Raw genomic sequence first — 57019 nt, 5'->3', positions numbered from 1 at the left:
CATGAGTCACGCTCGTCCTCCTGTGTGTGTTTGTGTGTGTGTGCGCGCGAGACACTTTTAAATTAAAGCGAGTTTTATTTAAGTTTTATTTCTATGTGAAAACTTATCTTAATAATCGAACTTAAACGAAATAATAACGAACTTAATAATATTTAACTAACTAAAAAACATAAACATATATATTATTGTATAAACTAAATATCTATAGAATAACTTGTTACAATATGATCTCCATCTCGTGACCTAAATATGATATTTGATGGCTGTGTGTGCGCGCGCGCGCGTCTCCTTCATTTACATAAAGGACAGATGATAAAGAGACATTTTACTCTGCTGCAGATTAAACGGTGAACACACACACACACACACACACACACACACTGTTACAGCTGATATTAATATTACATTTACATTATATATTTATATATAATTATATATACGGGAAATATAAGGCAAAAACAAACATATATATATATATATAATTATGTTTTAATCTTTTATTTATATATATATATATATATATATATATATATATATATATATATATATATATATATATATATAAATATATATATATATATATATACATAACACTTGTGTGTAACGTTTCCAGAAAATGACAACATTTTTTAAATTGATCGACGTCACAATCAGCTGTGTGTGTGTGTGTGTGTGTCTGTGTGTGTCGCGTCTCCTGTCGCCGGATCAAACGTGTGAATCCGGTTTGAAGCCGTTGTGATGGAAATGTTTCCCCCGCTGGTGAAGAACAGACCGCGGGCGGAGGAGCCGCTTTGTCCTGGGCTTTGTTTCAGGGCGGAGACGACGAGAGAAAACAAGAGTTTACAAGAGTTTACGAGGGTTTACAAGACTCTTGTCACTTTGAAGTGTGAAGGAGTGTGACACACACACACACACACACACACACACACACACACACACACACACACACACACACACACACACACACACACACACACACACACACACACACACACACACACCTCTCCTGCTGCCACATGAACTCAATATATATGGCCATGTAATATAATATAAAACAGTATTGTATAATATAATATTAAATAATATAATATGATCGAAAATAAAATAAAATAAAATAATATAATATAATGTAATCGAAAATAGTATACAATTATATAAAAAAATATATAAAATAGTATAATATAATCTAAAAAAATATATATATATATATAATATAAAATTAAATTAAATAAATAATAAGGTTATATAATAATAATAAATAAAAAATAATCGAATATTATCTAAATTAATCTAATATAATGTAATATAAAATAATCTAATATCATCTTATAAATAAAAAAATAAAATAATATGATACAAAATAGTATTATATAATATAATATAAATAAAATTATATAATATAAAATATTATTATATAATATAAAATATATATAATATGATATAAATTAAAATATTATAATATAATATAACATATTATAATTATATTATATATATGTATTATAATCATTTGATTGATTTGATAATATCATATCAAATAATATAATCTAAAATAAAATCATATAAAATAATCTAATATACTATTTTATAAAAATATTAAATGAAATAAATTAGTATAATATAATCTAAAATAAAATAATAAAATATAATATATTATTATTATATAATATATATTATATATATGTATTATAAAAAAATTACTGATTTGATAATATAATATATTACAAACAAAGTCAAACTTTCTCTTTCCAGTAAAAAACAAAATAAAACAACAAAATAAAAGCCTCAGCTTCTGTTTGTTTGACTGTCAAAATAAAACATTCCAAAAGCTCTGGAATAACGCGGACGCTGAGCGTCACCATGGCGTCCATCAGGGTTGGATTAGCTCACCCTCATCATCATCATCATCATCATCATCATCATCATCGGCGTGTTGTTATCCGACGTGCGGAGAATCAAACTGTTGGTTTTCCACTTTCTGACAAACGGAGCGGAAACACACACACACACACACACACACACACACACACACACACACACACACACACACACACACACACACACACACACACACACACACACACACACACACACACACACACACACACACACACACACACACACAGATGTTCAACTGAAACTAAAATGTTTGAGTTCTGATTTTCCCCCTGTGAACAGTGTGTGTTTGAATAGAGAGACAACACTTGTTTAACCTGTGTGTGTGTGTGTTTAAAGTTAATATTGAATCAGAGCGTGTTAATGAGCTGACAGCCTTTTAATTAGCTTTAGCGCGGACCATCTGTGAGTGTTTCCACTCACTCATTCACTCATTTTAAAATACACAAATATATAAATAAATAAAGGTATTTCTTCTTCTACTACTTTATTCTGGCAGTCAAAACTCGGGAGTTTTCCAGTGCAACGTTATGCCGAGAAATCTGATCTAGATCCGACGTCAAAAATTTCTCTTTCTGAAAATGTCCTCACTTTCTGAAATTGTCCTCTCTTTTTGAAAACGTCCTAAGTACAGATCTCTGTGCAACAGAATCTAACGTCTACTGTTGACTCAATTGTCAACAGTGAGCCACAAAAGCTAACGTTAGCCAAGTCCGATAAACATCAACAAACAAACAAACAAACAAACAAACTGTCCTCCTGACATCACTGTCCAAACTGTAGCTATGGGACGTCTTCAGGCGTCGTCGTGCACACAACCCGAACTAAACCTGGTCCGGTCTGGTTCTGTCAAGTCTCAAAGAACTCGTCGCTAACCCTGTGGTTCAGTATTTTTTTTAGCTCCAGGTCATGTGACTTAGAACATTTAACTGCCTAAACGTCTTTGTTTTTTCATCGCTAACGTCTCTAACGTCGCTAACGTTTTCATACGTTTGTCTTTCACAGATGGAAAAACTCGCACCAAAGACAAGTACAGGGTGGTTTACACCGACCACCAGCGTCTGGAGCTGGAGAAAGAGTTCCACTACAGCAAGTACATCACCATCAGGAGAAAGGCAGAGCTAGCGTTAGCGCTCAGCCTGTCCGAGAGACAGGTACATTTTGGATTTGGATTTTTGAAAATGTCCTCGATTTTTGAAAATTGTCCTCGTTTTGAAAAATGTCCTTGATTTTTTGAAAAAATCCTCACTTTTTAAAAATGTCCTCACCTTTTGAAAATGTCCTTGATTTTTTGAAAATGTCCTCCATTTTTTAAAATGTCCTCCATTTTTGAAAATGTCCTTGCTTTTTGAAATTGTTCACGATTTGTGAAAATGTCCTAGATTTTTGAAATTGTCCTCACCTTTTGAAATCGTCCTCACTTTTTGAAAATGTCCTCACTTTTTGAAAAATGTCCTCGCTTTTTGAAAAATGTCCTCGCTTTTTGAAATTGTCCTCGATTTGTGAAAATGTCCTAGATTTTTGAAAATCGTCCTCACTTTTTGAAAAACGTCCTTTTGAAATTGTCTTCACTTTTCGAAAATGTTCTCACTTTTTGAAAAATGTCCTATTTTGAAAATGTCCTCAATTTTTGAAAAATATCCTCACTTCTTTAAATTGTCCTCACTTTTTGAATAATGTCCTCACTTTTTGAAAATGTTCTCTATTTTTTAAAATGTCCTCACTTTTTATAATTGTCCTCGATTTGTGAAAATAGTCCTAGACTTTTGAAAATCGTCCTCACTTTTTGAAAATCGTCCTCACTTTTTGAAATTGTCTTCACTTTTCGAAAATGTTCCCTATTTTTTTAAAATGTCCTCGATTTGTGAAAATAGTTCTAGACTTTTTAAAAATGTCCTCACTTTTTAAAAAATGTCCTCACCACGAGTCCAGGATGTGGCCATGTTTTAAAGTTTTTCTCCTCCCCCTCCCTTTGCTCCTCCTCTTGCTCCTTCTCTTGCTCCTCCCCCTCCTCTTGCTCCTTCTCTTGCTCCCCTCCTCAGGTGAAGATTTGGTTCCAGAATCGTCGAGCAAAGGAGCGAAAGATCAACAAGAAGAAGCTCCAGCAGCCCGCCTCCTCCACGACCACGATAACCCCTCCCACGGGGACCAATGGCAGCGGAGGAGGAGGAGGAGGAGGCGGTCTCCATAGAAACGGCAGCAGCAGCGTCACCATGGTGACGAGCAGCAGCGGCAGTAACGGCCTGGTGTCCCCGTCGTCTCTGCCTCTGAACATCAAAGAGGAGTACTGAGGACGAGGGACGTCCATGTTTTTGTTGGACGTCGACGTCGGAAAAAAAAAAAAGAAAAAAGGGTTGAGAGGTTGAAAACCTTGCGGCTCTGGCGGCGTCCACCATCAGGACACTTTTCGTGAAAAGTGAAAGACGCTAACCTGCCGCGAGCGGACGAGTCGTCTTCGCTCCCAGCGCTTCTCGTTTTATTCAAACTCACTGAACTTTATTTTGAAAAACGTTCCCGCCAAAATGAAGGACGAGGCGCGAGGAAAACGTTTCCATGTGATGGAGAAAATGTTTGTTTCAGAGATTTGAGCTTTTTTAAAAAGTGTATGATTCTGCTTCGGCCACTAGAGGGCGATGACTGAATGACAACCACAGGGGGCACTCTAACTTTAAGACCCCTGCTAGTACGTCGTGGTGAGGACAAGGCGACCTCTGAACACAAGTGGAATGCACTATTCGTTCAGTTTTCCTCGCTGAAATGCATGCTGGGAGTCGCAGTTACGCGATCACGTGAATTCCCTGTAAATACTGAAGAATGCAGCACGTGAGCGGCATCCTCAGATTATAATCTTCTGATGCAGCCGCCAAAGAAGTTTATGTTAATGCTATGACGATGGTTTAGATTTTGACACAAAATGGCGGCGACATCAGCAGAAAAAAAAAAAACAGTTCTGGCTCGGCTCATGTGACGTCATCAGACTGCCGGCCTCTGATTGGTCAGGGGGCGTGGTCAAGAGAATCCCTGAAAACATTCAGTGTTAATCTCAATCTGAAATCTCAATCTTTAACATTTCCCAGATTCAATTCAGAATCCTCAAATTTCCGAAGTCTGATTTCCTGAGTTCTAACATTCAAAATTGGAATTTTGGGATGAAAGTCAGAATTCTGAAATTCCAAACCAGGCTTTTGAGAGTTTAAGTGAAATTTCTGAGAATTTAAGTGATAATTCTGAGTTTAAGTCAGAATTCTGAGATTTTAAGTGAGAATTCTGAGTTTAAGTCTGAATTCTGAGAGTTTAAGTGAGAATTCTGAGATTTTAAGTGAGAATTCTGAAAGTTGAAGTCCAAATTCTGAGAGTTTAAGTCAGAATTCTGAAAGTTTAAGTGCGATTTCTGAGAGTATAAATCCGAATTCTGAGATTTTAAGTGTGATTTCTTAGAGTTTAAGTGAGAATTCTGAGAGTTTAAATCTGAATTCTGAGTTTAAGTCAGAATTCTGAAAGTTTAAGTCCTAATTCTGAGAGTTTAAGTCAGAATTCTGAGAGTTTAAGTCAGAATTCTGAAAGTTTAAGTGCGATTTCTGAGTTTAAGTCCGAATTCTGAGATTTTAAGGGTGATTTCTTAGAGTTTCAGTGAGAATTCTGAGAGTTTATGTCTGAATTCTGAGAGTTTAAGGGCCAATTCCAATTCCTATCTTAACCCTCAAGCTCAACCCTTAATCTTAACTAACCCTCAAAACCAAGTGTTGAGGGTTATTTTGTCACTTAGAAATGGGACACCCCTTAAATGCAGATACGTCTTCAGACTGTAGGGGGCAGAATAACGCGAAAGCTGCGTCCAGTCTGTCAACTCCAAAAAAGAAGAAGAAGAAGAACACATTTACGTCAGGATTATTTATTTATTATTTTATTTCAGTCAAGTTATTAGGTTGTCAGTTAGTTATAAAATGATACTCATACAAATACCACAACCACGGACATATTCAGCTGACAGTTACCACACACCACGGCTTATTGAAAGGGTTAACAGCTATTGACAAAAGATCGTAAAATAACAATAAATGTTACACAACAATGACGTCAGTAATCCATAATATGGACCTAAACTAAGATAATACAATGGTTTTCATAATTTTTATATCTCTATTAACAAATAAAATACTTCATTTGTATCGCACTAGCTTCGCTGCTTTCGACGCCATCTTTCTTATGTGAAAACACGCAATGCATTCTGGGTAGCCCTTGCTCCCAAGGGTGGTCTGGGAAAATCTCAATATTGAGGGCGATACAGCCCTTAAACTTGGCCTCAACTTAATTTTTCTGAGAATCGGGACAGCACTTGGACTAGAGGGAGCGCATTTTTGAGACTGAGGGTTAAGCAAGGAATTGGAATTCACCCTTCATCAGAATTCTGAAAGTTTAAGTCCAAATTCTGAGAGTTTAAGTGAGAGTTCTGAGTTTAAGTCAGAATTCCGTCCCTAATCCAAAACATTGACTGAACTCCAAACCATTTCCAGGAAGTTGTTGACCTGTGGTACGAGCTGAGCTGAGCCGAGTCAGACCTGTAGAACTGTACAAGTGTAGAAGCGTGAGTTTGTCGCAAATTCAAACTTCCGACAAATCTTAAAATCCCTGTAAATGTGTGTGATCTTTATCAGGTTTATATTTTCCAAATGTAATTTGTATTAAAAGCTGAAGATTTTATCGCTAAACACGAGGAGTTTCACGTTTTTCATTTCCCCCAAAACAACAAAGGTCATTATAATAATTAAGGTCATTATAATAAAAGTTCATAGACGATCTGTTTGTATCAGCTTCTCTGAGAGTGTTGTGAAGTAACAAACATTTGTTTCAGTTTTTCAAACACACACACACACACACACACACACACACACACACACACACACAGTTGAGGTGTGGTGTCCAAAGGGCGAAGAAGACGAACGCTGGACAAACAGAGCAGGATCCTGCTATCTGTGTGTGTGTGTGTGTGTGTGTGTGTGTGTGTGTGTGTGTGTGTGTGTGTGTGTGTGTGAACCTTTGTCCCTCATTTTCTTTTTGTCGTATCTTAAAAACACTGATAGAGCCTCTATCAGCAGGTGTTTAAATGCGCTAACCCGTGTGTTTGGGTTAGTGTTTATTACCCACAATGCCCTGCGTCGTAGTCTGCTTTGGTTCCTGCATTTGGTTCATTTAAAGAAATAAGGTTTTTCTTTGATGCATCGGAAGTTCAGGGTTAAGCCCAATTTATACTCCTGCGTAAAGTGCTCTGCGTCGACGTAGAGCCTGTCGAAGAGCCTCTGCGTCGTCTCCGACTGCACGAAATATTTTTTAAGTGTCCGTCACTCAGGTTAGACTCAGGTTAGACCAAGTCTAGACTCGGGTTAGAGTCACGTTAGACCAAGTCTAAAGTCAGGTTAGACTCAGGTTAGACCAAGTCTAGACTCGGGTTAGAGTCACGTTAGACCAAGTCTAAAGTCAGGTTAGACTCAGGTTAGACCAAGTCTAGACTCGGGTTAGAGTCACGTTAGACCAAGTCTAAAGTCAGGTTAGACCAAGTCTGAAGTCAAGTTAGACTGAGGTTAGACCAAGTCTAAAGTAAAGTAAGACTCAGGTTAGACCAAGTCCAAAGTCAGGTTAGACTCAGGTTAGACCAAGTCTAGAGTCAGGTTAGACTCAGGTTAGACCAAGTCTAAAGCCAAGTTAGACTGAGGTTAGACCAAGTCTAAAGTAAAGTAAGACTCAGGTTAGACCAAGTCCAGAGTCAGGTTAGACTGAGGTTAGACCAAGTCTAAAGCCAAGTTAAACTGAGGTTAGACCAAGTCTAGAGTCAGGTTAGCCCAAGTCAGGTTAAACTCAGGTAAGACCAAGTCAAGAATCAGGTTAAACACAGGTTATAGCAAGTCTAGACTCAGGTTAGGCTCAGGGAAACTCAGGTTAGACTGATTAGTCTTGGAATAGTCCCAGTTTATGGCGGTTCAGACTGTATTTAGATTAGACTCAAACACAGATTAGGCTCAGGAAAACAGGTAAGTTTTAGATTAAGTTGAGTTACATGTTGGACAGTCAATTTAAACTCAGTGGAATAGTCCCAGTTTATGGCAGTTTAGACTCAGATTAGTCTTAGATTTAAAGTTAATTATTCAGATTAGACTGAATAATTCACTAGATTATTATTCAGACTAGATTTGTGTAAAACTCAGGTTAAACTCAGATTAAGGTTCAGCTGCAGTAAATTAAACTAGATTAGAGTCAGGTTAAACTCAGAGTCAGGTTAAACTCAGATTAAAGTTCGACTGCAGTAAATTAAACTAGTTTAGAGTCAGGTTAAACTCAGATTAAAGTTCGACTGCAGTAAATTAAACTAGTTTAGAGTCAGGTTAAACTCAGATTAAGGTTCGACTGCAGTAAATTAAACTAGTTTAGAGCCAGGTTAAACTCAGATTAAGGTTTGACTGCAGTAAGTTAAACTAGTTTAGAGCCAGGTTAAACTCAGATTAAGGTTAGACTGCATTAAATTAAACGAGGTTAGAGTCAGGTTACACTCAGATTAAGGTTAGACTGCAGTAAATTAAACTAGGTTAGAGTCAGGTTAAACTCAGATTAAGGTTAGACTGTAGTAAATTAAACTAGGTTAGAGTCAGGTTAAACTCAGATTAAGGTCATGTGTGTTTGAAGATGTTAAATCATGTCTGGAAATGAGATTATCCAGATTATCTTCTCCTCGTCCTCAGTTGAGTTGACAAAAGCTCGTCCACATCGTCCTCTGTAGCAACGGTCGTCCCCAGGTTTTTAAAACAATTTCTTTGGACAAACAGAGGACGACGAGCGCAGCGCTGACTCCGCCCCCTCATAAATCTTTATGGCGGTAAAAAAAGGCTTCACCACAGAGACGCAGATATGTTTGCTGAGGAGGCGTGATTAGCTCTGAGAGCAGTTTGGACGTGTGGAGACACAGACATGAGACTTTGAGAAGAAGTACACGATGTGTATAAATACGTAAATGTATATTTACAACAGGAAACTGAAGTTTATCTCCCACACCAAAGTCCATAGAGAAAACCAGTGATTTTAACATCACAGAGACACAGGAGTTCACAGGAGTCGTTGATCCACTGCTGCCTCCATCACTAACTTACAATGACTGATTTTGCATAATTCGGCTTTTAAAAATCTTCTTTTTCATTGACTTCAGTGACACAAAGTGACCACACGAGGCAGCAGTAGACCAGCAGCTCCTGTGTCCCTGTGAGAAAAAAAATCACTGGTTTCCTCTATGGGCTTTGGTGTGGGAGAGTGAACAAAGCATGGATGAGTCTCAGGCCTTAAACAGTTTCACTTTTCCTCATCAGACGATTGTGAAACATTGCATTTTTATGACCTTGACACGTCGGCTGTTATCGCGCCAAGGTCCCATGATCGCACGGCGAAAAACATCCGAGCGTCACCTGCTCGTCAATAAAACTCCACTTATAAAAAAATAAAATATAAAAGAGAAAAGCTGAGCGACTCTAACCCTTGAACAGCTGAGCGACGGTCGTGCTTACGCGAAGAACACAAACGACGGCGTCCGTGTTTCTGACCTCGTTCACAGGAACGAGGATGAGCGAGGGGTCAAAGGTCACCGCGCCGTTTGGTTTCTTCCTGGCACAGAGAGCGGGAACATGATCACTGAGCAATAACTGCTGTTATCAGAGCTGACGGATTATCAATATCACCTATTGGTTCAGTATCAGCTCGACCTTTGAGGACACACACACACACACACACACACACACACACACACACACACACACACACACACACACACACAACACACACACACACACGAACTCTAAAGTGCAGGTAAAAGCAGGTCAGGTGATCAAATGAAATCAGCTCAGCTTTATATATACACACATATATGTATGTATGTATATGTATATGTATATGTATATGTAAATGTATATGTATGTATATGTATATGTATATGTATATTTATATTTATATTTATATTTATACATATAAACGTATATGTATTCTATAGCTTCAATATGTTTGGAAGTTGATCGGGGCTCCTTATCCACCATTGGGACCAGAGCCGGCCCTGGGCATAGGCAGTACAGGCAAATGGGGCGCCATATATACTACTTTTTATTTTATTTTTTACCAGTGTCATTACTACTATTATTTCGTACTATTAAATAAGCCCACAGCAACATAAAGTCATAGCAAAGACTATTAAATAATGCAGAAGCCTTTCTCTGGGTGCCTGGTTCGTTGCTCTGTACCTGCCCTCTGTGAGGGGGGTCAAGAGGTCAAGAGGTCAGCTGCCTGAATCTGACCTGACCGTGACTCTGAGACGAAGAAAAAGATTAATGACAGTGTATTGGAATTATGTCCAAAAGACTGAAGCCTTTCGGTGCCCAAGGAAGGAAAAGAAGGAAAGAAGATGAAGAAAAACGTGAAAAAGATAGAGGTAAAGTAATGTCAATGTGATGAAGTGCATGAAATTAATAGTTTAATGCATCGTAGTTACCGTTGTTGGAGCAGAGTGTTAGCTCGACGTGTGTTAATGTTTCTGCACCTTAAATTCATCAGGGACGTTTGGAAACGTAACGTTAGGTCTGTTCAGGTGTTGTTTTACAGGTGTCTTTCCTGCGTGTATGTCAGTTAAAATGCTTTTAGTTTATGTCACAGTTAATTTCACTTTACTTGTTTTTGCACTCTGGTTAGACTGATTTGCATTGCAATGACAATAAAGTTGAATGAATCTCATCACATTTTCATTATTAGTCTATATTAGTCTCATGTATTGCACACCAAGCATCTGTTTATTTTATTAAAACGTAACATGCAGTCGTCACATATTCTTTTCAAATATTTCAGTACGACCCCCAGTGACACAGTATCAGCGCAGACTGCACTGGTTTCATTATTTATTATTTTGTGCAACACCATATTTATATTGTATTTTTAATTCATTTTATGTCACTTGTTTTCGTGTGCAGTGTTCGGCTTAATACGTTTGCCTTATTTATTTTGTATTTTTAATTTTATCACTCGTTTCTTTCTTTAGTTTTTATTTGGGGTGATATTTTTTACTCAAATAAATAAAATCTTGAATACACACATGCAGTTTCTGTGTGATTGTATGAAAGTTGATTGTGAAATTGACTGCTGCGATGCAAGGGGGCACCAGCTAAATTCTTGCCTAGGGCACCAGATTACTCAGGGCCGGCACTGATAGGGACTATCCTGCGTTGCAACCTTACATCAATTTTTCTTTTTCGTCCACGTCCAGGTAGATTTGCTACAGTGCCATGGGTTTTAAACTTCTTGATTATGTTACGCACTGTGGACAAAAGAACACCAAGATCTCTTGAGATGGTCTTGTAACCGTGAGATTGTTGATATTTCTCCACAATTCTGGTTCTCAAGTCCTCACACAGCTCTCTTCTCCTCTTTTTGTTCTCCATGTTCAGTGTGGCACACACAATGCAAAGAGTGAGTCAACGTCTCTCCTTTTATCTGGTTTCAGGTGTGATTTTTATATTGCCCACACCTGTTACTCGCCACAGGTGAGTTTAAATGAGCATCACATGCTTGAAACAAAGTTTTTACCCACAATTTTGAAAAGGTGCCAACAATTCTGTCCAGACCATTTTTGAAGTTTTGTGTGAAATTATGTGAAATTTAATAATTCTTTCTCTGCTTTTTTGTGTTGTTTCAATATACACAAAGCAAATAAACATGTGTATAACAAAACATGTGTAATTGCAATAATTTTCTGGGACAAATGCTTAATTTTCTGGAAGAAAATCAGGGGTGCTAACACTTTCAGCCATGACTGTAGGTATATATATATATATTTTTACATTTATATATGTATATATATATATAAATATATATGTATATATATATATATATATAAATATATAGGTATATATATTTATACATATATATATTTTTATATATACCTATATATAAACATATAGGTATATATATTTATATTTATACATATAAAATCTATAAAAATCTATACATATATTTATATATGTAAATATAAATGTATATAAATGTATATAAATATATATACATATATACATACATATACATATATGTATGTATATTTCTATATACATAAATATATACATATATATTTATACATGTAGATATTATACATATATAACACAAATATATATATATTTATATATAAATATATATGTATACATACATATATAAATATGTATATATATATCTTTATACATATATTAAGATGTATAAATATATATATATATACATATATAACATAAATATGCAATATTGTCTAAATTAAACGGACGCGTACATTTGATATATTTGATATATATTTTATTGATGGATTTATTATACTGTAGATTTGAAATCACACAGATTAATCTGGCTGTTTTCATCGGATTATAGATTAGACAGAAACGCAGGAACAAATAAACGTCTGTGACGTGGAGAAAAAAACAAACCAAAACAGGAGAAGGCAGTAAAATAATAAATAACAGGGAATTTATTCTGAAGTGGGTTAATGTTGATAAGACTGTGTGTGTGTGTGTGTGTGTGTGTGTGTGTGTGTGTGTGTGTGTGTGTGTGTGTGTGTGTGTGTGTGTGTGTGTGTGTGTGTGTGTGTGTGTGTGTGTGTGAGATTAAACACAGATTAAATGTTATATTTGGTTTGTTTCATATTGATATTTTTGTTTCATTCTATTTATTCTGTATTTTTAGGATTATTAGGATTATTATTAGGATAATAATGATTATTATTGATTAAATCCACACAAATATAATTCATGGCCACTTGTATTTGATGTATTTGATATTTATTAATTAATAATATATACACATATATTTGTATAAATCCAGTGTGTATGACACTGTGTGTGTGTGTTTTCGGGGGAATACCAGTAGTCGTCAGATTATCTGCTGTGTGTGTTTTTACGGCGCACTAACGTCTTTACTGCTGCTGCTGTTGATCCACAGCTGATCCAGGGTCGTATTAGAGCGCTGAGCATATTGTAAATGACGCTTTATGGTAAAACGCCTCATAAACGTTTACGAGGTCACGCTCTGTGTTTACTCTCATTATTATTATTATTATGACCACTGTTGTTATTATGGTCTGTGAGGACCGAGGCCACGCGGTCAACAACGCTGCAGACGTGTCACTGTCGGCCATTTCAGGACAGTCTACCCCCCGGACAAAATGGCTGCCGCTGTTGCGCCGCGTGTTTGTGTGTGTGTGTGTGTGTGGAGGTATTAGTAATGTTAAACTAAATGTGTAAACACACACATTATACTCATTCTTCTTCTTTATGGCGTGTTTTCAGGTTCAGATTAGGGTTAGGATTAGGCCAGGAGTAAATTATGGTGAAGGTTAGAGTCTCCAGGAAGTGAATCTGAGTGTGTGTGTGTGTGTGTGCGTGCGTGTGCGTGTGTGTAATTAACCTTCGTCCCGGTGATAGCGTGCGATGTTTCGACACGAAGCTGCAGAACCTTGATGCTTCTCCAAGTTCATGTTCTTCTTCTTCTTCTTGTTTCTGTTGTCGAATCACAAACACACACAAATTATTTTAATTTTTTTTATAAAACAACATAAAAACCACTCACTCTCCCACACCAAACCCCATAGAGAAAACCAGTGATTTTAGCTCACAGGGACACAGGAGCTGCTGGTCTACTGCTGCCTCGTGTGGTCACTTTGTGTCACTGATGTAAACCTGAACGAAGACCTTTTAAAGCCGAATTCACCAAAATATGACGTTTGAGCTTAGTGATGGAGGCAGCAGTGGATCAACAACTCCTGTGAACTCCTGTGTGCTGTGATGTTAAAATCACTGGTTTTCTCTATGGGCTTTGGTGTGGGAGAGTGAGTGGTTTACAAACTTCAGTTTACACAAGGAAAAGTCCGTCTCACAGTGAAGATAAAGACGTGAACGTGTTCTTAAAGACGTCGTTGACTTAATCTGATGTAGGTTTTATGTGATGAGTCTTTCTTTTAGGGCAGCAGGGGGCGCTCACAGCGCAGTCAGCGCTGACAGTACACTTCAAAACACAACCACGTCTCTTTAATGTGGTCAGAACCATGTCAGAGAAATGAACACACACACACACACACACACACACACACACACACACACACACACACACACACACACACACACACACACACACACACACACACACACACACACACACACACACACACACACATCAAAGCAGCTCCTCCCTGCTGTGTCAGTCAATGAGGCTCCACAGGTTTGTAACTCTGTGTGTGTGTGTGTGTGTGTGTGTGTGTGTGTGTGTGTGTGTGTGTGTGTGTGTGTGTGTGTCACTGTTTGCCTTTGTCATAATCTCATAATTCGACCTCTCACACACGAACACCGCTGACACTTTAACGACATCATTAACCCGAGTCTTACTTCACTCCGCGTTAAACCGCAGAAAGGTTAAAGGTCGCGACCCGGAGTCGCCCGAATGTTGCTAACACCTCTGGTTAAAGATGCTAATGCCCCTGAAGACAGTGTGTGTCTCTCTGTGTCTGTGTGAGTCTATGTGTGTGTGTGTGTGGGGGGGGGGGGGGTCTTCCTGCTTCCCGCCATTGTCTACCCAGACTGCACCTGTGAAACTCATGGCGTGATTTTTCACACTGGGACGTTTTTAAGTGAAGAAGAGTCACGTCACCATGGTAACAGACACACACATACACATACACATACACACACATTACACGGCGCTTCCTGTTCAGCTGGCGAAACGGCTGCTTAACTCAAAATGGCCGACTTCCTGTTGGGTCAAGGTCACTATCGTAGACGTGTTCAGGGTCGGGAGTTTCGCTCCGTTCAGTCAACGTACGGCGAAGTTACGCGGCACTTCCTATTTTAACGGCGAATTCTGGTGTTTTGCCGTGGCCACGCCCTTTTGAATCTGCGAGATATTTTGATAACTTTTCATCTTTGATGTGTCTCGTACAAATTGGCAAAAAAAATGTTCACGTCAGTACGATAAACGTGATCATACGAGTTTGTTCATTTACAAAACGTACGATTCACCAAGATGGACGCCAATTTAAAAAATGGCTGACTTCCTGTTGGGTCAATGTTGCGTTCGTAGACGTGTTCAGGGTCGGTCTCTTGTGTCACGAATTAAGTTCCGCACCGATCGGTCAGCGTACAACGAAGTTACGTGGAAACTTCGTGTTTTAATGGCCAATTCCAAATTCCAATGTCTTGCTGCGGCCACGCCCTTTTGAATCTGCGAGACCTACTGGTAACTTTTCATCTTTGATGTGTCTCGTACAAATTGGCACATTTTTTTTAAATGTCAGTACGATAAATAGGTTCAGACGAGTTTATTCATTTACAAAACATGTGATTCGCCAAAATGGACGCCAAATTAAGAATGGCCGACCTCCTGTTGTGTTCCTCAACGTGTTCAGGGTCGGTCTCTTGTGTCACGTATGAAGTTTCACGCCAATTGGTCAACGTATGGCCACGTTACATGGCACTTCCTGTTTGATGACGATTAAGTTAGTTCATTCACGTAACGTGCGATTCAACAAAGATGAACGCCAAATTCAAAATGGCTGCCAAGTTTGGCGCCATGCTTCCGACGTCATGCTACTTTTTCGTTCGTCTCGGGCTATGACGCGTTTGCACCAAATTTCTGGAAATTTGTCGGAACTTAGTTTTGGGAATAGGAACAAATTAGTAAGTTTGTGCGTAGCTTAGCCACTTAGACTAATTTAAAGAACTGAGATATACAAATATATATACATATATATATATGTATATATATGTAATATAGTGTGATGATGCTCCAGCTTCACAGACTGTTCGTCCGAGTGCGTAAATGCTTGTAAAACATGGCTAGCGTCGGCTGTGCTGATAACCGATCTTCTCAGAAGTCGTAAACGTACGAACGTTATCTTCACGTCGCAGATGAATCGGCTTCTAAAAACATCAAGAGACTTAAAGACGATGAAAGAGTCGGCTGATAAAAGTGTTGACTCACACACGCACACATGCACACAAGCTAGTTAGCATGAGTTAGCATAAATAGCAAGTGTGTCATGTGACACAGAGGAGAGGGGAGCACTAATGCTTTTTTCTTCTGAGTACAATTTACTCAGAAGAAGACAGAGATGACTGTGGCATGGGCTAACACGCTAACATGCTAACAGCTGCTGCATTCACATCCTGTCCCACCGTCAACTATAAAAGACACACACACACACACACACACACACACACACACACACACACACACACACACACACACACACACACACACACACACACACACACACACACACACACACACACCATAAAACCATGAGAACCATGACACCTCTGTGTGTGTGTGTGTGTGATTTACAGCCTCCTCTCCTCAGACTCAACAGGAAACAAAGTTACAAATCTGATGAAACCTGTTTGTCCTGCAGCGCCCTCTGCAGGTCTCTGTTGTTACTGCATGTTTCTGTCATGTGTTGTTTAAAATGTGTCCTAAAATATAAATTCAACTGTTACTACAAATAATACAGGTATACTGTGAGCAGCAGTGGTAGAAGTAATAAGTATACTGTATAATCTAATAATACCACGTGAAAAAATACTTATTTGGATTAGGGCCACATGTGACTTTCTTTTCTTAGACAGATTCTAAGAAAAAACCTGAGGAAAATGACAGAATTCTGAGATTAAAGTCAGATTCTGGGATTAGAAACGTCAGAATTGTGAAAATAAAGTCAGATTCCGGGATTAAAAACGTCAGAATTGTGAAATTAAAGTCAGATTCCGGGATTAAAAATGTCAGAATAGTGAAATTTAAATCAGATTATGTGATAAAAATGTAAAAATTCTGAGATTAAAGTCATATTCTGGGATAAAAACGTCAGAATTTTGATATTAAAGACAGATTATGTGATATAAAGATCAGAATTCAGAGATTAAGGTAATATTCCATGGCTAAAATCGTCAGAATTCTGAGATTTAAGTCAGATTCCGGGATAAAAACATCAGAATTGGGAGATTAAAGTCAGATTCCGGGATTAAAAATGTCAGAATAGTGAAATTTAAATCAGATTATGTGATAAAAATGTAAAAATTCTGAGATTAAAGTCATATTCTGGGATAAAAACGTCAGAATTTTGATATTAAAGACAGATTATGTGATATAAAGATCAGAATTCAGAGATTAAGGTAATATTCCATGGCTAAAATCGTCAGAATTCTGAGATTTAAGTCAGATTCCGGGATAAAAACATCAGAATTGGGAGATTAAAGTCATATTCCGGGATAAAAACATCAGAATTCTGAGATTAAAAACAGTTTATGGGATAAAAACGTCAGATTTTTTAAATTTAAGTCAGATTCCGGGATAAAAAATTCAGAATTATGAGATTAAAGTCAGAATTTAATTTTACATGTGGCCCTTATCCTCTTCTTTATGTCACTTATTTCAAATTTCACAAGACAAACAAAGATTGCAGACCATTCATGCAACAAGCCTCTGGCGCCCTCTGCTGGTCATGGTGGCAAGTGCAAGCGGAAACGAGGACAAACAGACTCGGTTATAATCGTGTTGGTGGTTGTAGTTCTGTCTCCGAGCAGCAGGTGTCGCTGTCGGCTAATGTGTGTGTGAGACCGGGAGCGGAAGCGGAAGCAGCGAGAGAAGAAGGCGCGCGCAGTGGGCGGTGCTTCGGGGAAAACCAAAATGTCTGCTCCGAAAACGATCCCGAAAGACGCCCAGGTAACGATCTTTTCTCCCGCGGTTAAGGTCCGCTTCTCTCGCGTTCACGCCGAGAGTGAACGTACATTATCCGGTTTATTCGGATCAAACGCAGTTTGCGCCGCTGACGGAGACAGAAGCTCACGTTTATGAACGCCAACAGCGGCAGCTAGCCTAGCAGCTAACGTTAGCACCGAAGCTCACGCACACAACAACAACAACAACACACAGCAGCAGCAGCCCGTCCATGCTAGCTGGCTAGTTAGCATTGATGGACATGAACATAGAAGTGACACAAATGAACTTACGCGGAGCTCTGTACATGCTAATGAGAGCACGTCACGTGATCTGACGTCAGCACCGGCGGTGGTCACAGGTGAAACAATCAAGTCAACTCTGTTGCACGTGACGTACGCTGCACTGCTGTCACGTGATTGGCTAACGAAGACTTTAACAACGTAAATTACGTCAGTTTACGAACTTTATCTCACTGTTAAGACAGACTTGTTACCTCCCACACCAAAGCCCATAGAGAAAACCAGTTATTTTAACATCACAGCTCACAGGCGTTCACAGGAGTTGTTGATCCACTGCTGCCTCCATCACTAACTTAAAACGTCTTATTTTTGTGACCACACGAGGCAGCACTAGACCAGCAGCTCCTGTGTCCCTGTGAGCTAAAATCACCTTTTTTTTCCTATGGGGTTTGGTGTACGAGAGTGAGTGGTTTACAAACTTGTAATGAATGAATCAACGGTGATTTTCCTTGACTCACAACACCGTGACCGATGTCCCCTGTCCCTGCAGGTGATGATCCAGATCCTGAAGGACATGGGAATCACAGAGTACGAACCGAGAGTCATCAACCAGATGCTGGAGTTCACGTACAGTGAGTCGCCGTTACCGCCGCCGTCGCCACAGCGAGACGTCTGAAGTTCTCCAGCCTGAAAACGTCTGTCGTCTGTTTTGTCCGCAGGATACGTGACGACGATCATCGACGACGCCAAGATCTACTCCACGCATGCCAAGAAGTCCAGCGTGGACGCCGACGACATCAAGCTGGCGATCCAGTGCCGCATGGACCAGTCGTTCACGTCGCCGCCGCCGCGAGACGTAAGTGCCCCACCTGACACGTCTTTCAAACCGCCATCCTTTATCTTCTTCTTCGTATATTTGTTTACGGTCGTGTGCGTGTGTGTTCAGTTCTTGTTGGAGGTCGCCCGGCAGAAGAACCAGAGTCCGCTGCCGCTCATCAAACCCTACACCGGACCACGTCTTCCTCCAGACCGATACTGTCTGACGGCACCAAACTACAGACTCAAGACTGTGCAGAAGAAGGTGAGAGGTCGACCTCGGCGCGTCGGAGAGCGCTAACGCTAACAATTCGATCAGAAGAGAGAGAGTGTGTGTAACGTGCCTCTGTTTCCTCTAGGTGGGGTCGTCCGCCAGCAGGATATCTGTGCCTCGTCTCAGCGCCGTCTCCAGCAGACCGACCACGCCCACGCTCGGTGAGTCTCTGTGTGTGTGTGTGTGTGGTGGCGCCCTCTGCAGGCTGCTGTTTGTCTTGACCGCTCTCGTCTCCACAGGAACGCCGTCGGTTCAGTCGGTCGCCGCTAAAATCGGAGCGCCGGTGTCGCTGACGGGTCAGAGGTTCACCGTACAGATCCCGCCCCCTTCTCAGACGACCGCCGCCAAAACAAGTAAGGACCGCCCCCTCGTCTCCGCCGCTAATACACGAACGACACTTCACCTGTTTTTTTTTTTTGTTTTTTTTTTACGCCCAACAGCGACGTCGTCCACGCCAGCCTCCAACGTCCTCATCAACCAATCGCTGATCGGCTCCAAAAACATCCTCATCACCACCAACATGGTGTCACAGAACAGCGGCGAGTCGCTGAAGAGGAAACACGAAGACGAGGACGACTATGACGCTTTATGACAGAGATAACCATGCTTTTTTAAAAAAAATGAAAATAATGGGAGGAAGAGACTGAAACCTGTTCACGTGTGATTTACAACAATAAAAACAAAACTGTTTAAATTAAAAATGAGCTGCTTCTTATTTTAAAGAAAAGTTCCACTCTAAACATCAGAAAAATCTCTTTAATTTAAATATTTAAATATAAAACACACATAATGTGACCTGGAGTCCACTTCATACATTAAAGTCACAATACGTAACATGAACTTCTTTATACATTCAGTTTTGACACTAATGCTAATGCTAGCTTCATAAAGATGACCAACATTGGCTTTATTCATGTGTGGCTTAAAGTGACTAAAGAGCAAATGCTAATGTTAGCTTTGTAGCGATTACCCAGAGTGATGACACAGCTGCTCATGCCAATGTTAGCTTTGTAATAATAACCCACTGACAAAACGACTGCTAATGCTAATGTTAGCTTTGAAAAATTACCTGGTAGCGAAACCACAGTTAATGCTGGCTTTGTTGCAATTACCCAGAGTGACTACACAGCTGCTAATACAAATGTTAGCTTTGTAATCATTACCCAGTTACAAAACAGCTGCTTATGCTAATTGTTAGCTTTGAAAAATGGCCCACTAACAAAACAGCAGCTAATGCTAGCTTTGTAGCAATTATCCAGTGTGACTGAACATCTGCTAATGCTAATGTTAGCTTTGTAATAATTAGCCAGTGACAAAACATCTTCTAATGCTAATGTTAGCTTTGAAAAATTACCCCGTAGAAAACAGCAGCTAATGCCAGCTTTGTAGCAATTACCCAGTGTGACTGAACATATGCTACTGTTAATGTTATCTTTGTTATGATTAGCCAGTTACAAAACGGCTGCTAATACTAATGTTAGCTTTGAAAAATTACCCAGTAACAAAACAGCAGCGAATGCTAGCTTTGTAGCAATTACCCAGTGGACTGAACATTTGCTAATGCTAATGTTAACGTTGTAAAGACTACCCACAGTGACGAAACTGCTGCTAATGCTAACGTTAGCTGTTTGGTGAACAAAAATCCGACTTGAGCTGAAGCAACTGAAGCGTTAACATTGCAAAGTCTGAGTGGATTCAGAAACGGCGTTTGCGAACAAATGCGGCGACAACAGTGTGCGTTAGTTCATTTTAACCTTTAATAATAAAAAGAAAACTAAAATAAAAATCTCAAAATAAAAATACATGGCAAAAACAATAGACTCTTAAATGATTATGAGAATAATCATAATGTTGCAAATGATACAGTAGATAATAATAATAATAATAATAATTATAATAATAGTCACCATAATAATAATAATAATCAGAAGCGTAATAATAATAATAATAATAATCGTAACTCTTATCTTTTTGAAAATCGCCTTCTGTTTTATAGACATTATGGTTTAGCATCGCACAGGCCGGGGGCGTGGCCGGGGGGCGTGGCACTTGTCAAAAATATTTTCACACTTAGCAAAGTTAACCCCACATATGCACGACAACGTAAGGACAGAATCACAGCTCGTACGATTCACAGCACTGCGTCGTTTAAAAGTCAACAAAGAAACAAAGGAAACCAACGTCAAATCAAAAACATGCTCCGTGTCCTTTCTTCTTTTTCTTCTGTTTCGCAGCGTCAGGCGGGAGGAGGGCGGGCGTTTGGCAGTTTGTACATCGCAAAAAAAAGAAGTCGTCGGTTCGAAGACGAGATCCCGCCGCGAGAACTCGTCAAAAGACTCGATGGAGAATTTACGGGGAAAAAAAGAGCGTAAGAGAGCGTGAAAAAAACAACGGGACGGACTTTAAAAAATAAATAATTAAAATCCCTACGTACGCAAGAACAACGTTAAAAAAAAACGTGTGCAGTTCAGTGGGTTTGAAAGATGAAAGTGCTGCCGTGTCCGTGAAATGACGATGACGACGCGGCCCTGAACGCGAATCACGGCCGCCGCCGATAACGAAAAAAAAAAACACATAAGCGCGATAATTACGTCAGTACGGCAGAGGACGAGGGTCAAATGAAAACCCGACAATTCTGAGATTAAAGTCAGAATTCAATTATCGACTTTTCCCTCAGAATTCGTACGTTGTTTATTTTTAAAACTCATATTTGGCCCTAATCCTCTTCCGTACGATGTTTACGAAACCCGAACTCTTCTGGTCGTTCACGTCACGTCTGAGAAAAAATTTAGAAAGGGAAAAACTGAGAAAAATTTGGTTCATTCATTTATTTTTTGGGATTTTTTTCTTTCATGGCACAGGTTTTTAAATATGTATTTTTTTTTTACGTTAAAACTACATTTTGTCACATGACATTTTAAAGGGAAAGATGATTCGTTTCTGTTTTTACGAGAATCAAATGTGCAAATCTTAATCCACAATCCGTTAAATTGTTGAAACGTACGAGAAATTTGTTATTATTCGGAACACAAAAAAAACTGTTTGAACAAAAACGCAGCTTTAATTTGAATTTGTCCGACTTTTACGCATCATTGATGATGTCATCAAGCGGCGACGGTTTCATTTAATTGGCAACAGTGAGACGTTAAAGGCACAAAGCAGTTAAGAGTCATTCGAGAATAAAATAATAATAATAATGTATTTAAACAGAGATTACGATAATAAACCAGATTAAAAGTCACAGTATTTCCCTTTAAAAAAAACGGTGACGATTTATTTATTTTAAATCGAGCTACAGTCTGACAAATTCAAACGTCTGCAGCTCAGCCCGATCGTCTTGTTCTTTCTTAACGTGAAAGAAATCAAACCCCTCAACAAACTGATGATTTTTTTTTTTTAAACTGTAACATACACTTGCGATATTTCACTAAAGCGGTAAATCTGCTCTTCGCGTAAATTGTCGTTACAATTTTAAGTTGTTTTTTTTCGTGGAACAAAAAAACCTCAAACCGTGGACAATAAACAAAGATGGAGAACAACTCATATCCAGGTCGCCCCCAATTAGCCGGTCACGGTCAAAGTCGTAAATTCTGCCCCCTGGTGGCCGACGACAGTAAGACGAATAAGCCCCGCCCCAAAAAACAGTTTGGTTTAATAATTTATTGATACAAAAACAGGTTGAGACGTCGTGACTGGCAGCTGGTACCGACTCCTGATTGGTCGGGAGTCGTGGGGGCGCGTTCCATTTGGTTGGAACTGGGGAATTTCCGGCGAGCTAACGCGACCAATCTTAACATCGGATTCCAAGATGGCAGCCATCGTACAAACACCGCAAATTTAGTTTTTTGACATGTTTTTGTTTCACGGTAAATCAGTCATACGCATCGGGTTTTTTTTTTGTTCGGAAGTTTGTGTGCGCCTGAGATACATTTGCGTTTCCGACGTAAATGGAACGCAGCGTCGTCATCCATCTTTATTTACATTCATGCTGCGTCGCCTAAACTGTGTTAGTTTATAATTTTTTTTTAATTTTACAAACCGTAAGAAAAATGCGTGGAATGATTCTGAGGGAACAAACGGAAAGAACGCGACAGCAGACAGGAAGTGGCGAGGAGGGGGTGGAGTCAGAGCGGATGCTGGTGAAATTGAACTTCAGTCACCGGTGTGTTAAGACTGTGTGTGTGTGAGTGTTTCCTCCCTTAAAAAAAGCACGTACAGTGTTTACGAAAAAAAAAAAAGCAGCAGCAAACGTACGACTCGGCGTCTCGTAATTGTATTTTTTTTTCTGTTTCAAATATATATCCTGTTCGTACGAGACGCGAGCGTCAACGTAAAAGCCGACAAACACCGCGACTCCCGCTTCGCTAACTTTATTTCTAATTCCGTCACGTGGTACACGCTCAGACTAAGCCCCGCCCCCCCACACCTTAACGTCACTACGACTACGAACAAAGTGACGGCGAGGTTTGGGCGCGGACCCCGCGGCTGCGTCACATCTACAGTTTACGACCTTCAGTAAAGAGAGAGGAGGAAATGGAGGGAGAAGACGGTGGCGGGAAAATGGCGGCGGCGGTGTGACGAATGGCAGAAGCAAGAGAGGAAGAACACCACCGAGGCCTCCCTCCAGACACGCCCTCATCCGTCTCCCCTTCAGCGGGGAATGTAACGTGAACAGTGTGAGTGTGTGTGTGTGTGTGTGTGTGTGTGCGTTTGAAGCTAGCGTGTGAAGGCGTCGGCGAGCTCCTAGCAGTCCTCGTCCTTGTCGTCCATGACGCCTTTGAGCCGCAGGCGAGCGAAGTCCTCGAAGACGAAGTCGTCGTCCTGGGAGATGCTGCTGCTGACGGAGAGGGCGGAGAGGGTCGTGTTAGCGCTTAGCGGCTCACGTTAGCCGCGACGTCGACATGACGACAAAACAAGGTTTAACTCACTTGGTGTCGAATTCTATCAAGTTGGTGTCGATGGGCGGGTCCATCTCCGGCACAGCTGGAACACACACACACACACACATCAGTAACGTTAGCGCCCCCTAGCACCAAAACCGTGCGACATTAAGGGAAGCTTTTAACAACTTTTACTCCTTATTTTGTTCTGAGTGACTTCACCAAATTACAAGTTGATCGCAATAAAACTCTAGGAGGGGTTTGTTCAAATAGCACACATGAGAAATCGCCAAAATAGCAGTTTGATCCAAAATGGCTGCCTCTCTGTTGGGTTACGGCTACAGAAACTTTGGCGCGCCCTGGCACCAAAACCATGCGATATAAAAGCAAATCAGGCTGTTAATGCTAATGTTAGCTTTGAAAAATGACCTGGTAACAAAACAGCAGCTAATGCTAGCTTTGTAGCAATTACTCAAAGTGACTACACAGCTGCTAATGTTAGCTTTGTAATCATTACACAGTGACAAAATGGCTGCTAATGCTAATGTTAGCTTTGAAAAATTACCTGCTTACAAAACAGCACAAATGTTAGCTTTGTAGCAATTACCCAGAGTGAGAAAACAGCTGCTAATGCTAATATTAGCTTTGTAAAGACTACCCACTGTGACAAAAGAGCTGCTAATGATAATGTTAGCTTTGAAAAATTACCTGGTAACAAAACAGCAGCTAATGCTTGCTTTGTAGCAATTACCCAGAGTGAGAAAACAGCTGCTAATGCTAGCTTTGTAAAGACTACCCACAGTGAGAACACAGCTGCTAATGCTAATGTTAGCTTAGCCTAGCGCCAAATCGTGCGATATTAAAGCAAATCAGCATTGAGATTTTTTTCAACCCCCCCCCCCCCAAAAAGAAACAAAGTAAAGAGACGCCCCCTGGTGGCAGAACATGAATCAGGTGGGCGTGGACTCACCAGACTGTGGGCGGGACAGTGGCAGCTCCACGGGTTTAGGATGCATTAAGATGAACGGCAGCTCCACCGACACGTCCCTGAAAACATACACACACGCTTTGTGATGTTAACGACAAAAACAGAATCATCTTAGCAAAACGTTTACGTCACGTCACGTTTTTTAACCAGTTTTTTTTTAATAAGGCAACTATGCTAATGATCGACCACAGCAAATTTGGTTGTGATCGGACAGTCTGTTGTGACTTTATTGACAGTTTCCTGTCATCATCAGCTTTGGTGCCCCCTAGCGCCAAAACCGTGCGATATCAAGTGAAGCTTTTGACATATTTTAGTAGCATTTTGTCCCGAGTGACTTCACCAAATTTGAACTTGATCGCAAAAACAAAGTTTGTTCAAATCGCCCGAATGGCTGTTGGATCCAAAATGGCCGCTTCTTCATCTTGTCCTGATCCAGATTTGAACTGGACTGGATCCACTTCAGTCTCCATTGAGTTTAAACCAAGCTTAAACTTGACGTAATCTGAAGTGGATCCACTGGTTTAATCGCTTCCACTTAAACTGGATTAAAGTGGTTTATACTGACTGCAATCCAGTTAATCTTGGTGAAAACCCTTCAACCCAAAGTGTGGTGGTTTAATCCAGATTACAGTGGTGTGTTAGGTCTCGTTAAACCAGGCTGTTTGAAACATTTACCTCTCCAGCATGCCTCGCAGCAGCCTGGGGGGGGGGGGGGACACAGAGGGGGGAGGGGGGAGGGAAACAGGAAGCCAAAAACACAGAGGGAGATGAAATGAAAAGCAGGAGGCGACAACAACAACAACAACAACAACAACAACAACAACAACGTCGACAACAACAATCACAGCAGCAGCAGAGTCTGAGGATGAAGCAGAAATCTGAGGCCGAGCTTCACCAAAGTCACGCTCTGGCTCCGCCCACACACACAATCAGGCCCCGCCCACACCCACGTGGTTTCAGTGCAACACTTAAACCAACAATACCACTCAATTTGTTTGTCCACACTAAAACACAGCCAGTTTTCAAACAAAAGTCTCACTTCCTGTTTGTCTACACTAAATTACAACCCCACAATTTTCAAAATAAAAGTCTCACTTTGTATTTGTCTACACTAAAACACAACCAGTTTCCAAAATAAAAGTCTAACTTTCGGTTGGTCCACACTAAAACACAGCCAGTTTTCAAAATAAAAGTCTCACTTTATTTGTTCACACTAAAACACAACCATTTTTCAAAATAAAAGGCTCACTTTATTTGTTCAAACTAAAACACAAACATTTTTCAAAATAAAAGGCTCACTTTCTGTTTGTCCACACAAAAACACAAGCAGTTTCCAAAATAAGTCTCACTTTTTGTTTATCCACAATAAAACACAACCAGTTTTTAAATTAATGTCTCACTTTCTGTTCTTGCCACAGTTTTCAAAATAAAATGCAAATTTCTGTTCAACAATGAAACCCAAATCCGCATTTTTCAAAATAAGTTTCAGTTTCTGTTGCTTCACACTTAGGGTGAATTCCAATTCCTTGCTTAACCCTCAATCTCAAAAATGCGCTCCCTCTAGTCCAAGTGCTGTCCCGATTCTCAGAAAAATTAAGTTGAGGCCAAGTTTAAAGGCTGTATCGCCCTCAATATTGAGATTTTCTGACACCACCCTTGGAAGCAAGAGCTACCCAGAATGCATTGCGTGTTTTCACATAAGAAAGCTGGCGTCGAAAGCAGCGAAGCGAGTGCGATACAAATTAAGTATTTACTTTGTTAATAGAGATATAAAAATTATGAAAACCATTGTATTATCTCAGTTTAGACCCATATTATGGATTACTGACGTCATTGTTGCGTAACATTTATTTTTTTCAATAGCCGGCCGGTGCGGACAAGTGATCGTTTGCTATGGTTTACTTTTCAATAAGCCGTGGTGTGTGGTAACTGTCAGCTGAATATGTCCGTGGTTGTGGTATTTGTATGAGTATCATCTTATAACTAACTGACAACCTAATAACTTGACTGAAATAAAATAATAAATAAATAATCGTGACGTAAATGCGTTCTTCTTCTTCTTCTTTTTTGGAGTTAACAGACTGGACGCAGCTTTCGCGTTATTCTGCCCCCTACAGTCTGAAGACGTATCTGCATTTAAGGGGTGTCCCAATTCTAAGTGACAAAATAACCCTCAACACTTGGTTTTGAGGGCCAGTTAAGGTAAGGGTTGAGCTTGAGGGTTAAGATAGGAATTGGAATTGGCCCTTAAACTCAACTCTGACGTTTTCAAAATAAAGGTCTCTGTTTTAATTTATTTGAAACTATTGTCAAAGAAAGTTCACCCTGTTTAAAAATTGTGAGGCTTTTATTTTATAAACAGGAGTGAATCCAGTGTGTGTCAGACCGTTTCCTGTTGTAGCACTGCACACACACACACACACACACGCACACGTTTGAATTTGGTGAAGCTCAGCCTCAAACATTTCATCAGCAAGGTTCAGACAGGAAGTGGTGTCAGCAGAGTGGGAGGAGCTTGTGTGTGTGTGTGAGTGTGTGTGTGTGTTACCCTCCACGTGACACCACCAGCTTGACTTTGACTCTGTAGGAGACCAGGATCCCCAGAACCTCTTTGTTGGTGACGTCCTTCACACTGAAACACACACACATTGACAGCGCTGTGGGTCATGTGACCGTGTCATGTGACTGCACCTGTGTGTGTGTGTGTGTGTGTGTTACATGGTGGACGAGGCCAGGTTGGTGTCTTCATGTTTGAGTTTCCCGTCCAGAGCCAGTCCTCTCTTCTCTCTGTTCTTGTCCAGCGTCGGAGTCAAAGTGTAAACCTTACAGAAGGTGGAGCTGGACGACACCTGGTCACTGTGGACACACACACACACACACACACACACACACACACACACACACACACACACACACACACACACACACACACACACACACACACACACACACACACACACACACACACACACACACACACACACACACACACACACACACACACACACACACACACACACACACACACACACACACACACACACACAGTCAATCACATAAGCCCCGCCCATTTAAACCTCATTAAAAAGGTAGTGACGACGTCAGACTCACTCTGCTTCAAGCTGAGCAACTGGACATTTGTACTGAGCCGTACTGAAGAGACAGATGTCTGCATACTGACGCACTGCAGAGAGGACAGAGGGGACAAAGAAGACAGAGGGGACAGAGGGGACACAGAGAGGACACAGAGAGGACACCGTTAATGACAGCTACAAAAGAACCAGAAGAGTGTCGTTCAAATCATGTTTTCTCTTTCAAGCGAGGAAAGAGAGAAGGAAGGAAGGAAATAAGAAAAGTAAGTAAGTGGACAGAGACGTTACCAGAGATCTTGACTCTCTTCACAGTCTTAGTAGAGTTGTTGGTGACGTGAACGTTGACGCTGATCGGCTCACCGTGATAATACAGCTGTACACACACACACACACACACACACACATTTGTTTAGGGTCACATGACAAAAAAGACATCGACTTGTATGTGTGTGTTAAATGTATGTGGTAAAGTGTTTGTATGTGATAAAATGTCTGTGTTAAAGTGTGCGCGTGTTAAATGTGTGTTAGTGTGTTAAATGTGTGTCTGTGTGTGTGTTAATTGTGTGTGTGTGTGTGTGTTAGTGTGTTAATTGTGTGTGTGTGTTAAATGTGTGTGTGTGTGTTAGTGTGTTAAATGTGTGTATGTTAAACGTGTGTGTTTTAGTGTGTTAAATGTGTGTGTGTGTGTGTTAAAGTGTGAGTCAAAGTGTGTGTGTGTGTGTGTCAAAGTGTGTTAAATGTGTGATAAATGTGTGTATGTGATAAAGTGTGTGTTAAATGTGTGTATTAAAGATGTGCAAGTATTTTATAGTGTGTTAAGTGTGTGTGTTAAACATGTGTGTGTGTGTGTTAAAGTGTGTGTGTGTTTGTGTGTGTTAAAGTGTGTGTGTTAGTGTGTGTTACAGTGTGTGTGTGTGTTAAAGTGTGTGTTAAAGTGTGTGTGTGTTACCTCCTTGTCCAGAGACGCCTCCAGATGCAGAGATCTGTCTGACATGAGGAAACTGCGTGTTGTCTCCACCATGGGCTGAGGACCAGGTTTCTCAGGAGCATACTGAACCTTTCTGATCACCAGACGCACTGAGTTCCTGCTCACACACACACACAGACACACACACACACAGTGAGGACACTGACAGACACACACCAGAGGACAAAGACTCACTCACTCACCTCTTGTGAATCTTCTCTTCTATCGACTTGGCACAGAAGGCTCTGATCTCAAAGTCCACGCCACACGCCTGACCACAGGAAACCACAGGAAACCACAACCAATAGGTAATTTTGCTTTTATACCAGCAGAGGGCGCACTTCAACTTCAGTCAGAATAAAGTGTGAGGCTTCTTCTTCTTCTGTCATTAATCTTAAGAGTGTGTAAAGGAGACGAGAGGACACACGTCCACACTAAAACACAACCAGTTTACAAAATAAAAGTCTCACTTTCTGTTTGTCCACACTAAAACACAACCAGTTTTCAAAATAAAAGTCTCACTTTCTGTTTGTCCACACTAAAACACAACCAGTTTACAAAATAAGTCTCACTTTCTGTTCGTCCACAATAAAACACAACCAGTGTACAAAATAAGTCTCACTTTCTGTTTGTCCACACTAAAACACATCCAGTTTTCAAAATAAAAGTCTGTTTCTGTTCGTCCACACTAAAACACAACCGCACAATTTTCAAAATAAAAGTCTCACTTTCTGTTTGTCCACACTAAAACACAACCTCACAGTTTTCAAAATAAAAGTCTCACTTTATGTTTGTCCACACTAAAACACAACACCACAGTTTTCAAAATAAAAGTCTGTTTCTGTTCGTCCACACTAAAACACAACCTCACAGTTTTCAAAATAAAAGTCTCACTTTCTGTTTGTCCACACTAAAACACAACCAGTTTTCAAAATAAAAGTATGTTTCTGTTCGTCCACACTAAAACACAACCTCACAGTTTTCAAAATAAAAGTCCCACTTTCCGTTTGTCCACACTAAAACACAACCAGTTTACAAAATAATTCTCACTTTCTGTTCGTCCACACTAAAACACAACCTCGCAGTTTTCAAAATAAAAGCCTCACTTTCCGTTTGTCCACACTAAAATGCGACACCACAGTTTTCAAAATAAAAGTCACAGTTTCTGTTTGTCCACACTAAAACGCAACCCTGCAGTTTTCAAAATAAAGGCCTCTGATTTAAAACTATTGTTAAATAAATTTGTGTTTAAAAATGTGAGGCTTTAGAGTTTGTAAAGGAGAAGAGAGGTCACACGCTGCTGTGCGTGTGTGTGTGTTACCTTCCCAGTGTCCTCTGGGCCTGGCTGTAAAGTGACTGAACACGGCAGGTTCTGAGGAATCTGAAACAAACACAAACTACCATCATCACACACACACAAACACACACACACACAGAGGTGAGGTCACACAGTGATGATGTCATCAGGCGATGACCACTCACAGTGAAGTAGAAGGGGTGAGCATGTTGACCCAGTTTCTTCAGCAGTCGCTCCTGAAGACGACTGTTGGGTTTCTTCTCCTCAGGAACGGGAGGGAAGGCCTGGAAGGTGGAGATGTACAGGTCCTTCCTGAACGACAGGCCCAGGACGTCCAGGTCTTCGCGGCCGTAACGAAACGCACACGTCAGAGTGACGAAGACTGAGGAGGAGGAAGTGATCGCAGACACTTCCTGTCAGTTACATTGATGTGAAATAACAATCATCTCTTAAATGACCACAGGAGGACACCGCCATCTTACCTTTCCTGTCCTTCAGATAATCGGGGTCGACGAGGATCACGCCATCTGTCGGAGGACAAGAGGACGCGTTAACACAAGACCCCACCCACACTTCAGGTGACTGACCACTAGGGGGCACAGGCTCTTCTGTTTATATCAATGGATTCTGCTGCAGAATTTTTTTTATTATAATATTTAAAAAATTTAGGATACCCGATATATCGCGAATGCTTTGGAATCATATTTACTGTTACCGTTAGCTAGCATTTTCCAATTTTAAACTGCTGTTTTACGATATGATATTTTGAAGCTACATTCGACGTCTATATATCGCAATATTTTGAAGCTACATTCAACATCTATATATCGCAATATTTTGAAGCTAGATCCGATGTCTATATATTGCAATATTTTGACGATACATCCGATGTCTATATATTGCGAGATTTTGAAGCTAGATTCGTAGTCTATAAATTGCAACATTTTGAAGCTACATTATATGTCTATATATAGCGACATTGTGAAGCTACATTCGATGTCTATATATTTTGCGATATTTTGAATCCATATATCCGTGTTAAATACAAAGTTTTATAGAAGTCAAGGCGACGACAGCTGCTGATTCAGTTACCGCTTAAGTCATCCTTCACTTTTGGGGATACCTCGATAACACAATTTAAAGCCGATATCGTCCGATACCGATATTGTGCCGATAATATCGTCAAATGAACTCACCGACTGGATCCACATGGTCCAGGTGATCCACAAAGTCTCTCTTTCCCAGGTAAACTGTCACCTGCACAGGGAGAATAATGAGTATTATTATGATGATGATGATGATGATGATGATGATGATGATGATGATGATGAGTCAGCGTTTTGCTGATGAAAAAAGATGAAAAAAGAGGAAGTGACTCACTTTACAGTTGGGGCTTGACTTCTTGAAAACTCTGCAAAGTTTGGAAACAGGAAGAGGAAGAAGAAGAAGAAGAAGAAGAAGAAGAAGAAGAAGAAGAAGAGGATTAGTCTTTTTTTAAAATAATAAAAATTGCTGTCACACAAGAACTGAGAGAATATTTGGTGAAATCATTTGAGGAAACGTTTCAGAGACGACGTAATGCGGCCTATTTCGACATGGGAAGAAAAATGCGGCGACAAACAGAAACACTCTTGGTGACATCGTGCGATGTAGAGTTTCAGTTTTTGTACGTGACAAAACGTGTGGATGAAGCCGTGTACTGCAGGCAACGGTCGCTACAAGACGCATTCAAGAAACCTGGCAAATTTCACCACTACTGGGATCGACAAAGACAGCAAATCAAGTAAAACATTATTTTTTGACATTTTGTGACCAAAACGTCATCAACCAAGGCCTCGTGGTATAAACGCAGTTATTTTGTGGGCGATGTGTTGATGTTGTTTGTGTCGCTGATGTGGGCGGGGCCACAGACGTTGACTGACATCGTCATCATTTCTTTCTTTCCTCTGTGTTTTCATGTAAAAATACAGCAGCAGAGAATAAAGTGTGTACACACACACACACACACACACACACACACACACACACACCCTGAGTCCACATCAGTATTTCTGTTTAGATCATTGCCGTCTGTTTGCCGTTCTGATAAATTGCGACCTTCGCGGTGTCATACAGCCGCCGGGCACGCCCCCCCTCACCCGAGCTCGTCAAACCTGATTCAAAACAAATAATCTAATAATGAGATTAACGAGCCAACCATCGAGAACGAGCCAACAATAACATAACCAATATTGGCCCTGACCACAGGTCCCTGAACGCATCACCATCATCAGCAGATACAGCCAGGGGTAAAAAAAAAAGCTCGCTGTCGACAGCCGCCTTCACAAAAACCACAAACGAGGAAACGTGACCACTTCCTGGTCGCGACGGCACACAAACAGGAAGTAACTGAGTGTAAGTTTTGTTGTCCTCCTGACATTTAAAGCAGTTCAGAGAAAAACAAGAGGCGTTCGGGGTAAACAATTGAGCGAGGGCGGCGGCGTGGTGACAGCGGCAGCTGCGCGGTGACGCCTTCTTCACGCTCGGCTGCTCTCAGTCAAAACTCTGCAGTCACGATGGATGGAAAAGCTGCAGGGACCAAAGTCCTGGTCCTCCTGTGAGCAGAGTCTGCGTCACGTCACGTTCAAGTCCGGACACGAATGTGTGACTTCATTAAAGACGTTAATGAGAGACAGAGAGTTGTTTATCGCTAACCCTTTCATCACTCACTCACTCACTCACTCAGTGGAATTTCCAGCTCTAATTTATTCATAATTATAAATCATTGTTTTCAAAAGTCCGTCAGTCTGCGTCTTAGTTTGAAAGTGTGTGCCACTTCGTTGTCTTTTGTTTTTTCGTCGTTATTCTTACAAAAATAAAAGTACACGTTTAACTAGTTATTCCTTCAAAACAAAAATGCTTTGTAAAAGTTTTTACATCATCTTCGGTTTTGGTCGTTGTTCTTTCAAAATAAAACACAGGTTTTTCTAATATTTTGTTTTCGTCATTATTCTTACAAAATAAAAGCATATGTTTTTATGTTATCTTTCATTTTAAAGAGTTATTCCTACAAATTAAAATGCACATTTTTTATGTTATCTTTTGCTTGAGTCATTGATCTTTCAAAATAAAACACGTTTTTACATTAGCTTTCATTTTAGTAGTTATTCCTACAAAATAAAAGTACAAGTTTTTATGTTAGATTCCATTTGAAGAGTTATTCCTACAAATTAGAAAGCACATTATTATGTTATATTTTGTTTTATTCATTATTCTTTCAAAATAAGATACACATTCTTGTCATCATTATAGTCATTATTCTTTCAAAATAAAGTACATGTTATTACGTTAGCTTTCATGTTAGTAGTTATTCCTACAAAATAAAGTCCATGTTTTTACATTAGCTTTCATTTTAGTCGTTATTGTTTCAAAATAAAGTCCATGTTTTTCATTTATGTAGTTATTCCTACAAAATAAAGTATGTTTTTCATTTCCATAGTCATTCCTACAAAATAAAGTACATGTTTTTCATTTACGTAGTTATTCCTACAAAATAAAGTACATGTTTTTTATTTATGTAGTTACACCTACAAAATAAAGTCCATGTTTTTAAGTTATCTTTAGTTTCCGGTGATATTCTTAGAAAACAAAATAGACACTTGTCTTATCAGAGGAAGACGACGCTGTGACTAATTAGCATATTAAAAACATGTGATATTTAAACAGTCAGATGGTTAGAATCAAGTGATTATGGCTTGATTTGATTCACTTTTCTCCAAACAAACAAAAAAATCAAAACATCCTGAAAACAGTCGGTGAAGCTTCTCCGTCTCTGGTCAACATCACTTTGTTCGTTTGTTTGTTGATGAAAAATGGAGACAAACAAGCAAACAAAGAAACAAAGAGGAGCTGAAAGTTTCCATGATGCCTTCACTGACATTTAACAGCGTTGGGCGTCTGAACTTCCCTGTTCTGTGACTGCTGCTTACAGAACTGAAACACCAGTGTGGACAGAGGTCAAAGGTCAGAAGTCTCATCCTCTGGATAAAGACCTTCTTATAATGCCGTCATGATTGACAGTCCATATCAAGACCTATATATATATATATATATATATATATACACATATATATTGTTTTTAAAGTCAGTTACGCCATCTGTCGACCAACTTCCTCTCCGGTGTCGTCATCAAACCTCCGTTCACGACAGTTTGTAAACCACTCACTCTCCCACACCAAAGTCCATAGAGAAAACCAGTGACTTTAACATCACAGAGACACAGGAGTTCACAGGAGTTGTTGATCCACTGCTGCCTCCATCACTAACTTCTAACGCCTTATTTTAGTGAATTCGGCTTTTGAAATATTTAATTTATACTTAACTCAGTGACACAAAGTGACCACACGAGGCAGCAGTAGACCAGCAGCTCCTGTGTCCCTGTGAGCTAAAATAGCCGATTTTCTCTATAGGGTTTGGTGTGGGAGACAAACGTCAGTTTCCTGCTGGAAAAGTCCGTCTAACAGGGAGATAAAGACGTTCTTAAGACATCGTAGACTTAAACTGACATTTTATTCGTTGAGTCACACACACAAACACAAACACAAACACAAACAAACCCTGAACTGTCCCTTTAATGTTTCAAACCACCAGGAAATGCAGAGACAACCTTCACACCACACCTGTTTCCTAACAGGAAGTAACTGTGGGCGGGGACAGGAAAGTCCACACAGAAATGGAAAGTCGACGTCTTTCGATGTTTTATTTTTTAAAGTCACAAAATTCACTAAATCTGGATTTTATACGAATTCAGGTTAAAAAAACAACAACAAAACCAGACAAACATAAAAACAAAGTATGACTGTTTGTTTCCGTCTCTCCGACATGTAAACAACCTCAGATTAAACGCAGAGTCAGCACCTTAACCCCGAGTCAGCAGATTATTCAAAACACTGTGAGCTGAGAAGAGCAGGAAAACAAAGCTTTTATTGGTTATCGATCAATCCGTTCATTCTAATCAGGATTAAATACAGTCACGGTCAGTTATTGTGCTGATTTAATTCATCTGATATTAATCTGCACAGATTAACGCACTGAAAACTCATCATTCATGCACAATTTCATGTTTAAAAATTAAGATACGTTTTCTTTTCCAGTTGTCATGTCAATGTCTTACTAATCACTCTGTTCTGTCATATTTATACTTCATAAATAAAGTTAATTCTCAGGATATTTATCGTTAGCTGCTGCGTTTGAATTATGACTTCTTTCTTCTTCTCTTTCTGTTTTGTGAGCAGCATAATTTCAAAAGTAAAGGCTGTTTTTTGTTGTTGAAATTATCTACAGCAGATTAAGGCCCAAAGAAGAAGTGATAATACTTAGCCTGAGCATACAGGCGAATATATAAATACTAATCATTTAAATACCCTTTTGTTGTCAAATCTAATGTCGACTTTATACACAACATGATTATAATAATAATAATAATAACAACAATGACAGAACATAATCATACTCATCATCAGGCTGAAAACCATCACACCAAACCAAACTCCATTGGAGAAAACGTCAATATAAGAAGCTACAGTGACGCCAGCGGGTCTTTAACACATCCGTGTGTCTCTGTTGGAACTTTTTAAGTGCTTCTTTAAATCGGCATCATCGTCGTTCACCTAACGCCACTTTAAATCGATAAAATTTCAGCTTTATCAGTAGGTTTAGCGCTGTTCGATACCGCCCACCGCGGCCGTATTTTGGTGGTAAATCACCGTGGGAATCCGTGTGAACATCACAACAACACTGCGTTAAACGCACCGTGTGTACAGTGACAGTGTGTGCGTGTGTGTAAAGCATACATTATGATTATTAAATAATCATAATAATGTGATAAAAACGTGTGAAAACAGCTGCAGCGGTGACATGTTGAAAAGTGACAGATTCGTAAGCAGCAGCGTCCAGTCCGCTTAGCTAACCCCACCCTGCTCTGCTAACTTGGCCTCCCCCGAAGACGAGGTCATCGCCCCGGGGAGGCTGGACCGCCGAGCCGCGGTGAAGCCGACCCATGCGTCGGTCATGTTTTCACCAAGCACCGACTCAATGTCTGCAGCGCAGCCCGAGAAAAGCTGCCGCCGCCCGGGCCAGCGGAGGCTCGGCTAACGCTGGCGAAGTGCGTGAGCTCCGCGGCTAACTAGCTGTTAGCTGCAGCCCCTGTTAGCTCCTACCTGGTGCCCGCCTTGTCCCCCATCTCCTCGGCAGTCGGACGGCAGCAGGATCCCGACACACGGAGCCCGGACTCGGCGAAGACTGTAAAAATGAGCGTTAGTTCGGACAGCTCCGCTCACCGACACCGACACCGTCCATCCACCGCCACACACGGCTAACGAGTTAGTATGCTAATTTAATTTAGCGCCGCCTCGATCCTCTGGCTTCCGCAAAGGCAGGATGTGTGTGGATGTGTGTGTGTGTATGTGTGTGTGTGTGTGTGTGTGTGTGTGTGTGTGTGTGTGTGTGTATGTATGTGTGTGTGTGTGTGTGTGTGTGTGTGTGTGTGTGTGTGTGTGTGTGTGTGTGTGTGCCCTTGCGCAACAGTGTTCAACATGAAAAGATGAACAAGATGAACAAGGAGACAAGGAGAGGAGTGAGGAAAGGAGAGAGGAGACAAGGAGAGGAGTTAGGAAAGGAGAGAGGAGACAAGGTAAGGAGTGAGAAAAGGAGACAAGGCGAGAGGAGTGAGGAAAGGAGACGAGGAAAGGGGTGAGGAAAGGAGACGGGGAGAGGAGTGAGGAAAGGAGACGAGGAGACAAGTAGAGGAGTGAGGACAGGAGAGAGGAGACAAGGAGAGGAGGAGTGAGGAAAGGAAACAATGAGAGAGGATAAAAGGAGACAAGGAGAGGAGTGAGGACAGGAGGAGTGAGGAAAGGAGAAAATGAGGAGTGAGGAAATGAAACTAGGAGAGGAGTGAGGAATGGAGAGAGGAGACAAGGAGAGGAGTGAGGAGAAAACAGAGGAAAGGTGACAAGGAGAGGAGCGAGGAAAGGAGACAAGGAGAGGAGTAAGGACAGGAGAGAGGAGAAAAGGAGAGGCAGTGAGGAAAGGAAACAATGAGAGAGGAGAAAAGGAGGAGTGAGGAAAGGAGACATGGAGAAGAGTGAGGAAACAAGGAGAGAGGAGAGGAGTGAGGAAAGGAGACTAGGAGAGGAGTGAGGAAACAAGGAGAGAGGAGATCGGATAAAAAAGACAGAGAAGAGGAGGAAACAAGGAGAGAGGAGGTGATGAGAGAAGGAGTGAGGAAAGGAGACAAGTAGAGGAGGAGGATTATTGTTTGAACAAAACCACCAAAGTGAGTGAGTTTTTAAAGAATTTATTTACAGCTGACAGGAAACACAGCAGCGTTGTTTGGTGCGTCTTTGAAATCCTTCCCCCTGTTCACGAACACGTGTCGTCTGGTGCGTCTTTGAAATCCTTCCCCCTGCTCACGAACACGTGTCGTCTGGTGCGTCTCTGAAATCCTTCCCCCTGCTCACGAACACGTGTTGATTGGTGCGTCTCTGAAATCCTTCCCCCTGCTCACGAACACGTGTCGTTTGGTGCGTCTCTGAAATCCTTCCCCCTGCTCATGAACACGTGTCGTTTGGTGCGTCTCTGAAATCCTTCCCCCTGCTCATGAACACGTGTCGTTTGGTGCGTCTCTGAAATCCTTCCCCGTGCTCATGAACACGTGTCCCGGTCAAACCCTGACAATGTAGGAGTCAGAGTGAGTGACGTATCTAACCCAGCGCTGAGACGGTCCGGGCTGAACGGGCGACAGGCGGAGGAAGCGGATCTGAAGCCCTGTGGCCGTGACCTTTGGAAGCTCAAAGGTCAAACCCACCGGACCGACCTCCAACATGGACGCCGAGCTGAGGCCGGGAACGTCCAGCTGTGTTCAAGACAAACAAGAGGGTTAAGCCCCGCCCCTCCAACACTGACCAGCCAATCACAGCATCAGCAGAGTGATAGTTCTGTGGATTTGTTTTTTATTTGGTATCACGATAGAGTCGGGATCAAGTTTTCCCGGTAAATCCAGAGTTTTTCCGTTATATTGAGAGTTTTCCCGTTAAATCAAGACAGTTTTCCCATTAAATTGAGTTTTCCCGCTATATCAAGACAGCTTTCCCATGAAATGGACAGTTTGCCCGTTTTATCGAGACAGTTTTCCTGGAAAATCTACAGTTTACAATTTTCCAGTTATATCAATACAGTTTTCCTGTTATAGAGACAGTTTTCCCGGTAAATCATCATCATCATCGTTTTATTGAGACAGTTTCCCTGCAAAATCGAGTTTTCCCATTATCGAGACAGTTTTGTCGTTACACTGAGATATATTCCTCCCCAACCAAATTACCAAATGTATTTGGGCTGATGTTTGTGTGTGTGTCTGCATGTGTATGTGTCTGCATGTGTGTGTGTGTCTGCGTGTGTCTGCATGTGTATGTGTCTGCATGTGTGTCTGCATGTGTGTGTCTGGCTGTGTGTGTGTCTGCGTGTGTGTGTGCATGTGCGTGTGTGTGTGCATGTGTATGTGTCTGCATGTGTGTGTGTGTCTGCATGTGTGTGTGTGTCTGCGTGTGTGTCTGCATGTGTGTGTGTGTGTGTCTGTCTGCATGTGTGTGTGTCTGGCTGTGTGTGTGTGCATGTGCATGTGTGTCTGCATGTGTATGTGTGTGTTGACCTTGAACACAGAGGACAGTTGTGTTCCTCCTGTACAGCGGGGAACAGTCCACACCACAGATCTGTTCTGAGGCTTCAGCTCACAGCTCTGCTCTGGACTGCTGAGCTCCTGTGACACACTGAGACGCGCGCACGCACACACACACACACACACACACACACACAGGTGTGATAATCCTGTGATGTAACGTGTCAAAGAGTTATTCTTCTGGTGTCTTTTTTAAAGTAGAATCTTTAAACTCAGCGATGTTAACTTTGATTATTGGTCGTCAGCACACCTTTGATTTCCATGAGTTTTCACTAACAAAGCACACACACATTTCCATGAGCAGCGTCAGCCTCATTTGACAGTGGGCTCACCTCACACAGCCTTTAGGAACAGGAACAGACACAGAGACGTTGATGGCAGCGCTGCAGAGACACAAGGACGTCATTGTCATCATCATCATCATCATCGTTCATTAATGGGATTAAAAACACTTCACCAAATTTAAGAGATTAAAAAAGGTCCAGAGTGATTCAAAATGAGGTTGTGTGAATGTGTGAGTGTGTGTGTGAATGTGAACATGTGAGTGTGTGTGAATGTGAGTGGGTGAGTGTGAACGTGTGAATGTGTGAGTGTTTGAACGTGTGAGAGTGTGTGAGAGTGTGTGAATGTGTGTGTATGTGAGAGTGTGAGAATGTGAATGTGTGAATGTGTGAGAGTGTGTGGATGTGAGTGTATGTGAGAGTGTGAGAATGTGAATGTGTGAGTGTGTGAATGTGTGAGAGTGTGTGAATGTGTGTGTATGTGAGAGTGTGAGAATGTGAATGTGTGAGTGTGTGAATGTGTGAGAGTGTGTGAATGTGTGTGTATGTGAGAGTGTGAGAATGTGAATGTGTGAGTGTGTGAATGTGTGAGAGTGTGTGGATGTGAGTGTATGTGAGGGTGTGAGAATGTGAATGTGTGAGTGTTTGAACGTGTGAGAGTGTGTGAATGTGCGAGAGTGTGTGAATGTGTGTGTATGTGAGAGTGTGAGAATGTGTGAGAGTGTGTGAATGTGAGTGTATGTGAGAGTGTGAGAATGTGAATGTGTGAGTGTGTGAATGTGTGCGAGTGTGTGAATGTGTGCGAGTGTGTGAATATGTGAATGTGTGTGTGAATATGTGAATGTGTGTGTGAATGTGTGAGTGTATGATTGTGAATGTGTGAGTACTGACCTCTTTGGAGGAAGATCACAGCGGAGCTTCAAGTAGATCAACAGTCTGTAGAAGAAGAAGAAGTAGAGCACGCCTTCAAACTGACCTTGAATGACCTTGAATAACCTCCACACTCTTTGTTTCTTACCTTCCTCCGTTGTCTCGCTCGATGGTCGGGAAAAGACGGAAAGGAGGAGGCGTGGGCAGGTCGTCGCTCAGCTGGTACTGCATCACTGTTTGCTGTGGAAACAAGAGAAGAAGAAAAAAGGCTTAAGATCTTTACGATGTCTTAAGAACACGTTCACGTCTTTATCTCCACTGTTAGACTTTAACAACAGGAAACTGAAGTCTGTAAACCACTCACTCTCCCACACCAAACCCCATAGAGAAAATCAGTGATTTTAGCTCACAGGGACACAGGAGCTGCTGGTCTACTGCTGCCTCGTGTGGTCACTTTGTCTAACTGAGGTCAATCTGAACGAAGGATTTTAAAAGCTGAATTTTACAAAATCAGACATTGTAACTCAGTGATGGAGGCAGCAGTGGATCAACAACTCATGTGAACTCCTGTGTGCTGTGATGTTAAAATCACTGGTTTATAAAGTTCAGTTTCCTAATAATAATAATAATTATTATAATTATAACAACAATAATAATAATAATAACAATGATAATAATAATAATAATAATACCTCTCCCTGACTTGGACAGAGCCGCAGGATTCTGTGGTTGTCAAACTCGTCCAGTCTCACCGCCTGATGGAAGCTGCACTCGTCAACGCGCACCGACGCCCCGTAACCTGCAAAAGAGACAGGAAACAACGTTAAAGAGACAGGAAACAACATTAAAGAGACAGGAAACAACATTAAAGAGACATGAAACAACCTTAAAGAGACAGAAAACAACCTCAGAGAGACAGGAAACAACCTTAAAGAGACAGGAAACAACCTCAGAATGACAGGTAACAACCTCAGAGAGACAGGGGACAGCTTTAGAGAGACAGAAAACAACCTTGAACAGACATGAAACAACGTTAAAGAGACAGGAAACAACCTTAGAAAGACAGGATACAACCTTTAAGAGACAGGAAACAACCTTAGAGAGACAGGAAACAATGTTAAAGACACAGAAAACAACCTTAAAGAGACAGAAAACAACCTCAGAGAGACATGTAACAACCTTAGACAGACAGGGGACAGCCTTAGAGAGACAGGAAACAACCTTATAGAGACAGGAAACAACCTTATAGAGACAGGAAACAACCTTATAGAGACAGGAAACAACTTTAGAGAGACAGAAAACAACCTTAGAGAGACAGGAAACAACCTTAGAGGGACAGGAAACAACTTTAGCGATAAAGAAAACAACTTGAGCGATACAGGAAACAACCTTAAAGAGACAGAAAACAACCTCAGAGAGACATGTAACAACCTTAGACAGACAGGGGACAGCCTTAGAGAGACAGGAAACAACCTTATAGAGACAGGAAACAACCTTATAGAGACAGGAAACAACCTTATAGAGACAGGAAACAACTTTAGAGTGACAGAAAACAACCTTAGAGAGACAGGAAACAGCCTTAGAGGGACAGGAAACAACTTTAGCGATAATGAAAACAACTTGAGCGATACAGGAAACAACCTCAGAGAGACAGGAAACAACATTTAAGAGACAGGAAACAACCTTAAAGAGACGGGAAACAACCTTAGAGAGACAGGAAACGACCTTAGAGAGATGGGAAACAAACTTAGAGAAACAGGAAACAACCTTAGAGAAACAGGAAACAACTTTAGAGTGACAGGAAACAACCGAAACAACCTTAAAGAGACAGGAAGCAACTTTAGAGAGACAGGAAACAACCTTAGAGAGTGCATGCATGTGTGTGTACCTCTGAGCTGTGATTTGCCGATGCTGAACTCTTCATTCAGACCGATTCTCATCTCTGTTTAAAGTAAACAAAGGATTATTATTGATTTATTCGTTGACGTATTTAAAGACAGAGCAGTTGAATGGAGTTCCAGGACAGGGTGTCTGTGTGTGTGTGTGTGTTTGTGTGTGTGAGTGTGTTTTCAGAGCAGCTGCTCATTTACATATCACACGCACACGTCTGCTCTTGTATGTAAATACAGGATCAAAAGGCTGCAGATGATTTGCAGCCTTTTTATCATGCATTTACATACAAGAGGAGGAGGGGGCGGAGCCAAACGTCACCTGAGCAGCTCGGCATGTAGCACTTGACTCTGATCTCTCCCTCCACGTCTGCCTTCATCAGCACACCCTGAGGGAGGAAGAGGAGGAGGAAGAGGAGACATCAGTGAAGACATGTGACCTTCATCATCATCATCATCATCGTCACTCACGTTAGCGCCAATGACGACCGACAGCCTCTCGATCACGTCCACGAAGATCTGACTCTTGCCTCCCTGCAGAGAAACACGTGTGAGTGTGAAGTGATGAATAAACTCTATCTTCAAACACAAAGTTCATGAGTCACAGGAGGAGGAGAAGAGGAGAAAGAGAAGGAGGAGAAAGAAGAAGAGAAAGAGGAGAAGGGGAGAAAGAAGAAGACGAGAAGTAGGAGAAGAAGAGGAAGATGAGGAGAAAGGGGAGAAGAGGAGAAAGAGAAAGAGAAGAAAGAGGAGGAGAGGAGAAAGAGAAAGAGGAGAAAGAAGAGAAATAGGAGGAGGAAGAGAAGAAGAGGAGAAATAGAAGGAGGGGAGGATAAGTAGAGAAAGTTGAGAAAGAAGAAGAGGAGGAAGAGGAGAAAGAATAAGGGGAGAACGAGAAGGAGGAGAAAGAGATGAAATAGGAGAAAGAAGAGAAATAGAAGGAGGAGAAGGAGAAGAAAGAGAAGAAGAAGTTGACCTGCTCTCTGCTGGACTGGATCGGTCTGGTCGCTGCAGAACTTGGAGCCACTTTACTTTGTTGTGTCTCTGCTCCAAACTACAACAACACAAAGAAAACAAGACAACACAACTCTGTGTGACCTGTGTGTGACCTCTGAGTGACCTGTGTGTGACCTCTGAGTGACCTCTGTGTGATCTCTGAGTGACCTGCGTGTGACCTCTGTGACCTCTATGATCTCTGTGTGACCTATGTGACCTGTGTGTGACCTCTGTGACCCCTGAGTGACCTCACCAGGCCGACGTTGCTCAGGTCAAACAGACTGAAGGGTTTGGAGGAAACCGCTTCAGTCTGGATGAAGTTCTTCAGGACATCGAAGGACGTCGTCTGGACGTAACCGTAGTCCTGACACACACACACACACACACACACACACACACACACACACACACACACACACACACACACACACACACACACACACACACACACACACACACACACACACACACACACACAGTCAGTGTTGATGTTTTTCTTCAGCAGATCACAGGGGGGCGCTGTGCTGTACTCACCACCACCTCGTCCAGCAGCTCGTAGATGAGCGCAAAGTTCATCTGCACCGACTTCTCTGACAGCGAGCCGCAGTAATCTTTGACCAGAGCAGCCAGTCTGAGACACACACACACACACACACACACACACACACACACACACACACACACACACACACACACACACACACACACACACACAAAATAACCTCACCTTAAAGATGTGAGGACCTCACAAAGACATAAATACACGCTTGTTTTGAAAACAAACCTGTTGAGGAACTCGATGATGGTGAAGGGGGAGGAGTCTTGCGTCGTTGTGGCGACCCAGTACAGACCTCCCTGTCTGATGTGGACGTAGTGAAGGTCTTTGTGACTCTGCAGAAGAAGAAGAAGAAGAAACACACACAGGAATCATTGGGAGGTCAGGGGTCGGCCTCTCGTCTCGTGTATACAGTTTCTGGGGGTTACCATGACGACCGGAGGCTGGTCTCCAGGCAGCGCAGTGACCTTCTCGTAGAACACGTTGACGACATCGCTCGCTGCTTCTCCGCGGACTGATTATCGGTTTTAAGAACGTTTATACCTTAACTTAACAGAGTAATAATAATAATAATAACTTGTTTATTAGGATACAGTCTTTATAGATGAGGTGATCGCCCTTCGATGACAAGATGAAGAGCTGAGAGATCATCATCCTCCTCCTGCTGAGACAAACAACAAACAACACAATCGTCCATTGAATAATAAACGTTGAGATGTTTCATCACTGTCACACAGTGGCTCCCCCTGCTGGCAACATGGAAACATACATCTGCCACCAAACCCCACTCATTATTCTGCCAATTTAAGGAATATGTGTTCGTACACAAACTCTTCTGACTAAAGTGTGTTTTTAGCATCTGTGTGCAGATTATTTATGATGAATGCATCATGTACACATATACAACACACTACACTGTTTGCCTTTTACGTACAAACACTACAATGTTGACTATTCTGTGAACAGAAAAACATGAACTCGGCCAGTTCCTGACTGAATTTAAATAAATTCCAAATGTCATGTTTAACTTTGTCGTGCGCCGAATTTCTCAGAAAGCCTCCACGAGTCAGGAAAACCCATTTTTGTTGTTTTAACGCGCACATATGACGTTTAAACACGACGACGTTTGTTCAATTGAGTGACATTTGAAGCAGGTTTGGTTTTGAACAGTGAATCGCGTAAAAGAGAGCGGAGCAGCCACATGATCCTGGTCAAGGTTCTGTTTCACTTACCCGGAGCAGTTTATCAACAAAAAACGCGACGATGTGTTCAAAATAATATAATATTTCCCGAATTTACTGTCAATAATTAATCCATGGGACTCCAGTGGTGACAGGTGACGGTGCTGTAGCTAGCGGAGGACGGGAACTAATGCTAAGTTAGCATTGCTAACTAACGTAAGAATCGTCACATGGACTGCGCCGATAAACGTCTACAGATAAATCTGTTTAAATGTTAAAATATAACACACACTTTCATTTGTGTTGCTTCATACACCTAATAACTGTTCCTGGACCAGCCGACACACCAGTGTTTACAACCCGGGTCAGCACACAACGATGAGCCGCGCAGCGCCACCTGGTGTACGGGCGGTTCATCTCCACATCATCGGTCTGAGTGGAATTAATGTCGTAATTTCGGATTACTATGTATAATTATGCCTGACTGCGTCTATGGGGGGTATAGTGTACACTTTTAGCACGTGTTTCGTTGCGGTTTCGTCATTTTTTAAAATCACATTTAGCCTGCAGTTGAGACATCCAGGCAGCAGGCGGCAGCAGAGGCCGGAAGTCGAAACGGAAACGGCTAATTTCAACGGATTAGCACCGTGCTAGCACCGTTGGATAGCATCTCTGTTCCAAGATGAAGTAAGTGAACCCTCTTTTATGAACGATGATGTTTATATTCCAGCTTTTTAATCGGCTGTTTTTAAGTGTTTATTCACACTGTCATTGTTAGCTGTACGCTAACCTGCTAGCGGGTATGCCAGCTAACAGCGAGCGTTGTGCGAACGTTGTTGGAAAAGTCCAACGTTTTAAACCCGTTTTTGTTGACAAACTATGTCCCGCTTTGCATTCGGCGGACAGTAAATGTATAATAACTTAATCAAAGTACGTGTGTTTCATCCACGATAATAGGACATACAGTACATATTTAGGGCTGCAACTCGCGATTATTTTCCCGGTTAATCGAGTACATAAAGGGTCAATAAAATGTTGATCGGTCTTAACCAAACCTGGAAACGAAAAGTGATTCAAAATATTCACGTTTAATTAGCTGAAAAATAACAGAAACCTGTTTTTTAACTATTGAAATAATAACACTCACAACCCAATTAATCGATGATCAAAATCGTTTACGTTTACTAATCGAATAATTGTTGCAGCCCGGTATAAGGTCCTACAATATCACGATATTTAGTCACGCTACGGTATCACGATGTGAAATATCACGGTATTGCAATATGATATATCACGATATTTAGTCACGCAACAATATCACGATTTTTAGTCGTGATATCGAACAATTGTTCAGGTCAGTGATAAAGATGATACAAACAGATCAGTGTATCGTTGAAAGTATTGCTAACGGTGTGTATTGTGTTTTTCAGTCCGCTGACGAAGGTGAAGCTAATCAACGAACTAAACGAGCGCGAGGCCAACCTCGGGGTCAAGGATTCTGTTTCCTGGCACAACGTTTACAAAGACAGTGCCTGGATTTTTGTTGGTAAGTGATTTATTATATGTATATATATATATATATGTATACGTATAAACACTTTAGCTGTTTTTGACGTCCGTCTTCGTCTCTACAGGTGGATTTCCGTACGATTTGACAGAAGGCGACATCATCTGCGTCTTCTCACAGTACGTACACGCACACGACCTCACGTGTTAGTAAATAACAATAAAATATAATCACAGAGTAAAATACATAAGTAGCGTACGCCACACTTTGGTCCCTTACACATTTTATGTCCGTTATTTAAAACACACGTGTAGAAATCTGAAGTCAAAGTTTGGGGCCCAAAAACTCACGCGGGATTTCGCCCCCTCTTGCTGGAACAGGTACGGCGAGATCGTGAATATCAACCTGGTGCGAGACAAGAAGACGGGAAAGTCCAAGGGTTTCTGCTTCATCTGCTACGAGGACCAGAGGAGCACCGTCCTCGCTGTGGACAACCTCAACGGTATCAAGGTGACGTACGCTAACTTACCTGAGTGACATCATCTTTGAGAGACCGCCCACCTGCCGTTTGTGGGTCATATCGCAATGTATGATTGCAATATCGTGATATCGTATGGTGACTAAATATCGTGATATCGTATGGTGACTGAATACCGTGACATCGTAGTGCGACTAAATACCGGGATATCGTAGCGTGAAGAAATACCGTGATATCGTATCGTTACTAAATACCGTGATATTGTAGCGTGAATAAATACTGTGATATCGTATCGTTACTAAATACCGTGACATCGTAGTGCGACTAAATACCGTGATATCGTAGCGTGACTAAATACCGTGACATCGTAGTGTGACTAAATACCGTTATGATATCATATCGTGATATTGTAGCGTGACTGAATATCGTGATAATATCATATCATGACTAAATATTGTGATATCGTAGCGTGCCCCTTTGCGTAATGACGCTTAACAGTCACACGAGAAATTTGCGTGTTTTTTTTAATATTTGTTTTTTTTTGTGTGCCTCAGATCAAAGGTCGGACTCTCCGCGTGGACCACGTCAAAGACTATCGTCCTCCCAAAGACCACGAGGACATTGACGACGTGACCAAGCAGCTGAGGGAGGAGGGCTGCGCTCCCAAAATCGCAAAGTGTCCGTCGTCTTCCTCAGAGGAAGAGGAGCTGCTCAGTGTCCCTGTGAAGAAGGCGAAGAAAGGTGAGGACATCCGCCATTTTGTTTTAACGTGACAGAAGTCTACGATGTCTTAAGAACACGTTCACGTCTTTGTCTCACTGTTTGTCAACAAGAAAGTGAAGTTTGTTTCCACACCAAAGCCCATAGAGAAAACCAGTGATTTTAACATCACAGCACACAGGAGTTCACAGGAGTTGTTGATCCACTGCTGCCTCCATCACTGAGTTACAATGACTTATTTCGTAAAATTCGGCTTTAAAAATTCTTCGTTTAGATAAACTTCAGTGACACAAAGTGACCACACGAGGCAGCAGTAGACCAGCAGCTCCTGTGTCCCTGTGAGCTAAAATCACTGATTTTCTCTATGGGGTTTGGTGTGCAGGTCCTCACCTGAAGTGTCCTCTAATGTCTCCTGCTCTTCTGTCTCAGACAAGAAAGAAAAGAAGAAAAAGAAGAAAGAAAAGAAGAAGAAAGAGAAGGAGAGACGAGCGTCGTCTTCCTCCTCCTCTGCTTCACCTCCTCCTCCTGCCGTCAGAGTCAAAGAGGAAAAAGAGGACAGCGCCTATGACAAGTACAACCAGAGGGGGGCGCCACCAGGCGGACAAGAGAACGGACAGAGAGCAGAACAGGAGGACAGGAGGAGACGTTGGGAAGGAGAGGGGGATGGAGACAGACGACGAGAGGTGGACAGAGAGGACAGGAGGAGGGACATGGACAGAGAGGACAGACGAAGAGGGATGGACGGAGACGGTGAGAGGAGAAAAGAGACAGAGCGGGACAGAGAGGACAGGAGGAGGGATGTGGACAGGAAGAGGGACGTGGACCGTGAGGACAGGAAGAGGGACGTGGACCGTGAGGACAGGAAGAGAGACGTGGACCGTGAGGACAGGAAGAGGGACGTGGACCGTGAGGACAGGAAGAGAGACGTGGACCGTGAGGACAGGAAGAGGGACATGGACCGTGAGGACAGGAAGAGGGACGTGGATAAAGACAGAGAAGACAGACGAAGAGACAGACAGCGATAGCAGACGTAGACATGACTTTATTTTCCAGATCAAATGTTTTCCTTTTCTGAATAAATGTTTCTATCACAACTTATTTTGTTTATTTTCTGCGCTAAATTTTAAACGCGTTAATTATAAACTGTGATTAAAAAATGCGACGGTGGGAACATTTGTTAAAAAGTTCACAAACACACAACTGTTGCCACAAGGGGGCGCTGCGTTGTCCCTGTTCTTTCCAGTTGTGCTAACGAACACGCAAATGCTAAATGTTGCATTACGACATTCGTGTGAGAACTGTGACGCGAGAGACGGGACAATACCTGAAGTTACTTGCGTACTTTTACTCCATTTCCTCAATATATTGCGTATTTCTACTCCATTTCCTAAATAAATTGTATACTTTTACGACATTTCCTAAATAAACTGCGTACTTTTGAATAAATAAATAAATAGCATAATTTTACTCAATTTTCTAAATAAATCGCATACTTTTACTCCATTTCCTCAATGAATTGCGTTCTTTTACGAAATTTCCTCAATAAATTGCGTACTTTCGCTCATTTTTTTGCACATTTCGATAAAAAAAGAAAGAAAAAAGGGCGCTGCATCTTTCCAAACCTATTTTTCACTTTTGTAAAAAAAAAGAATTTTTTGTTTCCTTTTATTGTTTAAAAATGACGTACATATTTTAGTATTGGATTTTGTAACGCTTTCAGACAACAAAATAAAAAATATAAATAAAGAGTATTTTTGCGACATTTTTAACGCGCACCTATGACGTATAAACACGACAACGTTTGTTCAATTGAGTGAAATTTGAAGCAGGTTTGGTTTTGAACAGTGAAGCGCGTAACAGAGAGCGGAGCAGCCACATGATCCTGGTCAAGGTTCTGTTTCACTTACCCGGAGCAGACTTTCAACAAAAAACGCAACGATGTGTTCAAAATAATATAATATTTCCCAAATTTACTGTCATTAATGAATCCATGGGACTCCAGTGGTGACAGGTGACGGTGCTGTAGCTAGCGGAAGCCGGGAACTAATGCTAAGTTAGCATTGCTAACTGACGTAAGAATCGTCACACGGACTGCGCCGATAAACGTCTACAGATAAATTTGTTTAAATGTTAAAATATAACACACACTTTCATTTGTGTTGCTTCATACACCTAATAACTGTTCCTGGATCAGCCGACACACCAGTGTTTACAACCCGGGTCAGCACACAACGATGAGCCGTGCAGCGCCACCTGGTGTACAGGCGGTTAATCTCCACATCATCGGTCTGAGTCGAATTAATGTCGTAATTTTGGATTACTATGTATAATTATGCCTGACTGCGTCTATGGGGGGTATAGTGTACACTTTTAGCACGTGTTTCGTTGCGGTTTCGTCATTTTTTATCACATTTAGCCTGCAGTTGAGACATCCAGGCAGCAGGCGGCAGCAGAGGTCGAAACGGAAATGGCTAATTTCAACGGATTAGCACCGTGCTAGCACCGTTGGATAGCATCTCTGTTCCAAGATGAAGTAAGTTCTTTTATGAACGATGATGTTTATATTCCAGATTTTTAATCAGCTGTTTTTATGTGTTTATTCACACTGTCATTGTTAGCTGTATGCTAACCTGCTAGCGGGTATGCCAGCTAACAGCGAGCGTGCGAACGTTGTTGGAAAAATCCAACGTTTTAAACCCGTTTTTGTTGACAAACGATGTCCCGCTGGCATTCGGCGCACAGTAAATGTGTAATAACTTAATCAAAGTACACGTGTTTCATCCACGATAATAGGACATACAGTACATATTTAGGGCTGCAACTCGCGACAAAAAGAACCTACATGTCCACATTATACCACATGTTTATTTCTGCGACAGAAACAACGTTATGTTACATCGTGATCCAACGAACGAACCAGTCGTCCAGTTTTGGTGAAAGGTCGTGTCGGAAAAAAACACCGCCAGGGTGTGAGGGGTCAGAGGTCAGAGGTAACTTCAGATATTTTTTTCGTGCGACGAGTTCGTGGGGGGGCGGGGCATCAGCACCAAAATGGGGGCGGACGAAGTTTAAGGCGCTAGCGGTTAAATAAACGCGTGTGTTGGTGTCGTCACTGAAATCCGAATTCCTGATATTTGTTCAAACTCAAGTAAAAAAAAAACAATCCATCGACAACAGGCGGACGGTAAAGGCCACGCCCCCTGAGGTTGTGTCGTCCGTTAGAACTCGTGCGAATAAAAGTCGAGAGCAAAAAAAAATGTGTTCTTCGTGTTTTTCTGCTTTAATTCAAGAAAATATGAAGATTTTCTATTTCCTAAACTGAATCTTTGGTTTTTAGTAAAAAAAAACGCCGCGTCTGAGGTTTCATTCGTTTATCGACAAAAAGACAATTGATAAACATCGGATTAAATTTTTACAAAATGTTTCCTCATTTAGAGAAATAGTTTAAATATTTTAAAAAACAACAAACAAATATGTGTTTAAGTGTCACTTCCTGTGAGCGAGTGCAGCGATTGGCCGACACGCCTGTCAATCAACCCAACGTTCCAGCGCTCAAATTCGCAACCGTGACGAAGTGCGATGTAAAAACCGAAAGACTGACTCGGTTCAGGATAAACTCAAAGAGACGCTGAAGTCAAACCGTTTTTTTTCTTTTTTAATGTCGCAATTTACGTCAAGAATAATCGCAATATCACAAGCTCGACCGCCTCGTTAGCGCCGATATTTGCGTCAAACGTGTGTCGCTACGAAAGAGTGACTTTGTTTCCCGCAGTGACATCAGGATCACAAACTACTCAAGACGCTGCGCGGTCGTAATCCCGTGTCACGTTCTACAATCGGGCGACAACACACGGAGTTCGGAGGATATAGGCCACGCCCCCCCCCCCCCCAGCATTAGCACGCAGAGATGGTCACGTTGATGCCCAGGTTGCCGTTGTCGGCGAACAGGTGTGCGACGGCGGCGTCGAACACCAGGCAGTCGCTGTTGACGATGGCGGCCGCCACGCCGTCGTGGACGGAGCGGGGCGTGGCCTCCCAGGTGAGGCGGCGGCGGTTGCCGTTGAGCTCCAGGCGGTAGGCGAAGGCGTCGGCCTGTTTCCGCGTCCCGATGAGCAGCACGGCGGCGAAGAACTGCTGATGACCCTCGAACTTCTCCTGCTTCTCCAGCACCAGCATGAAGTGGTGACTGAAACACGACTGCATCATCACCCAGTCCACGGCGCCGGGGAGGTCGATGTCCGTCGCCAGGAACACGATGTCCTCGCCCTGCAGGTGCAAAACGCACATGTCACGCCCCCTGGTGGCTGAGCGCAGTACACACATACACACATGTCACACATGCCTTCATTCTCGTCATGTCAGTCTACGCAAGGACAAAATTAACTCTTTATTCCAGCAACTTTAACTCCACAAGCTAACTTTCCGAAATAAATTGTGTACTTCTACTCCATTTTCTAATTAAATTGTGTACTTTTACAACATTTCCTAAATAAATTGCGCCCTTCTACTCCATTTCCTAAATAAATATCGCACTTTAAGACATTTCTTAAATACATTTTGTAATTTTATGTCATTTGCTAAAAAAAATTTGCACTGTACAATTTTACTCCATTTTCTAAATAAATTGAGTACTTTTACGAGTTTTCCTCAATAAATTGCATACTTTTACTCAATTTCCTCAATAAATTGTGTACTTTTACTCCATTTCCAAAATAAATTGCGCATTTTTACTAGAGTTCTGAAATAAATTGCGTACTTTTACTAGTTTATTCAATATATTGCATACTTTTACGCCATTTCCTCAATAAATTGCATACTTTTACGACATTTTCTATGTGAATTACGGACTTTTACTCCAGTTCCGAAATAAATTGTGCAATTTTACTCCATTCCTGAAATAAATTGCGTACTTTTACTCCAATAACCAAATAAAATGCATACTTTTACTCCATTTCCTAAATAAATTGGATACTTTTACGACATTTTCTAAATGAATTAGGAACTTTTACTCCAGTTCCGAAATAAATTGTGCAATTTTACCCCATTTCCGAAATAAATTGCGTACTTTTACTCCATTAAAGAAATAAATTGCATACTTTTTACTCCATTTCCAAAATAAATTGTGCACGAGAGTTCTGAAATAAATTACGTACTTTTACTAGTTTTCCTCAATAAATTACATACTGTTATGACATTTTCTCAATGAATTACAAACTTTTACTCCAGTTCCGAAATAAATTGTGCAATTTTACTCCATTTCCTCAAATTGCTTACTTTATGCAATTACTTAAATAAATTGCGTACTTGTGAGTCAAAAATCGGATCGTGACGTGACGTGACGTGACATTTTAGCGTCTTTTATAGTCTCTGAAGACGAGGACGTTCCCCGTTAGCCCTCGTAGCTCAACAGACTGCGAACCCTGCACTGTTTACGTTAGCTCTCATGCGCTGGAGTTCAGAAAACTGAAAACGAAGTATTGCGTGTTGGGGGCGGAGCCTTGAGCGCTCACCTGCAGCGTGGTGATGGACTTGTGCGCGTGTGTCAGGTGCGGCATGACGGCGTCCAGCGAGCCGTGCCACTTACAGGTCGCCCCGGGACACGGACACGAGTATGGACGGAAGTCGCAGGCGTCTTCGTGGTCGGGTTTCTCGCTGTGGTGAAGAGACAACAGGCAGCCGGAGGACGAGAACTGAGGACACACACACACACACACACACACAAACACAGACATGAATCCTCTGCAGTCATGAATTTTTCAGTGGATTAAAGAGAGCTTGAACCTGTTCTGAGTGAGTGTACATGTACTATGGTTGTGTTTGAGGACACTTAAGAAGCTGAAAAACCTTTTATTTTTGAAATAAAAAGCAAAATTTTCCCGCAAACTCGTACGATGTTTTTTTTTCCTCTTCGTCCTCCACTCACCTGACGCTCCGACAGAGGTTTGGTGCAGCCCACAGGACGACCGGCTCTGTCCTTGACCTCTGACCCGCGCTGAGCTTTCTGACGCCCGGCGTTAGCCGTTAGCACCGTGACGCTAGCCGAGCTGACGCCGCGGTGGCGATGCCGGCCCAGCAGGCAGCGCCACTGAGCCAACTCCCTGAGGAGAGGCAGGCAGGAGGCTGGACACAGCATCACACACACAGCTGTCTCACAGACACACACACAAAAACATCAACATCACTCTCCCACACCAAAGTCCATAGAGAAAACCAGTGATTTTAACATCACAGCACACAGGAGTTCACAGGAGTTGTTGATCTACTGCTGCCTCCATCACTAACTTACAATGTCTTATTTTAGTGAATTCGGCTTTTAAAATATTTACTTTAGACTTAACTCAGTGACACAAAGTGACCACACGAGGCAGCAGAGGACCAGCAGCTCCTGTGTCCCTGTGAGCTAAAATCACTGATTTTCTCTATGGGGTTTGGTGTGGGAGAGTGAGTGACAGTTATTGATCGTCTTTATATACAGTTATTGATAATATTCACACACACACACACACGGACGTACCAGCTTGTGTAGACGCAGCAGTAATGCAGCTGAACCTCGCACGTCCTCTCTCTCTCTCTCTCTTTTACTGCAGTGGCAGCAGAAGAAAACAACAAAAAAATGTGTTTTCTTCTTCTGTGGTAAAGATGTAACACACACACACACACACAAATGCCAACACACGCACACACAGTCTGAACTGTGGTGTCCAACACACACACACACACACTGAGGAAAACACTCTCTCTCTCTCTCTGCGCGGCAGAAAAACATTCGTCCTCAAATCGACCGCTCACACACACACACACACACACACACACACACACACACACACACACACACACACACACACACACACACACACACACACACACACACACACACACACACACACAGTGGGGGCGGGGAGAAAGAGAGAATAGGAGTATTGCTCCGCCTCCTCCTCCCAGCATCTGTCACACACACACACACACTCTGAGCTCAGTGTTTGTGTCACATGACGTCCTCGTGTGGAAACATCCCAGCGCTTAAATCCATCGCTGACAGAAGAATTAAGCGTTTCCTGTCAGCTGACTGTAAACCACGTCACGTGACCTCAGATCCTCTCACAGCGATGATTTACATTTTTCAGCTTTTTAAACGAGAATATTTGAATTTTTCAGCTTCTTAAATGTAAATATTTGAATTTTTTCAGTTTTTTAAATGAATATATTAGAATTTTTCCCTCTCCCTCACCTCATGAACCTCATCTGCTGACACGGAGAAAGACGACGAGGACGACATTTGACCGGCTGAGGATACCGTAGCGCTCAGGGCAGGGAGGGGGTGAGCAGAGGAGCAGTTCTTTGTTGTAAATTTCAGCCTCTCCTCTAGATGGCACTATAAACTACTTACTTCACCTTTAAATGTGAATATTTGAATTTTTCATTTTCTTAAATGTGAATATTTCAGTTTTTCAGCTTCTTAATTGTAAATATTTCATTCATTTTAGCTTCTTAAATGTCAATATTTCAGTTTTTTCAGCTTCTTAAATGTGAATATTTTAAATTTTCAGCTTCTTAAATGTGAATATTTGAATTTTTCAGCTTCTTAAATGTGAACATTTTCCATTTTTGTGAAAAACGTTATATAAAAGACCACATAATTCCAGTGTTGGACATCTGAGATGTTCCTGAAGATCATGTCCTCATTCCTTCAGATGTCCTCCTTGTGTCCACTTAAAGACAAATGATGATGATGAGGAGGAGCATCCATTAAATAAAAAGAACCTGATTCAATCACACACTGATGGAGAGTTTGTGCAGCACTTACAGGATCAGATTCACCACACACACACACACACACACACACATGCTGCAACCTGACACATGTCACTTTAAATCTGTTTGCACAGCATCTTGCACAACCAGTGTGCACTTTATGTACAGTTCTTCTTGCTTGTATATATGCATATGTTTATACTTATTTCATGCATATATATTATTTTAGTTTTTTGGTAATATTTATTATTTTTCTTATGTATATTACACTTTTTAAAACATTTCTTTCTACTTTGTGCTGGTATTTTTGGGTAGACAGCAAAGTAAGAATTTCATTGTACAGGGAAACATGTTTCTTTACTGTGCGTATGACAATAAACACTTTGAATCTTGAATCTTGAATACTGAGGACCGGGTAAAAGTGCTGACAAAGTGAGGACCAGCATTTCCACTTTATAAATCAACACAACTACAAATATCTACTTCATGAATGACGTCTATAAAGAACTACCTGGTGCAGTACCATAAACTGTCTGCAGGTGGAGCCCCTGAGCAAAAAGTGTGTGAAACATCAGGGCTGGAAAACGGGTTTTTGTACCAAATTTAAATTGAGGACCTTTGTTAAAAACAGAGTATAGCATGTTTACAACCTAAGGAAGTGATTTCAATGAAAACAAAGTGAGGACCGGCCAAAATGTCCTCACTTTGTAAAAATGACCTCACTTTGTTGGTTAAAAACGCCTCACTGGTCCTCAGTATGCCGCAGGTACAAGAACACAGACACTCATGTTTCAGACTATTCAACATTCATGTGTGTGTGTGTGTGTAACGTGATCAGCTGTATCACTGACACACGTGAAGCTGAAACTGTGTCACGAACTCATTTCCATGCCGTATCGGTAAATATTCGAAAAAGCCGTATCGTGCCATCCCTCCTCTCAGCAGCAGGGGGCGCTCACAGTACAGTATGAACACGCTTTAAAAAACAAAAAACAAAAACTTAAACTGTCCCATTAATCCCTTCATAAACGTCTGAAAACATCGTTCAAACTCACGTGAAAGAAATCAAAACATTGAAACTGATGGATGAAGTTTCTGGGTCAGAGACCACGCCCACTGTGTTTGTTTTGTGTGTATGTGTGTGTGCGTGCTACCTTGCAGGGGAACGGCAGCGTGGACGCCACCTTCTCCATCGCCAGGTTGCGGATGCTCGCCGTGAGCGGGACGCGGCAGGTGGGGCAGCAGCTCAGCTTCTGCCGGCACTGGTGACACACCAGGTGACCCGCCTGACACTGCAGGATGGGCGGCAGCACGTAGTCGAAGCACACGGGACACTCGAACAGCGCCGTGAGCTCCGACGGCTGCCCGCCCCCGGAGATCAGGGACACGGCGACGGAAGGGGCGACTGACCCCGAGCCGCCGGGCACGGAGCTCAGCCCGGAGGCGGCTGCCGCTGCGACGCCGGCGGTGACTCCTCCTCCAGAGCCTCCGTGCTTCCCACCGCCTGCTTTCCCGGCCCCTCCTCCTCCACCACCGGCTCCAGCTCCGGCCGAAGACGGGCGGCTCATGACTTCCAGAAGCCGCCGCTGACATCTACCGCCTCCCACCAGACCGTCCTCCTCCAGCGGAGCCAACATGGCGGCGGTCAGTTTGTATCGCTTGTCGTCACAGAGTGACAGGGCGCTCAGCCAATCAGAGAGCGCAGCGTCATGACGTCACGCTTAGCAGCGTAATCACAACTTTTTGTTGACAGATTTTGCACGTTTTTTTTGTTTGTTTTTTTTACAAAAACGCCGATTTATTATAAATCTATTGATTTCATTAGCAAAATATTTTATATATTTTTTTTAAATAAAATATATACAATTTATATTTAA

At 41.6% G+C, this 57019-nt stretch overlaps 6 protein-coding genes across 7 annotated transcripts in view; 3 read left to right on the top strand and 3 right to left on the bottom strand.

The window, feature by feature from the left end:
• The window catches only part of cdx1b (caudal type homeobox 1 b), a gene marked incomplete at both ends in the record, with an annotated part of 4730 nt that extends 546 nt beyond the window's left edge, over nt 1-4184 (top strand). Inside the window, 2 exons of the mRNA XM_083890546.1 lie at nt 2899-3047; nt 3936-4184. Of these exons, the coding sequence (XP_083746672.1) occupies nt 2899-3047; nt 3936-4184 (398 nt within the window). The remainder of the gene's footprint in view (nt 1-2898; nt 3048-3935) is intronic.
• A 13363-nt stretch (nt 4185-17547) lies between these two features.
• Nucleotides 17548-19650, top strand: taf9 (TAF9 RNA polymerase II, TATA box binding protein (TBP)-associated factor). The gene is made up of 7 exons (XM_083889496.1): nt 17548-17649; nt 18436-18517; nt 18605-18741; nt 18832-18966; nt 19061-19136; nt 19215-19328; nt 19416-19650. Exons 1-7 carry the CDS (start codon nt 17614-17616, stop codon nt 19565-19567), a joined length of 732 nt encoding a protein of 243 aa, XP_083745622.1. The 5' UTR covers nt 17548-17613; the 3' UTR covers nt 19568-19650.
• A 1073-nt stretch (nt 19651-20723) lies between these two features.
• arrb2a (arrestin, beta 2a) lies at nt 20724-36580 on the bottom strand. Of its 2 annotated transcripts, none has more exons than XM_083889814.1 (15): nt 36397-36580; nt 31580-31610; nt 31396-31456; nt 30682-30726; nt 30385-30581; nt 30224-30283; nt 29106-29173; nt 28885-29020; nt 28224-28308; nt 27955-28027; nt 27562-27699; nt 27392-27475; nt 24826-24902; nt 23904-23958; nt 20724-23812 (listed from the first exon to the last, which is right to left on the bottom strand). In XM_083889814.1, exons 1-15 carry the CDS (start codon nt 36417-36419, stop codon nt 23719-23721), a joined length of 1227 nt encoding a protein of 408 aa, XP_083745940.1. In that variant the 5' UTR covers nt 36420-36580; the 3' UTR covers nt 20724-23718. The 2 variants fall into 2 exon arrangements, with proteins under 2 accessions (XP_083745940.1, XP_083745941.1); XM_083889815.1 differs by having other exon boundaries at nt 20724-23809.
• A 960-nt stretch (nt 36581-37540) lies between these two features.
• Nucleotides 37541-44158, bottom strand: ap4m1 (adaptor related protein complex 4 subunit mu 1; the record flags this gene model as incomplete). The annotated part of the gene is made up of 15 exons (XM_083890558.1): nt 37541-38093; nt 38886-39003; nt 39245-39295; nt 40085-40129; nt 40212-40303; nt 40756-40862; nt 41952-42005; nt 42275-42341; nt 42424-42486; nt 42929-43006; nt 43202-43312; nt 43483-43579; nt 43733-43839; nt 43933-44018; nt 44098-44158. The coding sequence occupies 15 exons, from the start codon at nt 44156-44158 to the stop codon at nt 37902-37904; spliced, it is 1329 nt and encodes a 442-aa protein (XP_083746684.1). The 3' UTR covers nt 37541-37901.
• Nucleotides 44159-45327: 1169 nt separating this feature from the next.
• rbmx2 (RNA binding motif protein X-linked 2) lies at nt 45328-48471 on the top strand. Its single transcript, XM_083890233.1, has 6 exons — nt 45328-45372; nt 46116-46231; nt 46320-46371; nt 46573-46702; nt 47225-47411; nt 47820-48471. The coding sequence occupies exons 1-6, from the start codon at nt 45368-45370 to the stop codon at nt 48413-48415; spliced, it is 1086 nt and encodes a 361-aa protein (XP_083746359.1). The 5' UTR covers nt 45328-45367; the 3' UTR covers nt 48416-48471.
• A 1901-nt stretch (nt 48472-50372) lies between these two features.
• On the bottom strand, nt 50373-56741 carry siah2l (seven in absentia homolog 2-like). The gene is made up of 3 exons (XM_083888814.1): nt 56297-56741; nt 52901-53080; nt 50373-51656 (listed from the first exon to the last, which is right to left on the bottom strand). Exons 1-3 carry the CDS (start codon nt 56708-56710, stop codon nt 51285-51287), a joined length of 966 nt encoding a protein of 321 aa, XP_083744940.1. The 5' UTR covers nt 56711-56741; the 3' UTR covers nt 50373-51284.
• Between the last annotated feature and the right edge of the window lie 278 nt (nt 56742-57019).

The sequence above is a fragment of the Microchirus variegatus genome (assembly GCF_963457635.1).
Source record: "Microchirus variegatus genome assembly, chromosome: 5".
In the NCBI taxonomy this organism is placed as follows: Eukaryota; Metazoa; Chordata; class Actinopteri; order Pleuronectiformes; family Soleidae; genus Microchirus; species Microchirus variegatus.
This window is presented reverse-complemented; position numbering and strand designations above follow the sequence as displayed.

Coding starts and splice junctions, on each gene's coding strand:
- taf9 (XM_083889496.1), top strand. CDS start 17,614: ATGTCTGCTCCGAAAACGATCCCGAAAGACGCCCAG. Junction 18,967..19,060: donor TCAAGACTGTGCAGAAGAAG/GTGAGAGGTCGA, acceptor TGTTTCCTCTAG/GTGGGGTCGTCCGCCAGCAG. Junction 19,329..19,415: donor GACGACCGCCGCCAAAACAA/GTAAGGACCGCC, acceptor TACGCCCAACAG/CGACGTCGTCCACGCCAGCC.
- arrb2a (XM_083889814.1), bottom strand. CDS start 36,419: ATGGGGGACAAGGCGGGCACCAG. Junction 28,309..28,884: donor AGGCGTCTCTGGACAAGGAG/GTAACACACACA, acceptor GTGTGTGTACAG/CTGTATTATCACGGTGAGCC. Junction 24,903..27,391: donor CTGGTGGTGTCACGTGGAGG/GTAACACACACA, acceptor GTATGTTTTCAG/GGACGTGTCGGTGGAGCTGC.
- rbmx2 (XM_083890233.1), top strand. Junction 46,372..46,572: donor ATCATCTGCGTCTTCTCACA/GTACGTACACGC, acceptor TTGCTGGAACAG/GTACGGCGAGATCGTGAATA. Junction 46,703..47,224: donor ACAACCTCAACGGTATCAAG/GTGACGTACGCT, acceptor TGTGTGCCTCAG/ATCAAAGGTCGGACTCTCCG.
- siah2l (XM_083888814.1), bottom strand. CDS start 56,710: ATGAGCCGCCCGTCTTCGGCCGGAGCTGGAGCCGGTGGTGGAGGAGGA. Junction 53,081..56,296: donor CGCTGCCGTTCCCCTGCAAG/GTAGCACGCACA, acceptor GTGTGTCCTCAG/TTCTCGTCCTCCGGCTGCCT. Junction 51,657..52,900: donor AGTCCATCACCACGCTGCAG/GTGAGCGCTCAA, acceptor TTGCACCTGCAG/GGCGAGGACATCGTGTTCCT.